This window comes from Girardinichthys multiradiatus, chromosome 21 (genome assembly GCF_021462225.1).
Source record: "Girardinichthys multiradiatus isolate DD_20200921_A chromosome 21, DD_fGirMul_XY1, whole genome shotgun sequence".
Lineage (NCBI taxonomy): Eukaryota > Metazoa > Chordata > Actinopteri > Cyprinodontiformes > Goodeidae > Girardinichthys > Girardinichthys multiradiatus.
This window is the reverse complement of record NC_061813.1, coordinates 11,561,790-11,633,878: the sequence shown is the minus strand read 5'-3', so window position 1 is coordinate 11,633,878 and position 72,089 is coordinate 11,561,790. Positions and strand designations below refer to the sequence as shown.

General features: G+C 41.6%; 2 long non-coding RNA genes across 2 annotated transcripts; one reads left to right on the top strand and one right to left on the bottom strand.

The window, feature by feature from the left end:
• Positions 1–29,254: 29,254 nt before the first annotated feature.
• Positions 29,255–53,186, top strand: LOC124858449. The gene is made up of 3 exons (XR_007035841.1): positions 29,255–29,323; positions 37,640–37,697; positions 53,117–53,186. It is a non-coding gene; the product is annotated as an uncharacterized LOC124858449 (long non-coding RNA).
• Positions 31,495–32,372, bottom strand: LOC124858448. The gene is made up of 3 exons (XR_007035840.1): positions 32,124–32,372; positions 31,796–32,033; positions 31,495–31,725 (listed from the first exon to the last, which is right to left on the bottom strand). It is a non-coding gene; the product is annotated as an uncharacterized LOC124858448 (long non-coding RNA).
• Positions 53,187–72,089: the final 18,903 nt, after the last annotated feature.

Below are 72,089 nucleotides of genomic sequence, written 5' to 3'. Positions count from 1 at the left end.
TTCAAAAGTGGCTTGACCTGGGGAATGCGGCACCTGTAGCCTATTTCCTGCACACGCCTGTGCACGGTGGCTCTGGATGTTTCTACTCCAGACTCAGTCCACTGCTTCCGCAGGTCCCCCAAGGTCTGGAATTGGCCCTTCTCCACAATCTTCCTCAGGGTCTGGTCACCTCTTCTCGTTGTGCAGCGTTTTCTGCCACACTTTTTCCTTCTTGGCTGTATGCCAAAAGCCTCCGTATTAAGACAATAAAAGACATGAAATATTTCAGTTAGTGTGCAATGAATCTAAAATATATGAATGTTAAATTTTCATCATGACATTATGGAAAATAATTAACTTTATCACAATATGCTAATATTTTGAGAAGGACCTGTATAAATGAAATGAAACATATGTGACTGGCTGTGGCAAAACCAGGAACAAGTCTACCCGGGGTCGTTTTGAGTTATTTACAGATTCTGAAAGAGTGGTGTCTAAGCTTTCCAATGATGTCAAACTTGTGGAAATCGAAAAGGAATTGAAGAAGATATGACCATCTGAATGTCTGCACTCGCCAGACTATTTTTCTGAGAAATCAGACCTGAAAGATTCCTTGTTTTCTCTCCCTGAAAGCAGGGCTGTGACTAAAGCTGCTAATTTGAATAACATTGAATGGCCCATCTTCCCCAACTGTTTGTCAACAAAAGTTCCAACTGACTGCAACAAACTTCTGTCACTGAACTCATAGTAGTATTTTTCTATGTAAAGATAATTTATGTCTGCAAATTGCATCATGACTGCAACCTAATGTCTGCATCTTGGTGATTGGTTTGCTTTCCCCCTGTTTTTAGATAAGTCTCACTTAAATTTCTATTTCATCCCTACTGACTGCCAGAGGCGGTGCTTCAAGCACTGAATGATCATTCTTGCGCATGCGCAGGTCGAGAAATTAATAACAACATGGTCACATGTGACCTACCAGTGGCTCACGTGAGTCTATATAGTCACATGACACCGGGAGCCCAGTCCCTTCTTTCTTCTCGGCGTTGACTTGTTTGTTCCTCGTTCCTCTTGCTGCTGGGTACCTCGTGATCGTTTGTGGTCGGCGCTGCGGATGGTTCTGCCCTCCAGAGGCTGCACAAGCTGCCTTTTCTTCCAGGGTTCTGGTAAGTTTGTTCGGCTTGCCGGTAGCATTTTCTGCTCGTGCTGAGTTCGTTCATTCCTTTATATGTTGCTATTCCTGATTGTCTGACTCGCCAGTGGCGTTTTCTGCTCGTGTTGAGTCTATTTACTTTCTTCAGCAGTGGTTTGCTGCTCGCTTTGATTTGTTCCCCTTCTTTGGCTCGCAGGTGGCGTTTTCTGCTCGTGCTGAGTCCATTTAGTTTTCGGCAGTGGCTTACTGCTCGCTTTTGTTTCTGCTCGTGTTGAGTCTATTTACTTTCTTCGGCAGTGTTTGCTGCTCGCTTTGATTTGGCTCGCCGGTGGCATTTTTCTGCTCGTGCTGAGTGCTGTAACAGGGTCTTGACGGCGTTTTTTCTGCCCGTTCGACCCCATCTGTTCACTGGGTCATGGACAAAATCAGCTTTAGAAAAAGGATACTTACTTTGCAGCATGAAAGAGTCTGAAGATCGAGTTAAGGAAATGTGGAGAACATCATCCTGTTCGGCTCCCCTACAGCCGGAGGACGGTCATGATATGTGCCCTCCCATCCTTGGTGTTGACCAGCTCAGGGAGGTGCTTTCAGATCATGCCTGCTCTAATTGCAGTGTTCTGCCTCGAGCGGTGCGGTTGGCCCAGCTCTCCTCGGTGGAGCAGCCTGTTGACCAGGCGGTCTCTGTCCAGCAGGATCCGTTGCCACTTGGACAGGGTGCAGCCTCCACGAAACGGTCTGCTGAGGATGTGCCCTTGGCGTCTGGGAGAAAAGCCAAGTGGCGCAGACCCCCGGTACTGTCCACTAGAGTGGACCAGCTTTCTACGGAGCTGGCCAGATGAAGGCCCTCCTTCAGTCTCTCCAGGCGGATGGTGGCCACAGCGAGTCTTCCTCTCCTGAACAGGGCGGGTCCTCGCATTGCAAGGATGATGTTATTTCAGTTGCGGCCTCAGGCACCCTCTTTCAAGAGGCCTTTCCGGAATTGGTCTCCTGGACCTCAGGAGCGTACAGCCCAGGCCTCAAGAACACGGCAGCAGCTGGCGGGTCTCCATAGACCTCCCTGCCGGACAGTTGCTGCTGGGGCTGGGGACTTATTCCGGAGTTCCCTCCCCCCTCCTGTCCCTTTCTTGGGGTCCACAAGCACAACTACTAGACCGAGACCGGCTAGGGTCCAAGGGGACCATGTTGGTGCCCAGGGTTTGCGCCCAGCTGAGTCTGCTCATTCTGGTCGGCATTTCCCCAGACCCTTCCGGGGCCAGGGGGCCCGCTGTGATGTTCTGGAGCCGGCGGTCGGGTTTTTTTCCCCGAGCCAGCTCAGTTATTGGGCTGTTCACTTCCAGTTCTGGGTGCTTCCATTTGTTCTTTCCCTTCCTCCTCGGGTTTTCACCTGGTGTGTGGCAGCGGCCCTTTCCCCCCTGCAGGCTTGGAAACTGCGGATCCTGCCCTATTTGGACGACTGGCTCATTTGTGCTGCAACCCGCGATTAGGCAATCCAAGACACCCGGACAGTGCTTGCCCACATACGTCAGCTGGGTTTGAGGGTGAACCTGGAGAAGAGCAGCCTGACCCCCTCCCAGGTGACTATTTTCTTAGGCATGGTTCTGGTTCCATGACCACCTGTCCTTCTCCTCGGCGCGTCGGCGATATTCTGGCCATGCTTTCAAGTTTCCGTCTTGGCAGGGCTCCACGGTTTGTGTAGTACCTGCGTCTTCTGGGCATGCTCACTGGTGCGTCCAGCGTGGGGCCTCTGGGGCTTCTTTCATTGCGGCCCCTGCAGATGTGGCTGAACGGGGTCGGCCTGGACCCCTCCCGGCGTACTCACAGGCTCTGATGGCTTCGGGTTGTGCCTCGGTGCCTACAGTCTCTGTCCCAGTGGCGGAGCAGGTCCTACATCATGGCGGGTGTCCCGCTCGGCCCCCATCCATGTCGGAAGGAAGTCATCCATGCGGATGCTTCCTCCAAGGGTTGGGGAGCGACCTGGCAAGACCATGCGGCTCAGGGGGTGTGGTCCCCACAACAGTGCGGGGTCCATATCAATGTTCTGGAGCTGATGGCTATGTTCCTGGCGCTCCATGCTTTCCTTCCAGGGCTGTTGGGACATCATGTGTTGGTCCAGTCGGACAACACCACGGTTGTCTGTCCCTGACCCGGCGGCTCCTGGTCTGGGCGGCGCCATGCCTTGCCAGCCTCAGGGCAGCCTATATTCCGGGTCCGCACAATGTGTCTGCGGACTTTCTGTCTCGGCAGGTGCTGCTTCTGGGGGAGTGGCGGCTTCAACCAGAGGTGGTGGATCGCATTTGGGCCACCTTCGCCAGGGCAGAGGTGGACCTGTTTGCCTCCAGAGATGCGGTTCACTGGTTTTCCCGGACAGGGCCAGTCCTCTGGGCTGCAACGCACTGGCGGACGAGTGGCCCCGGACCCTTCTCTACGCCTTTCCCCCATTTTCCCTGATTCCCCAGACACTTCTGAGGGCTCTTCGGGACAGGCACGAGCTTCTGCTGGTAGCCCCCTTTTGGCCGGGGAGGCCCTGGTTTCCTCTGCTGCACAGGCTCTGCTCCAGCTCGCCGATGCGCCTCCCCTCCAGGAGAGACCTCCTCTCCCAGATGGGGGGCCGGATTCTCCACCCCAATGCGGGCCGCCTGAAACTCTGGCTTTGGCTACTACAGATGCAGGCTCTGCCTTCTCCCATTATGGGGGCAGAGTTGGACAGACCATGATTGGCGCATGGGCACCGTCCAAGCGGGCCGCATATGGTGCTAAGTGGGCGGTCTTTGCTGGCTGGTGCCATGATAAGGGACTGGACCCTATTCGCTGTCCTGTTTTCCATTTGCTGTCCTTCCTTCAGGAGTTGCTGGATCTGGGGCAATCCCCTTCCACCTTGAAGGTGTATGTGGCAGCCATTTCCCGTTGGCATGTTGGGTTTGGTGGTTGCTCTGTTGGCCGGCATGGGGATGTTGCTTCTGAAGGGTGCCAGGCGCTTGTGTCCACCCAGGCGCCCTGTGGCCCCTACGTGGGATTTGTCGCTGGTGCTTGCGGCCTTTCAGTCTCCCCCTTTTGAGCCCGTTACGGGGGCGGACCTCAAGTGGCTCTCCCTGAAAACCGCCTTCCTGTTGGCCCTGGTTTCTGCCAAACGGGTGGGGGAATTGCATGCTCTGTCTGGGTCTGAACCATGTTGTCGGTGGAACCCGGATGGCCGCTCCGGCTGTCCCGATTTAATCCTGGAGCCCCCTCTGAGCCTCTTTGCCCTGTCCGAGCACTTGAGGCATATGTCCGCTCCACGGCACCCATTCATTGGACTGACTGTCTCTTCAATTGCTATGCTGGCTCTCGTAAGGGTCAGGCCCTTTCTAGACAGCGGTTGGCACGTTGGATTGTGGAGATGATCTCTGTGGCTTACTCCTTGCAGGATCGGCCCCTGCCGGGCGGCATACCTGTCACTCCACTAGGAGCCTCTCCACATCATGGGTTGCAATGACTGGGGTGCCTCTGGAGGCCATTTGTGAAGCTGCTTCCTGGACGGTGCCAAGCACCTTTGCCAGGTTTTACAGGGTGAACGTCGCCACGCCGCATCCCCTGCAAGGCATACTGGAGCACCCGCCTTCTGCGTCCCGCTGAGGTTAGTGGTGTTGCTGTGTTCCTTGGGCTCTCCGTGGGAGACCCTGTTGGTATGCGTCATCCAGTGCTTGAAGCACCCCCTCTGGCGGTCAGTAGGGATGAAATAGAACAAAAGTTACGACTATAACTACGGTTCTATGAATCCCGGATGACCGCCAGAGCGCTTGGTCCCTCGGTCTCCACGTGCTCGCGAGAAGATTGTTGAGACTGGGCTCCCGGTGTCATGTGACTATATAGACTCAGGTGAGCCACCGGTAGGTCACATGTGACCATGTTGTTATTAATTTCTCGACCTGCGCATGCGCAAGAATGATCATTCAGTGCTTGAAGCACCGGCTCTGGCGGTCATCCGGGATTCATAGAACCGTAGTTACAGTCATAACTTTTGTCCCGGTCTATTAAATGCAGAGTTTAAAATCCTATCTCACAGCAAAATATCAGGGTAATTTGGATGTGTTCTTCTTAATATGTAATATGAAATGTCCAAAGATTATTGTAGCATGCAGAAATATTGTTTATCAGTCTTCATTTTGTATGCAGGTATGAATAGAGCTATGTGCTAATAGCTTACACCTTTTGAATACCTGTTAGTCTAGAAGAGGCTGGTGCTGCAGCTATTTAATCTGTACCCATTTAATTTTATGTCTGCAAACCTCTTGACTTTAATGGACCCATGAAGAGAAATGGGCAATAACTTTAATCATGTCACAAATGTGATTTTTATTTACAACTTACACATTACAAATTGCCTGTGTGCTATTCTGTGTTGTGCTTTGTGGTGCTGGGCATGTAATGTCCTTCGCTTCATCAGAACAGAAAGGCCTGATCTTTGAATAAGTCTGCCTGTCCATGACCAGTCCAGGTGCAGGCAGGGCAGGAACACAGATGACAGGGGATAGAACTTCCGGGTCACACAGCAGCTGAAAGCTAACAGGCTCTGCATCTCTGTGAGTCCTAGCTAGGACCACACCAGGTCTGTTGGCATCAAAGCTGTTAATAAAAGCACACAAAAGACAATTAAAATATTGCATGTCTCTTTGTTATTGACAAATACAGATTGTGGAAGTCTGCATAATAGATACCTGAAGTGCTGATAACTCTTGATGTGTGGGAGCTTTCAGAAGTAGGGACTCAGGTGTGCCCGCCAGTCAAACGTGTTGACTAACACTATGCCATCTTCCAGTCCGACCAGCAGTGGGATGTTGAGGCGACTTTCAAGAGAGCTGTTTTCCACTACTTGTACACAGAAGGACCATAATAGAAATAAGCATATTAGTTTTCATGCATATAACTGACTTTCTTCTTCGATTTTCTATCAGAGGGAATAGACTTACTTTGGCGACAATGTGCTGACCCTGTTCCTCTTGTAAGGTGGGTTTGATAAGCCAAAAGCCACAGTCTGGGGCAAATTTGGTGTGGCCAGCAATCAGGAAGTGGAAGCTGGTCATTGTTCTGTTGGCACTGCCAGCAGAGGTTGGTGCGGGGCCTACAACTTCTTATGTGTGGGAGTAGCTGGGTCCAAAGTGCCTTGAAGCTTCATTTGCAAATTGCATGCTCACCTGATAGAAAAATATCACAGGGTTATTAATTTTTGATGAAGTTTTACATCACTGGTTATTAGAAGAATTTCACTGTTCTATAAAAATATATTTTTATACATAACAAGCTCCTTAGCAGACTTCATATAGAGAGGCCACACTGAGGCCTTTGACACATGTTGGCAGTAGCTTCACATGCCATTCCTGTGGCCAGGATGTCGACCAGGCAGCATGATGGCGTGATCCTCAGCGTAGTTCTTTATGAACTACGCACTCTGGAGTTGCTCACTGCTGATAAAATGGGGATCCTGTTGCCGCTGGCTCTTTTTTCTCAAGCGGGGTCTTGCACCATTCTCATCAAAGTGTATGATGATATCAGTCAACGTGGCTTTACAAATTCTGAGCAGGGGAAACAAAGGAAGGAAATATTCAGCTTATGGTTTACATCGACGAGTGTTGACAAAATTGGTATGACAATAAACTATGTTTTTTGTGCTTATAGGTGTGAATATAGAAATAAACATCTAACACAAAACATAAAAATAAGTATTTGTTTTTTGTTTTTTTTTTCAACCTCAAATTTAGATTAAAAATACAACCCCCCTCCCCCCCACTGGGATACAGTAGATGCTAACCTCGTGTAGCTACGCTAGACAAAAAAAACTCTTGTTGGGAACACTGATCACCCAACGCAGGGGAAAGAAAAAAATACAACCTCAAGCTTAGATTAAAAATACAAACACAAACCCCACTCAAGTCGATTTTAATATTTGACTGGTCAGGTTTATGTGATTTGTCTGCTTCAGTACATGATTTATTTACAATATGATGCATCATAATAGTTTTTTAAAAAGTTATCAAATTCACCCCATGAGAAACTGAGAGGTATTCTGGCAGACTTCGATGCCTTCGATGGAATAAGTTGTCCTGGCGTGTTTTCTTTTCCTTGATGTCTTCTTGGTGGATGTGGTCATTAATGATGTTTCTAGCGTACGCCGGTTTGCTTCAAGATGTCCGATTATTCTCATGTCCTGCCACTCCCTTTCTGCTGCTAAACAATCCAGCCATATGTTGTACATGAGCTCTGGAGAAAGTTTGCGGCTACAGGACTGTGTCCCAAGTGAAGAGTTCTCCTTTCTTCTTCCGTAGCATTTACAGTCAAAATTACGTATCTTCTCCATTTCAATGTCTCTGTTTTCCTCAAATGTTGTGATAGGAATAGTTTCTGATATCTTACGTTCTAGCTCATTAGCCGCCAGTCCAATGCTTTCTTCGTCATCCTCGTCTTGGGTTGAACACCGCTGCAAACTAGGAATGTTCTCCAAAGTACTGCAGTCACTATCATCTTCCGCTTCATCTCCTTCTGATTCAGAATCTGAAGAGAGTCCGCCGGCAGCGGTGGTACTGCTGAATATGTACTCCCACAGCGAAGCGCTGTAACAGCCGCGATTTAGTTTGTTTGCAACACGTTGAGCTTGGTCCATTGTGAAGAAACACATTATTTTTCATAGGAGCTGTTAAGTAGCCACGAGGTTTCTTGAAGCATGCTGGTTATTGGTCGACAAGCAGAACAAAAGCCAGCACGGAGCCAAACAATGCCGCTACAGAAATGAGCTGAGGCTTTTCCCCTACCCAAAATGTAAATACGAGCTGGCTGAGTTTTAGGCTGAAAACAAGCCAAGTTTAAACATAAAACTTACCATTTGAAAACCTCCAAAACTGTCATTTAAAGAACTGAGTGGATACTTCATAATTTCAACTTGCACATTTTGCAATAAAATGAAAATCACTATTTTCTCAGAAACTGACGGTTTTTTCTCATTTTCTCCGTTTGTGCTCTGCCAACATGTTCCTGGTTTTCCGGTGGCGCGTCACATTTGCACTTAATATATGAGCAAATCATGGACTTTAGTTGTGCAGCCACTTGTTAGTAAATCAAATGTCTTGAGTGGGATTGCTGCAGGGGCCGTTGTCATGAGGTTTGCATGTTTGCCTTGGACAGCTTCTCATGGCTGTTGCACCACTTCAGCCACATTGAACAATTCTCCAATTGAAGTGTTCCAAAGTCAATAAGACTCTTGGAACAAGAGGTTTTCTGATCTGGCAAGTATTCTGCTTCAGCATCCCCATGGTAGCAAACAGCTAATTAATTTGCACACCATTTAAAAAAACCAAACATGGAAAATATTTGGTTGATGCGATCCATGCTCTTATGATTGATGCAAGAGATGGTTTGAACTTCCTTCTCATCCCTAAGCGGAGGCAGGAGCTGAAGCATCACAATGACCTTCAGCGAAAGCAGGAACAATGAGGAGCTCCGAGAGGAAGCCACAGAGAAACCCAAGAAGGGGTGCAGAAACAGGAGGCTGCAACATGACAGATGGCTGTTCTGGAGAAGCTGAAGCGTTGAGAAGACCTTTAGAGGGTTCAGCTGAAGCTGCAGTGTCAAGATGACCCTAAGTGGAAGGAGCTGAGGCTTCTGGCTGACCTTCAGCGGCAGGAGCAGAAGCATCTGGCTGACCTTCATTGGCAGGAGCTGAAGCTGAGGTGTCGGCTGGCTCTCAGTGGAAGCAGGTACTGAAGCTGAGGCATCCAGCTGACCCTCGGAGGCAGGGGCTAAAGTGTCCTTCTTATGAAGGCATCTGTGGACTCGAGAAGAGGCAGAGACGGGCTGTGCAGCTGTGCCCTGGAGACCTGCTGCTGGCTGTGCTGCAGCGCTCTGGAGACCAGGAGATGATGATAATGACGGTGCCTGGACTGTAGATGATGGTGGTGATGATTGAGATGCCAGATATGCGGCCTGAGCAGCGGCTATCCTGAACCCATGAAGGAGCTGCAGACATGCGCTTGAGGCAGGGGAGCAGTGTGTTCAGCTGCTGGGAGCTACTGAAGCCCACCAGAGGGCGGATTCTGGCCAGTGGACAGCAGCTGAGAATCCTGGGCATGGCTGTGTACCCATGCCCAGGGTACACAGCCATTGTGGCTTGCAATGTGAAGCTTGCCTGGAAGCCGGAAAAGGGAAGCCTGAAGCAATGTCGGAGGCGCTGGAAAAAGGGGAAAGAGACTCCGGGAGAGAAGAGGAGGTGTTGATTCGACCCATGAGAACAGGGAGGAAGGCTTCAGCATGACCCTCCCAAGGACAATTGGAGGCGCCAGCTGGAACTTTTGCAATGGGGATGGGGGCACCTCAAGGATGGTGGAAGAGGGATGGATGTTGGCATCCTCGAGACCGGGCTGTTGACTCACTCTGGGGAAGTACAGTATCACCAGGAGGAGTAATAGCCAGCTTCGAGCACCAGAACTGTGATCACTGCTCCTCCACCTCTTCAGCCTGCCGTGAGCTCCTCTCCAGTGCATGTCGGAGTAACTCCCAAAGAGTGATTTGTTGATCTCCCGCTGCTTGGTCCTTATTCTGTCCAGAGCCATCTGTCTTGCCAAACAAGAGGACAGGAGTAGCATGGTGAGTGAAAGGTTTAATAATAATAATTGAACAGACACTTACAGCAAGGCACACTAGCAGGGTAACAGGCTGAAACGCAGAGACATAGAATCAGGGATGTACAGAACAATGAGAATCAAAGGGTATAAATACTGTGGAAGGTAGGAAAACTAATCAGTGAACAAGGAAGGTTAATCAGAAGGGATTTGGAGCAGCTGGTGGGAGATGCATGACAACTAAAGGAGAGAGTGAACACAGATGACCAGGGAAAACACACAGCTCAATATACAGGTCCTTCTCAAAATATTAGCATATTGTGATAAAGTTCATTATTTTCCATAATGTAATGATGAAAATTTAACATTCATATATTTTAGATTTATTGCACACTAACTGAAATATTTCAGGTCTTTTATTGTCTTAATATGGATGATTGTGGCATACAGCTCATGAAAACCCAAAATTCCTATCTCACAAAATTAGCATATCATTAAAAGGGTCTCTAAACGAGTTATGAACCTAATCATCTGAATCAACGAGTTAACTCTAAACACCTGCAAAAGATTCCTGAGGCCTTTAAAACTCCCAGCCTGGTTCATCACTCAAAACACCAATCATGGGTAAGACTGCCGACCTGACTGCTGTCCAGAAGGCCACTATTGACACCCTCAAGCAAGAGGGTAAGACACAGAAAGAAATTTCGGAACGAATAGACTGTTCCCAGAGTGCTGTATCAAGGCACCTCAGTGGGAAGTCTGTGGTACGGAAAAAGTGTGGCAGAAAACGCTGCACAACGAGAAGAGGTGACCGGACCCTGAGGAAGATTGTGGAGAAGGGCCGATTCCAGACCTTGGGGGACCTGCGGAAGCAGTGGACTGAGTCTGGAGTAGAAACATCCAGAGCCACCGTGCACAGGCGTGTGCAGGAAATGGGCTACAGGTGCCGCATTCCCCAGGTCAAGCCACTTTTGAACCAGAAACAGCGGCAGAAGCGCCTGACCTGGGCTACAGAGAAGCAGCACTGGACTGTTGCTCAGTGGTCCAAAGTACTTTTTTCGGATGAAAGCAAATTCTGCATGTCATTCGGAAATCAAGGTGCCAGAGTCTGGAGGAAGACTGGGGAGGAGGAAATGCCAAAATGCCAGAAGTCCAGTGTCAAGTACCCACAGTCAGTGATGGTCTGGGGTGCCGTGTCAGTTGCTGGTGTTGGTCCACTGTGTTTTATCAAGGGCAGGGTCAATGCAGCTAGCTATCAGGAGATTTTAGAGCATTTCATGCTTCCATCTGCTGAAAAGCTTTATGGAGATGAAGATTTCATTTTTCAGCACGACCTGGCACCTGCTCACAGTGCCAAAACCACTGGTAAATGGTTTATTGACCATGGTATCACTGTGCTCAATTGGCCTGCCAACTCTCCTGACCTGAACCCCATAGAGAATCTGTGGGATATTGTGAAGAGAACGTTGAGAGACTCACGACCCAACACTCTGGATGAGCTAAAGGCCGCTATCGAAGCATCCTGGGCCTCCATAAGACCTCAGCAGTGCCACAGGCTGATTGCCTCCATGCCACGCCGCATTGAAGCAGTCATTTCTGCCAAAGGATTCCCGACCAAGTATTGAGTGCATAACTGTACATGATTATTTGAAGGTTGACGTTTTTTGTATTAAAAACACTTTTCTTTTTTTGGTCGGATGAAATATGCTAATTTTGTGAGATAGGAATTTTGGGTTTTCATGAGCTGTATGCCAAAATCATCCGTATTAAGACAATAAAAGACCTGAAATATTTCAGTTAGTGTGCAATGAATCTAAAATATATGAATGTTAAATTTTCATCATTTCATTATGGAAAATAATGAACTTTATCACAATATGCTAATATTTTGAGAAGGACCTGTACAGAAACATTGGTAAGCAAGGAGCTAAAGAACATAAACATGGAGGAACCAGACCTATAAGTAAATACAAAATAAAGCACCAGAATACAAGTAAGTAATGTAAACACAAGGATAGAATGATGAATCTAAAACTGAACTAGAATAACAGCAACTGAAAAATGTAGGGAAAACAGACTAGGAACTCAAACCCAGATCCATCACAGGCAGATCATGACACTTCCAAGGCCACTGCAGAGCCAGGTTCTGAGCGTTGCATCAGGTCCATGTTTATTTTATAAACTTTCTTCCCCAGCTGTCAGTCTGAAAGACATTGCACACACTCCCCAACCTCACCCCCTACCACCTCTCAGCTACCCATCGGGGTAAATAAGCAGCAACACACCTGCAAATCCAGTCTCCTCACATGAAATGGGAAAGTCTTCCTAATAATGAGCAGCCACTCCAATTTGAAATGGAAGCTAAAGCCTGATATAAAATACAGATGCCAGATTAGTCTCGCAGTCTGGAATTCTGAGCATTTTTTTGCAGCTTTCAAGTCATAATTTCCTTGTTTTGAAATGCAGACAAAGTTGTATTTTATTGTCACAGAGATCATCACTCATGTCCAGGTGAAAGGTCTAAGAGGCACATTAGCCCTAATATACTAGTTAAACATCAATCAGCAGGGCTATACTTCACTCCACTCTCCTTGCTATCTGCTGATGAAAGATGTATGACGGGGCGGATATAGAGGTTTAAAGGCCCCCCATCCCCTGGGTCCCATCATCCTCTGCACTCATGTGGGAAAACTCAGAAAAAACAAATGCTTGGATCTTCACCCTGAGGCCAAAAATCCCATTGACGAAGCCTCTGCTGTATTCATTCGAAGCATGGCATTTATTCATACCCACTCCAAGCGTTACTATGACATATCTGCCTTTTGCTCTGTTTATGTATGTATGCGTAACTTAGTCTGGGCTGGTTCTCCATACTGCCTGCTGGTCTTATGTAAATAAAGCTGTCAGCCACTTGTTATGGCCAGGCTGGGAGTCATCAGAAAGGCTTGGCAGCCTCTGGGTCTCTGGCCTCAGTATGATTCATGGCTGGTGGGGGGACAAAGAAGGGGAAAAAGAGGGGGTAACTTAAGTCTGTACAAATCCAAACAGTGTGTAAAGAAAGGTGGCGAGTGTGTGTGTGGGGATGGGGGGTTAACAGAGGAAGGTGGGAAGAAAGGAAAATATAGTGGCAGTACTTGTTGGGGTAGGACAGGGCAATGGAGTCTGGCTTTGAGTGGATTGGCAGTTTGTGAAGAGACAAGTGCTGCAGAGGAGTTTGGGTACATTAAGCCAAGGATGAACTCAGTAAGTTTGGGTGCTTCCCTGATTGTCTCTCCCCTCTTCCTCCTCCTCCCCCTCTTCCTCCCCTTAGTCACTGTCACGCCAGTCATCATGGTGGTTCATCCTTCCTGCACTCTTGGCCTCATTATTTTCTCTTCCTGCATCTCTCCCTTGGTTTGCCTCGCCCTCCCCTTCCCATGCGCATTGATTGGCATGAACCAATTTCTAAAAGTTTAATTTCCACTAAACCCCAAGGAACACATTGCCTCCAACAATTCTCATGTTCGACTCAAAGTTGCCGTGCAGTGAGGACTCATAATGATATGGAGGAATGGAACCCATGGTGGGTTCTGAATATTATAAACATTTGCTGGAGGTGAATTTGGTATCCAGTGCTCAACAGCCCTTTAATTGCTACATTGCTGAATTTTACTTCCTGGGAGCTAGATTATAACCCAGCAGACCCACTGAATTAATAAATAATGAAGTTTTGGATTCAAATAATTGGCTATTAAGAATTCCATACAGGCAGTATCCCTGGGCAGCTCCATTATTGCTGCTAACTTCCCTCACTTTTCTGATTAAATCATGCCACTGAATGAAAATAATTGTGCATGACCATGCAGGATTTTCCCGAACAGTGGAGATCTGGACTGTCACTGTTAATTTTGTCCATCCAAACATAAATCTGATTGTGGTACAAATGTGCAGATTTCAACACCAATTCCCTTTAAAGTGCAAAATTCATCATTTGATATACCTTTTCCTTGGCAGTAGTTATTTTCATTTCCATGTGTGAAATAAAAAAAAAAAACTAAAATTGAAAAAAAGAAAACAACACAAAGCAGCTGAAGGCACAGACAAAAGTTGCCAAAGACTGATGTCAGAACCCATGCTTCAAAGCATTAAATGATGGTCAACCTAGACAAAGGTAATTATACCAAATTTTGCAGCTCCAATGTGAGTTTATAAATTGAGGAATGATATTGTGGTTTAGTTAAGGTGAGGTGAAATATTGTCTGGCAGCACTAGCTGGATATCTAACAAACTGGCAACCTATCTAGGGATTTGAAAGTACTCTTTGGTGAACTTAGTCTGCCTTTAGTTAACCACCTTGGTTAATGACCATGTGACAAAAACTGTGTTTTGAAACGCTAAAATTCTGTCATCACCCAAATCGATGTTGCAATTCCTGTGGCCTGTTCTGACTAGCAATACTACTCTGATAACATCCATAAACAACAATGTAACATTAAGACACTAAAAACAGATATCTCAAATATAAAGGTTAAGGAAACTGTGATGTGCAATTGTAAAGGGGGACCCAGCCATGAGTTTCCTGGCATTACTTCCCTATTCACAGTTACTACAAGTGGGATCACATACATTTTCCTCCACTGCTTCACTGCAGCAGGTAGCCTAGTAGGGCATAGTGGCCCAGCTATCCACCCATCAGATATGTATTTTGTGTTGTACAGATAAAACTGAACAATCATGAGATGTGGCTATCATACCCTGATTCTGGCTTAAGGCCAGGAAACCATTATGCTTTTTCTATCTATATCCAGGCAGAAGTAAATCACTTTGAGGTAGGATTGCAAGATGGCCCGATTTGTGCAGGACTCTGCCACATTTTTCACTTCTGTCCCACAATCCCTCAAACAGAAACAATGTCCTGCATTTGACTGGGTCAAATTATAATAAGTCAAAAAACTATTCGACTGGTGCTTTTCTGAAATGTTAAAAAAGCTGACCTGCAGTCATCACCACAGAGCCGCATCAGCTGTCAATCAAAATATGTCCCACGTCATGACCAATCTGCGCGCCACAATGCTAGTGAAATAAAACAGTACAAGAAAAGGATTTCTTGTATTGCCTACATTAGTAAACTATACAGAATATGATGGAAAGCATGTCCCGGAAAAGAAAATGTAGCTACAACAAAGACTGGGAAACGGCTTATAACTGGGTGAGACCAGTGAAAGGTGATATCTGAGGGATTTTTGTGAAGTTTGCCACAAAGTTAATTTCTTTACTTCACACGGAGGGGAGCACGATGTGAAGCGACACTGTACAAGTGAGTCGCACAAGAAAAGCACAGCTGAAAAATCAATGGACTAATTTTTACTCAAACCCAGAGATGACTGCCAGACAGACAAGGTAACAGCAGCTGAGATTACAAGAGTTAAACTTTAAAAGCCTGTAAAGTTTTTTTCACACTAAATCATTTTTTGCACTAACAGGCAAAGCATTCGGTTTTTTGATTTCTGGTCACCCTACTTTGAGGTATATCACCATTGAGGAATCCAATCAGGTGGTCATTTTTGGTAGATTTGTCCAGAACAAATATGTTTTTCTATTTGTTTTTGTAGCTAGTCTCTCAAGGTTTAACCATGTATCAAGTTCTTTAACCCGCTAGGCTGCTCAAAGAGAGTTGTCCTCCACACTTGTACATTGCCAGCCGAATCTGGTCCAATTTTGTCTCTTATTGACTGAATGAAACTCTGAATTTAGCTGTCAGCTTGTCCTTGAGGTATGCTAAAATCTATAGCATGGAATCAATCAAATGCCAGGAGGAGAATTATGTTCTTACTGGGCTTTTAACTCTTAAAAATCTGTTCTGTTGATATATAAGTGTGAAGTATTTAAGACTTCATAGTCATTTTAAAATGTTTGTTTCTTTCTGATCTCAATCCTTTCATTGCATTACGTTATGACTGTGACTTTGCAAACTCTGGTCACTCTTCTGTATGATTGCAAATATCATTCCTTTCTTAATTTTTCATCTTCAGCTTTTTAAGTCAGAATAACTTTATAAACATGTATAAGGTAATTTATGTCTGTAACATTTCTATTTCATCAGAGTCAAAAAAATTAAATTAAATTAAAAAATAACTGTGCTCAAACAGCCAGGCTGTTTTTCATGTTTACATATAGACACAAATCTTTTCTGGTTTGCTTACTAACGAAAACTTTAAAATGTTCAAAGCTTTTGCCAGTATCTTCATTTTTGAAAACCTATACTCATGCATGCCCATGTCATACAACTTTTAACTTGCTATAGGTTTCCAAGCTTCAGAAGAAAGTCAATCTTGCCCAGCAATAAAGGTTTCCAGTTTAGTCCATAGCACCTCTCCTTTTAAGTGTTCACATGTCTTAAACAAGAACTAAAGGTATTTCTATTGACAACACTTCGAATGGTAGCTCTGTTAGAAAGAGCAAAGAGGAAACACATTGTAACCAACTTTGTAAAACTAGCAAAGCTTAAAAATGTGTCATGAATGTTGAAAGCAATAACGTGTTGCTGTACTTTCTCAGCAACAAGTTAGTCCAGCTTTAAAGGGTATGTTGATTTTTGCATTTTAACTTAACACTGATATGTGCTAATATGATTAATGATGTGTTCAATATGTACTGGGAAGCTGAAATTTCTGAGTCCAGAGTCAGAAATTCTGAACCCAATGAGCCCTAAAGTCCCAATTCTGCCTCATGTATGAATTAAAGTGAAGGTTGTGAGAATAACATTTTCTCATTAAATTAGCCTCACACATACTAGTACTGTACAATCTGTTTTTAAGGTTGTCCCTTTAGTCTTTCCATACCTACAATAGAGCAAAAACATATGTCATCCACTTGTATTACTAGTAGTAGTTAGCCTGGTTACTGACCACCCCACAAATATAATTACAGTTCCCATAGGATTGGAGACTTGCAACTAGAATGAACTCACCTTGGTGTGACATCGTTCCCAGACCTGGGTTCCAACTTATAGACCCTAAAACAGGTAACATATTTTGCTCTTTTCAAATGCACCTCCCTGCAGTTCACCATTTATGTACTCTATTTAATTTTTTTTATAGTGTCTGGAACATCAAGGTTAGAAGGTTTGACCATCACAGAATCATTTGCAAACATTACCTCTAATTGTTTTCACCAAAATGGAGTGGAAATTATTAGGTAATGCAAAATTGTAGCCTAAAATAACAAAAAAATTATGATACGGTAATCACAAAGGAAACGTGTACAGTTTATATTAAACTGTGTGGTTAATGCGTTCATAATTACGTTTCAGAGTTCTTATAAATGCAGGTTTTGATGGTTTATAAATATGCTTGCATTACACTTTCACAAACCTGTCTGTAAAGTGTCCAACTGAAAACGGATGACAAAAACATCAACAGTAAACATGTAACATTGTTAGCCTCACAGCATAATGATTTAGACAATTATGCTATGAGGCTAACGAAATGCAAAAGGGGATTTGAAGGGTGAATAATGCTAAGATAACAGAAACACTTCTCTTATTGATATGAATTCTGTTTATGTCCCCCCCTGATAGTCAGAATAAACACAGCCAAAGGGAAATAGAACATGACCATCTGTTGGTGCTTCAAGCAAGATAAGCATTATGTTCTTGGCTTGACCTTGACTCATTATCATTTTCATGCAGCAGCACTGATGGCTATCAGCATTTCAGTGGAATTTTAGTGGAATTTACTTTGTCACTGCAGCCAAAACATCACTTTATTTTATCTCATAAAATGATATCTTACTGTAAAATAACACATTGTGACTGTGTGTGTGTGAGTGTATGTGATCATAAAAATACCTAAACTGAGTTTCTCATGTGGATTGTGTTCATGGACTCAACAGTATATAATGCCTTGCAAAAGTGTTAACTTCCATTTAAACATTTCACATTATGTCATGTTACAACTACAAACTTTGATCTATTTCACTGTGGTTTTATTTTATAGACACAAAGTAGCTTACACGTAATTGAAAGAGAAGAGGATACATGGATCATACATTTTTTACAAATCGAAATTGGATTTGTGTGGTGTGCTTCTGTCCCCTTGTACTCCTAAACACGATCTTGCGCATCTAATTAACTTCAGAAGACATATACAGTTTTTCACAAAAGTTAGTACATCCTTCACATTTTTATTTTATTATATCTTTTAAAAGTACAACACTTAAGACATGACACATTGACACAATGTAAAGTAGTCAGTGTACAGCTTTTATAACTGTGTAAATTTGCTGTTTCATTTAAATACCTCAACACACAGCCAGTAATATCTAAACCTCTGGTTAAAAAAAGGTGAGTACACCCCTAAGTGAAAATGTTCAAATTATGGCCAATTAGCCTTTTTCCTCCCAGTGCCACCTGATTCACGTCATGACACAGAACTCTCTGAGAATCTGCAAAAAAAGAATTGCTGCTCTACATAAAGATGACCAAGGCTACAGGAAGATGACCAACACCTTGAAAATGAGCTGCAGCACGGTGGCCAAGACCATACAATGGTTTAACAGGACGGGGTCTCCTTAGATTAAGCCTCGCCATGGTTAACCAAAGAAGTTGGGTGCACATGCTCAGCATCATCCAGAGGTTGTCTTTTAGAAATAGAGGTATGAGTGAAAACAAATGTATGAGTGCTGCCAAGTGTGTCTTGCCAAGTGTGTCTTGCCTAGAGCCAAGCATGGTGTTGGGAGTGTCATTGTTTGGGGCTGCATGAGTGCTGCTGGCTGTGGGAACCATGAATGCCGACATGTACTGTGACATTCTGAAGCAGAGCATGATCCCCTCCCTTCAAACACTGGGCCACAGGGCAATATTCCAACATGACAACGAACCCAAACACACCTCTAAGATGACCATTTTCTTACTTAAGAAACTGGGGGTAAAGTTGCTGGACCAGACAAATCATGTCTCCAGACCTAAATCCTATTGAGCATCTGTAGGGCACCCTCAAACCGAAGGTCTCTAACCTCCACCAGCTCTGTGATTTCATTATGGAGGAGTGGAAGAGGATTCCAGTGGCAACCTGTAAAGCTCTTGTAAACTCATGCCAGTGACTAATGGCAGTGCTTGAAAATAACGAAACAAAAAAAATTGAAACAATTTGAACATTCTTACTTAGAGGTGTACATACTTTTGTTGCCAGTGGATTAGACATTAATGGCTGTGTGCCGAGTTATTTTAAGGGGACAGCAAATTTATACTGGTATACAAGCTGTACACTGACTACTTTAAATTGTATCAAACTGTGATATCTTCATTGTTGTCCTATGAAAGTATATGAAAATTTGTTTTACAAAAATCTACACGTGATGTAGAGGTAAAGCAAAGTGTAAAAAAGTTCAAGGGGCATAAATACTTTTGCAAGACACTATATCTGCACTGAAAATATGAATCAGTTTGCAGAGCAACACATTTATCAGGGTTTTAAGTGTTGTCATGCCGGTAACAGCACTCGATGCTCTGTCATCACCTGTGTGGAGATGCAAGATCTGCAGTGAAAAATAATCATGAAGATGTCAGATGTAGCCTTGGAGCAGTTTTCCATACACTATAAAAACAGGGCCTTTGGGGAAAATTCACAACATTAAAAATCACATTTCAAAAAAATCTGTGTTACAGTACAAAACGACTGGGGAATAGTTGTTTTTTAAAGACTGTATTTATTTGTTTTTGTTTTTTTACTTTCACACGTGGAGGTTGTCTGACTATTTCCATGGCCTTCTTCAGATCAGTGTTATAAACTGGTGGTGGAATAAATTTGGATTAATTGCAGCCCCAATGCCTGCTAGCTCTGCGCCTTTTCTGCTCGGTGACCGCTGGGATGTGAGCAAAGAAATATCATGTGCCACCTCTTCCCTGCAATGTGTATCCCTTGTCATTGCACTGCCGAAATCTTGCCTGCTAAAACAGAGGTAATTAAATCTCCCAGCTCTCATTAAAAATACAGTCGTCTTCCACCGAGCGCCACATCACCACTAAGCGAATGTAAATTTTCATTTCATGGTGCTGAGAGAGGGAGAGAGAGTTAGGCTGTTCTCTGGGAGCCCATGCCAGCAATGCACTGGAAAAACTGCTCCCCCAGAAATAGCTGTCCTTTTGTTTCCTGCAGAATTACATAGGGAAATGGCCTGTGAGTTATATAATTTGCAGATTAGGTGCAGTCATGGGTCTTTTGGTTACAGCTAAGAACAGTGAGCCTATTCAGGTGTCTCTTTCTTCTCATTCTTTTTTTACAAGCAGAAAAGCTATTTGCAGAGATGTTAAATGATTTTTAATTAGCTTTTCCTTAATAATAAGCTCAGATGCTCATCCAAGATTAACACCAGGGAAACTTTTTCTGAGGTTAACCACTAGTTGACATGCGAAACACATTTCCCCTCAATCAGGGAGAAGAATGGTTTTGCTGATTTTTAAAGATTGGACTAGATTAAATAGTGTAAGGCTTTGGAAATGGAATGCACAGTAGGTGGGACAAAGTCAAGCACTTGGACTGGCTGTGCTTTATTAACAAATAAGCTTGTCAAGGTCCTGGTAAAGACATAAAATGCCTTAAATTTAAAGATCTGAATTTTAGGCCTGAAAAAGTAATAAATATGTCCAGATTTTCCATCACAAATCAAGTCAAATTTAAGTCTTTCATTTAAGGAAAGACTTGAATGTCTTTCCTTTGTCCCTTATATTCCTAATAAAGGAATAAGATTTATTTTTACCATAACAAAACTATAAACAATATACATTTAAAGAAGTCTGGCTTGAAACATATGGCATTCAATAGCTGGCCAAAAACTGCTGACATCAATTGTTACTGTAAAGGTTTAAGTGTAAGAACAATTGACTCACTCGCTAAAGCTACAAAACTCAAAATACGTTGAAAAAGTAATATTTAGTTTACTTAAGTTACTGAGCAAGTTAAGTATAAGTTATTGAGCAGGAAGGTGTTAGCTTAAATTATTTTTCCAAATTCATTTAGGTCCTGAATTCAAATTATTTTGGCCTTAATGAGATCTTTAAAGAATTAGATTTAACCTGCTGAAACTGTGCACAATGACTTGAATACCAAGGGGTATAAGGATTAATTTTATTCACTAGAATGAGACAAGATAAACAGTTTTGCAGTTTAGATTAGTTTAACCTATTTTGTTTTTTATGATAATTACACACTTACAGACAGGTCATAATCAGATGTTTAACTTGTGGCTTCAGTTGACATGTAACATGCACCCAAAGTGAACCTGGATTATTCCTGCGATCACTGCAATATTTCCCAGCAGCTTCCCACAGACAGGAAATTGAGACAAATGTGGCTTTGAGACTGATAAACCTGTACATTTAGAATCATGTCACTTAGAGAAAAAATGCTCACAATTTGTGAAAAATCAAGATGCAGCATAAATTGTATAATCATATTTAAGGCAAATGTTGATATTACCATAATTTTATTCTATAGTTCCTCTGCAAGAGAATGTTTGTTTACATTGTTAGCAGCTAATAGGTAGCCAGTTACTGTATTCTCACTGTCCAAACTATTCATATCTTGTCTGTTACTCTGCAATGTATCTTTTTCAAGTTACCAAAATGATGCCAAATGAACGATTTAAAAGAGTCTGCTTCAATGCATTTCGAACAAGGAATGGTCGGAGACCCCGAATACATTCATTCAACCCCTCAACAACACAAGGCAACTATTCAAGAAATATGTAATTTAATATTTTAAATCCAGAGTCTCAAACAATAATAGAGGGTGTCAAACTAAAAAGCACAGACTTTCACATCTGGTGCTCATAAAAATATACGCAGACAGCAACTGGAAAGTTCTTCATAAGACAGATTTCACTACAGATGGGAAATATATTGGTGTTTTAATGCCATGATATCTTATTCCAGGTAACTTAAATCATACAGGGCAACACAGTATTGCTGTCTACAAACAACAGAGTATTATATGGCATTTAGAGCTTTAATAAAATCATATTTCACTTGCAGGAAACAAGACAACAGGAAACAGGTTCTCATCATTGTCCTCTTTCTTGTTGATCATCAGATAATACCTGCATGGAGAAAAAAAAAAAAAAAAAAGAATACCATAAATAAATGTAATCAGCAAGTCAAATCTTTTGTCATAAATGGATAAAAATAACCTGTGGTTTTGTTCCCCTGAAAAGAACTTCTGTGGTGCTTTAGATTATACCAGCAGTCTCAGATGCAAAGGTGGAACCATCAGAATACTGACAGAGGGAAAATGTAGAGGCATCATTTAAAAGAAAGTGAAAAATTATGCATAAGTTAACCTGAGGCAAAACCCACAGACTTATTAGTATAACAGAAAACAGTAGAGATTAGAGGGAGATGAACCAGAGGGAATTAACTGAGAGCAACAGTTCTATGAAATTTCAACTTCAGTAAGCATGCATCACAGGTGACATAATTTATTATACAATAACAGTCCATGGGAGAAACTGTATATAGGACAGTTGCCATCAGGGATTTTTACCCTAATACCAATCTAATTTATTTAAGAAAATGTATTTTCTCCCATTATGACTCTTCATTAAAGTAAATGCTGTGTATGTACTGGAAGATAACCCAATATCTTTCATCAGTAATTCATGGTTCAAATTAGTTATCATGATTCTGTAGCACTAAGTTACCACTGACGTTCTGGCTGCTGTGGTCTCCATTCGGACTGTCTGTAGGTTAGCTTCAACAGGCTGCTGCGACTCAACGGTAACTAGATAAAGAAAGTTATCCTGTTACCACAGTGTGTCACCTAAAACACAGATTTATTACTTCTTGCTGAAACACATAGAAATTTAGTCTTCGGTCAATTCACATCTTGTGTCTTATCTGGAGCAATTTGCTGAATTGGTAAGCTAATGTTAGCACATCCCTGTTTTTTTATGAATCACTAAACTTGGGGCTTATTTAAAAGCAGCTCCAGATAATTGTTCAAATTGAATGATTAATGTTTCGCTAGTGCTTTATTTAGATATTCTGGGAGGCTAGGGATATCCGAGGTATATGATTTGATCATGGATCAGGTCATGGAGCTGCAGCAGACAATACAGTCTCTACTTTATTAAAAGGTAAAAATAATTTCGTTGGATCAGGAAAATAATTATCACAACCTATGATACAGTTTTGTGTGCCATATGAACAATTTGAAAAAAGGATTGTTCTAATTGGTTGAGCAAAGCATGGCATTCGTTCATACCTACCATTCTGCTTTACTGTCAGTGTATCTGAATGAGTACTACGTTCCAATGAGCTAAAAACAGTATGAACACACTGGCACATTCTAAGCTGCTTCTTTTCACAGTTACAGAGAGGCACGTTTAGGTCTTTACTGGGCCCAAAAGACTTCACCAATACAATGCAAAAACTATGCATAGTTTGGCTTCTTTAGGGTATTAATCTAGCATGAAAGCATTCTTAGGAATAAGTAACAAATATAATCACAAAACAGTGTCCAGGCTTTAACACAAGCATGCCCAGGTTCAGTCACACTTAAACAATGCATGGATAAGTGAGTGAGTGAATGAACCATTTCTATAGAGCTGTCTAACATCTAAAAACCTATATCTAGGTTATGTTGTGTATAATGATATTAAAATCCTAATAATTTAAGCCCTTTTTTCCCTTAAATTCAACCCATGTCTACCGTCATAAGGCATTTTTCATTGCATTCTTTTAGGCAAAAATATTTATGTTATTATACTATTTGTTGGAATTATCCTTGCTTTAGCATTGTGTTTGTGATTGGAATATCATAAAACAAAAAGAAACAAGGAAGTAATGCAAAAAATCACATTTATGTATCAGTATGCAGGCAAGGGGGTCGGTTTTTCTTAATAATTACTGCATGTAGCAAGTGGGGTTAAGCCAGACATTTCATTCCCAACTGTTGGTATATCGAGAAAAGCTGATTCGTTGTGATGCAGTTGGAGGTTTTATTTTCATGGCAGGGGCATGCAGTCTAAAGATCTGTCTACCACCCCTTCTGTCAATCATTCCAGCAAAAAACACCTGAGCAAATCTATAATTCAACTACATGGGAGCTCATACAATTCATAAGAGGTGGTGTTTTCTTGTGTTTTCCACCTCTTTCTTTCTTTCCTGACCACCCATTCTACCCTTTCTCAGTATTGCAGCAATGAGTGAAGCATCTGCAGACCACAGTTCCAGTTATCACTGACTTACCATAAGTTGTAAAAATAATTGAAAGAAGAAAAGAATTTGTGCACTAAGCTGTCCTATATTTTTTTTCCTGTTCTCCTTCCATTTTCAGAAACAGTAAACGATGAGTGGGCATTCTAAAAATATTAAGTAAACTGTTGGTGCCCTGGTGCTGAAACTTTTTAAATGAAAGTAGAGATCTCTGCCTGATTGACTCAAAACCTTTACCTATTTATCATAAAGAATTATTTGTTTATCCAACTAAATAACAGCCCTTTAAATAAAAAGTTGTTTTTCCAAACTGTGCTGTAAAGCCAATAGCATTTACGTTGTTTATCCACATTTAAATGATGCAGTATTCGTGCAACTAGATAAAATTGTTTGAATTTACATAAATACTTTAGTCAAACACCAGTTATTTTAAATGTGTTATGTACTGTACATACAGTACTGTGCAAAAGTTTTAGGCAGGTGTGAAAAATGACTGTAAACAAAGAATGCTTTCTGAAATATAGATGATTGTTTATTTTTATTAATTTACATAATGCTAAGTAAGTGAACCCAAACATACAGCCAGTCATTAAGAACTATCTTCAGCTTAAAGAAGAACAAGACTTACTGAAGTGAGGGTATGGCCCCCACAGAGCCCTGATCTCAACATCATGGAGTGTGTCTGGGATTACATGAAGAGACAGAAGGATGTGAGAAAGGCTACTTCCACAGGAGATCTGTGGTTAGTTCTCCAAGATGTAAAGATGGAACAACATATCAGCCAAGTTCCCTAAAAAACTGTGTGCAAGTGTACCTAAAAGAACTGAGGCAAAGGGTGGTCACACCAAATACTGATTTGATTTACATTTGTCCTTGTTCCTTCACTGCATTTTGTTGATTGATGAGAATAAATTATTAACACTTCCATTTTTGAAAGCATTCTTTGTTCATAGCATTTTTTCACACCTGCCTAAAACATTTGCACAGTACTGTATATACAAAACCTAAATTTTTACATATACACATAGCCTTTTTATCACTGTTTGACATTCACTAATTTTAAACTTTTTCTGTTTTAGGAGAGTTTGGATGTTCAAATGTATTTCTATTTGCTAAATGCCAAAATAATCAGAGACAGGTTCTGTAACACCAAGATTGCTTTGGCTTTAAACAAATTGGAAAACCCCAGATGATGATGTTATGGCTTTGAAAGCATATGAGCTGAACGGAGGTACAGCTATGAATGTATTTTGAGGTGGTACCTCATACACACTGCTGATTGTATGACATATGTGAAAATCAAAAAAATGTACCCAAGATATCAGGATACATTTGTTGTGGTCCAAATTACACACATTAACCCCAGAACAAAAGCAAAAAAAAAAAAAAAAGAAAAAGACAGATTAGACCTCATCATCAGCTGGACACACTGTACCCTCTCCTTAGTGAAAAACTCAAATCAATCAAACAAGACAGCTAGAGTCAGTATTTTTGCTACAATCAGAAAACAACAAACATAACAGGGTGGGGCATAGGAAAGTAGTGAAAAGTGAATTGGTCATTAGAGAATTTGATCAACCCTGACTGGCCCAATGCTGAGCTCTGGCTCGACAAGAAGGATTTCACCAAGAGATTGCAATGAGCAATCCACACTTTCCTCACTGAAACACACTCAGGTGCAAACACCGTGTGTCCAAAAAGGTCACCACCTGGATTTCACAAAAAATATAGGAAAGAGCCTCCCATTGGATAATTACAGCATGGATGATTATGTTACAGCTTGAGCAGAGTTTTTAAACCCTTACTGATGCAGTGAGTAGCATCTAATGTCTTAAACAACCATGTTGGAAGATACATCCTGTGCTCCTGGAAAATATCTGAATTATAAGGGCCACATTATTGCCATGTATCAAGCAAAGACAAAATCTAGGGAGATTGCTAAATTTGGTTGAGAATTTTCCAGTGCATTAATAAAAACTAGAAGGAGAGTAGGGAACCATCATCTTGAATGATTGTGATTGGTAATAACTCAGACGTTGCAAAAAAATCCAATCGTAAAAAAACAACAACAGAAGTCACTTCTATGTTTAATAGTGAAAGTAAGAACATTTTTACAGCTTCAATGTAAAAGGAACTAAAATAATTTAGAGGCTAATCGAAAAAAAGCCTTCAGTTTGCATGGAGCAATGGAGAAAGGTCATGTGGTCTGATGAGTAGAGTCACCCTGGTTCAGAGTAATGGGTGATTCATGGTAAGAAAAGAAGCACGTGAAGTGATGCACCCATCATGCCGAGTGCATACCTTATAAGCCTGTGGGAACTATGATCTGGGATTGCTGCAATTAGTTACGTTATACCATCAGTGAATTCTACCATAGAGTCCAACTCTTAACTCTACTGAAGACCTTTCAGATGTGGTGGAGAAGAATTTGAGCAGCAATTTGACTCTTTAATCCAACTCTGGGCCGAAATAAATGCAGAAGCTTATGGAAGTGATGTCACAGTGAAAGTGTGGTATAATAAAAGCTAATAGCAGCTCAAAACAATATTTAGTGAGTGACATTTTCTTTGGAAGGGCAGTGTAGAAATTGGTTTATACTGTGCTCCCCTCTAGAGAAGGAATTCCAGTTGGGGAAATATGTTCAAAACTCCAAAATGCACAAAGCCTTGGCTGTGCTGGTTACTTTCACAAGTGGAGCATTACAGCTAATGCTTTAAAGCTCTGCTTGATATTCATAAAAATAAACTTTATTAGAAACTGCTTTGGGATTATTTCAATTGTTACGGACATAGAGACAGAAATGTGCCTGTATTTACATGGTTTCTCCATATAAATATGCAAAAGTGAGTTTGAGGAGCCACTGGCCCGCCCCCCTGGACCCAGGAAAGATATGGAGGAGATCCAATCCACAGACATCCAAAGGCCTCCAGAGCACAGGAACCCCAGGAGAACCACCGCCATGACTACCAAAACTCCCCAGAGAGGAGCAGGGGATAATCCCAGGGGAACCACCCAGCAGCCACAGTGTAGAAGCCCCAGGGAGCTGCAGCGACGAGCCCACAGGCCCCGCCGGCAGCCGTCTACGCTCGAGCAGATCCAGCCATGGACCCAGAGACCCGAGACCCCGGGACATATCACTCCCCAAGCAGAGGCCCAACCGAGTCCAGGGGTCCAGGCCCTGGGAAGCAGCCACCAGGAGTGAGCCAGCACACACCAAAGCACCCAGCCCCGTATACCGAGAACCACAAGTACACCGGCGGGCAGAGAAACCAACCACCGGCAGGGAGTGTGGCAGGGAGGGAATAGGCCCCACATTTGATGGGGGCCTAAACTGATCCAGGAGAGGGAGCAGCCCAACACCCAACCTGACACAAAAAACAGTCATGCACAATCACAATCACACATTCCCACCTTCGTGCGTACACATAAAAACACTCACATCCACTCATCCAACGTAAAGACAAACAACAACGGACGTCTTACACTCACTCACACTCCGCATACATACTCTATACTCCCAGGTCCAGGTGTCGATACCCCATATGGACAATCAGCCCCCGGACCCAGGAGGTGGTCCCCTTCCCTCCGGGGATGGAGACAGGCAGACCGCCCAGCACCTGAACCTGGTCTGGGCTAGCCTGTGCTCATGCCTGAACCTGAGCGACCCCGGCCCGGACCCCGACCCCCCGCCCCGACCCTAGTCTCCAACCACCCCCGTACTCATCCAGAGAGGAGGCCATGTACAAAAGAGAAGTCTACATGGTCCAAACAAACCCGCCAACCAGAGCCCCCACAGAATAAAATAGTCCCAACCCCCAATGAGTCCGATTCCAACCCCGTGCGCCCTCCACCCTCAATGTACATAACATAAATCTCCACATTGGGCCACCCCCAACCTGGACACGGATATCGAACACATGGCCCCCGAACCCAAACGCCATGAATCACCCTCCCACAGCACATGGGAACACTCCAACAGGAGAGCTTCATCCCCAAAAGGCCGACAAAGCAACACCCATACAGCACAAGGTCCACACACAGCCCCGCTCCCAGCACCCCCGCCGTGTCCCACCCACACCACACAGCGCGCCGTGACAGCAAGGCAAGGGCCCCACACAATGCTGTCCACACCCTGCCCACAGGCACAACAGGGCAGACACTGTCGAGCACCGAGCTCACAACGGAGCCACAACCCCAAGATGGGACAAACTCACCTGGCAAGAGGTCCCCGGCCAGCAGCAAGCACTCAAGGCCAGCGTCCCCCATCCTGCCCCCGCAACCACACAGACACACCACATCACTGCCACTGAAATGATAGTCCAGATAGAAACATTATCCAACTCAGCTCTACCATCACCGCTCAGCCGATCCAGATGCCAGTGACACCACATTCAAGAAGAGGACACAACTCCCTCACCCCACATGCTGCAGTCCCCCACGCCACCCCTAGCCGGCCACCCTGATCCCCCCTCCCAGACACAACAGTAAGCAGAGCAGCATACCAAAAAAGCCCACCCAACCATTCGGCCACCATCTGCAGCCCCAGCCTATCAGTCCGCGAGAGGGAAACATGCACCAGCTGGGTAACCGGGTCAGGCAGGCCAACCGCTCCAGGCCAAGCACATTTCATCAGCCGCCCCAGTGCGGGCACAAGACATGCTCCGCCAGCCCACCCATTTGACCGCCAACCATAGCCCTGCGCCTGACCAGGGGCAAGAGCCACAGAAGGAAGCATTGGAGGAAGGCCACCACAGCTCGCCAAGGACTGGGCACCCCACCAACCCTACACCAAAACCCCGGAGGAGCTCCAGGATGCCGGGCACCCACCCTCCTGCACAGCAAAACCCACTGCACCAAGCAAGCTGGCCAGCCCCTCCATCAAAGTGAAGCCACATCTCAATCAACACTGTTGTTGGGTGTGAAAACTTGTATCTTGTATCTTGCGCTTATCACTCATGAGACTTGTACATTCCATACTGAGCAGCATGTGAGCCTGAAGGCCAGGCTGAATCGCACCCCTGTTTCTTGTTTCTACTCCCACTTTGAAAACACACACAAACCCGAACTGTCAGCATATAAATAAAGAAGGAGAGCGTCAACACTTTGTAGTTGCACTGCAGAGTGTTGCTACCTCTTGCTGCAGAAAGATAAAAGAGACTATGTGTCGTTCCTCTGATTTGACTAAATAATACCTAACATTAAATTGGTCCTTCGAGCCGGAGATTCTTAAACTAACCTAATATTGTCTTTTGCAGTGACTGAAGGATCCCTGGGACCGGCGACGCAGAGGAAGCGCTAGGCTCAGTGGCTGAAAGCCCCGGTGTGTGAATTCGCATCAGGCCGGTGGGTTAATTGCTTTGCTCAACACCGGGTGACTCTGGGGGTCCGGAGAGTCACCTAGAAGTCAGCTCAGAGGTGAGACATTTTGTTTAATATTAAAGAAAGGTTATTACAAGTCGCTGGTAGTGTCTCGCCTTAAGGAGACAGCAATTGGGAAGGTATTATTCTGCCGGAAAGGGATAGAGATAAATTAGGTAGGATCCCGCTGTAAAGGGATCGCAAGCGACATGTTGTTGGTAGTGTCTCGCCGTAAGGAGACAGCATTTGGGAAGGTATTATTCCACCGGAAAGGAATAGAGATAAATTAGGTAGGATCCCGCCATAAGGGGATCAGAAACGATTACGTAGTATTCCGCTGCAAGGGAATGAAACTAAGTGTTGTGAAAATAAGTGTTGAAAAATAGTAGAGCTCATAAAATGAAACAGGTTAACCTAAAACAATTTATGTGTGACTGTGTTGTGTGTGTTTGGAGGACTAAGCATTTTGAAAGAATCATAGCAAGATTCTGCTAGTCCTGTGTTTTCTTTTGCCCGAATAAAATTACGTACTGACGATCACTACGAGATACAGGACGGGTTTCATCCCTGAAAATTAACACCGCTGCGGGATAGCCGCAGTCGAAGGGTGTGTTAATGTCCTCCCTGTGATCTCATGTCAGTGAACTTCTATTCGGGACATTCATAGTTTGAAGAAAAATAACAAAGAACAATGGGGAAGGGAGAGCGCAAATGCTCTGATTTAAAAGGAGATGTAAAGTTCAAGGAAAATTATGTGAAGGGGGCTGAAGAAATATGTAAACGATGGCATAAAAAATACGGATTTTCAGGTAACTTAATTATCACTGAAATCCTAAAACTACACGGGGATCTTTAACTGGAGATTATGCATTCAAAAGATTCAAGAGACAATAAAAAAAAAAACCTTGCCAGATTATAATTTCAAAGGGGACCTCTCCCTGAGTGCCCACAATTGATAAACAGATTAAGACAAAAGGATGAATTAAAAAACAGCAAGAGCAGCCTTCAACTGACAAAGCCATAATACTGAGGCCTTAAGAAAAGCACAGGGAAAAAAAACATTCAGTTTAACTGAAAACAAATAAGGAGGGGCGGACCGCTACCCATCCCAGTTTAGAATACCAAGGTAGCCCCAAATTATAATGGGTCTATACTACCAACGACACCATGATAAAATGTTTTACACTGGGCCTGTATTCTGTTTTTGCTCTAATTTGGACAGGTAACACTCCTTTTACTAAACCCACATCAGTAGGGTCTTTTGACCATAACTTATCAGGGACTTCACTCAAGAACTGTTCCTCCTGTTCAGTAAGGAATATTTCTCATTGTTGCTTTGTATGCAAATGTATCCCTTCCTGCACTGTCACTGTCCAGAATAATGGCTTCCTAGTTAATCCTGCTCAGAGGAACCACAATAAAAACACTGCCCGGCCTCCCTACGACGCTGCCGCTCGTCATCGGGAAGCCGTGCCCTCCCCAACTGAATGGGCTCAGGCTCAGGCTGGCACGGTGGCTGCACCGGCTGGGACAGAGACAGAGGAGAGGCGAGATGCGCTCTAAGAGCGGTCCGCTAAGAACGGGTCCGCCTCCTCTCCCTCATCCGGGTGTCCAACCAGACGGCCAGGGCGATGTAATCGTCCAGTCCCTCGGGCTCATCCAAAAGGGTGAGCTCGTCCTTCAAAGTCTCATCTAGAGTTTGAAAAAACGTGGTTTTTAAGGCGCTGGAGTTCCAACCTGATGCAACTGCCAGCGTGCGAAAATCAATTGTGAACTCTGTCAGTGGTCGACCGCGCTGCCTTAACGCTCGCAAACGGCGAGCCACACTAGAATGGTCTATGTCTATATCGAAACTCAACTTAAAATATTTAAAGAATTCGTCATAGGTGCAGCCAAAACGGTTGTGGTTTGTAAACTGTGCCTCCGCCCACCGCAGTGCCCTGCCGGTGAGCAGGCCTAACACATAGGAGATTTTTACGTCGTCATGAGGAAACGACTGTGGGGACCTATTGAATATTAGGGCGCACTGTAACAAAAACCCACGACAACTACCAACCTCCCCGAAAAACTTCTTCGGACTAGGGGAAACCACATCTCGGGCATGCGGCAGTTGCTGGGATTCCGGAGGTGCCTCAGCGCCCTCTGACGGCGAGGCATGCGTAACCCCCAGAGTATGCTGCATTAGGGCTGTGAGCTGTTGCAACTGCTGACTAACCTGTCACTGCTGGTCGAGGAGGGAGCGGAGGGTCGAACCATGTGCCTAGATTAGATGGCCGTGTTCAGACACAGTTCTCTGGAGTGCTTCTGCTGGGTCCGGCAGGCCTGAGTGTTTTGTCATTGTTTTTAAGGCTGACTTGACCCACATGCAGAGAACACTCAGACAGAGAAGCGTAAACTCAAAGTTTTATTACTCGATTCAGAAAAAGGGATGTGAAGAGCGAAGCAGGCTGGTCGTCAGGCTGCAAGGGAAACGACAGAGATGAGCAAGAGAATCAGGTAGGATCATTTGTTTCATTCATCTATGCTCACTGTCCCGGTGGAGATCCATCCGCCGGGGGAGAGACAGGTGCGAGTCTGGAACGTGTTCCTGTGCTGGCTGGAGCGTTCCAATGGTCCAGGTAAGCCAAAGGTGGGTGGACAGGTGGTGCTTAAACAGCCTGGAGGGCTCCCAAGGGCATCTGCCAGACCAGAAACAACCCAGAGTCCAGATTCAACAGAAGGGTCTTCTAGAGAGGAATTCCCAACTCGGCGGCTCGGCATGAACGCCCTAAGGCGAAGGAGAAAAACGAGACAATTAGTCAAAGGCTTTCAAGAGATCTTCCAAAATTTTAGAAGTAGCTTCCCAGGTGATCACTACCGCAGCAGGCAAAACACTCAGGCGTAGAAGTGCCAGCGAGCCACCCTCATATAGTCCTCCAGCTGATGAGGCAACAATATGCACCTGTCACACTCTCCGATCTCCAGCTCTAGCGCATCTTAGAGGTGAGAGAAGGTTAGTAGCAGGCAGGTTGAAAACCAGACTGTGACAAGGCTTCATAAACCCATTCGATCAACCCAAAGAACTTTTCAAACACATTTGAGCATTAAATGTTTTCACCAAGATGTCTTTTCCAACATACATTTTTTGACTATATTTTTAAGCTGTTCAGACAGAAAGCAAAGTTTTCTATCTCCTTTCAAGAAAATATTGCTAAAGGGAGGAGAAGAGGTTGTGAAGAGTAAAAGTTAATCAATAGTTTAAACAGGTTAGAATCCTAATTTTATAACATTCTGTGCAGAATAGGAAATGTGGTCAAATATGACTCAATTTGTCAAAACAGCATTTAGATAAATATGGACTGAAGTTCATTAGTATTTACAGTAGCCCTGCTTTATTATTTTTCTGAAAACTGTTATTTTGCATTTACCAAACATAGTAGAATGAGCTTTTTCCTGTTGGTCTTACCACTTGGATTTCATCAGAGCTGTGTTGGTTTGGTGTGACACGATGCCACCACCACATACTTCGCTTTTTAAACAGTAGGCTCTTTTCTTGCTCACACACTTTCTCTCCTTCTGCTGTTTAGAGCCAACAAAATGAAGAACTCCCAACTGAATTACAGGAAAACGCCTCCAAGTACCAACCACAGAAGTTATTTTTAAAGCCAAAAACCAGTGCTCTAATATCAACTCACTCAACCATAACAATGAAAACAGCCTGTAGCAAGGGCTATGAAACAAACTGAAAGTTTTTGCCCATGTTCAGGAATGGCAGTGTAAATACGTTAACATAATCATATGGGTGCTGAATTGTATAGGAATATCTACAGGACTATTTTTGAAAGAGGTACGAAACACACTTTTTGAGAAGTTCTTTCAAGCTTTTAAAGAAAATTAATTTCAAGCAACCTTGTGCACATATACAACCCCTGATCTATAATTCAAGCTAATGAGGGATGCAGAATAATGGATAGTCCTTCCCCTTAAACATTTTGACATTCTCTCACATTCTAACAACAACTCACCCATCCTTTTAATGGAGATCAGGTTGTAGACATCAAATGTCCAGGAGGAATATCCAGAGAATCTTCTTCCAGTGAGACTCTCAAGCTCATTCCAAGGCCCACCCAACCCTGGAAAACCTGCAAAGGTAGCTGTAGGGGAGGCTTTTAATCAGATGTCCAAACCACCTCAACTGATTTTTTTCGAAGTGGAGGAGCAGCGGCTCTACTCTGACCTCCCCCCCGAGATTACAGAACTCCTTACTCCTGCCAAGTCGAGACAGCCTGTGGAAGTCCATTATAGTGCTTTTATGCAGGATCTTGCAGTTTACGTCATTTTTGTCTCTATCGGTATCTACATATGTCAAAACATAGACAGATCGGTAAGATTTGCTTTTGGACTCGGCTCTTTCTTCACCACAACAAACCAGAGCAAGGCTCATATTGCAACAATGTCCTGATCTGTCTATTCATCTCCTGCTCCATCCTATCATCACTCATGAACAAGAGACCAAGAAACCACAAACCTAAAATGTGCCTTTTGGGATTTTATGTGATAGACCAACACAAAGCAGTGCACAATTGTACAGTCAAATAAAAATGATACATGGTTTTTAAAATACTTGTTTTTTAAATCTCAAAAATGTGCTGTGCACATGCATCTGGTCTTCTGAATCAATACTTTGTCGAACAACTTTTCACTGCAGTTACAGCTGCCAAGTCCTTTGGGGTATGAACAGGGCTTTGCACATCTAGAGGATGAGCTATTTGCCCATTCGTCTTTTTAAAACACACTATACTGTAAAAAATATTTGTCTGTCTAATTTTAATGTACATGAATTAAGTTAATCTACATGTACATGAACTTATTCTTCATCTATAAGGTCCAATTTGTTGAAGGACCCAGCTTTGCCAGCAATAGCAACTTTAAGTATTCTCTAAACATCTTCCACAGGATTTAGGAGTGTGTTCATAGTTAGATTAAAAAAAAAAAACAGAATTGCAACCTCTACTCCAATTCATCCCAAAGGTGTTCAAGAAGGTTGAGGTCAGCACTCTGTGCAGACCAGTCAAGTTTCTTCACACCAAACTTTATACACCTCCAGCCATAGAAGTGATTGTAACATCGGAATTAATTGATTTATTGGTGTGACACAACACATTTGGCAATATAGTGTAGCTCAAATGCAGCCAGATTGGATGAAGAGCATCTGTGAACAGCAATTTTAAAGTCTAGACTGGGCCATTCAAATCATTAATATGCCTTGATCTAAATCATCCCATTGTTGTTCTAGCTTTATGTTCAGAGTTGTTGTTGAGCTGGTAGGTGAACTTTCGCCCCAATCTAAAGTCTTTTTCAACCCTTAATTTTTTCCAGGATTGGCCTGTATTTAGCTTCATCCATCTTCTTATCAGCTCTGACCAGGTTCCCTGTCTCTGCTGAAGAAATGCATTCTCACAGCATAATGCTACCATCACATTGTTTTATGACGGGGATGGTGAGTTTAGGATGGATGTTCCTTGTCTGTTTTCCTAGTCTATCATACATAGTCATGTATTATTTTCCTTCACTTCGTAATTATGTAATACCTTGTGTTGGTTTATCACATTAAATAAAGAAAAAAGTACATTGACGGTTGTGATTTTAACTTAAAATGTGAATAGGTTAAATGCAAATGAATAGTTTTGCAAGGCAGTGTAAATCATAGATAATCTTCCTGCCATCTTTCACATCTTCTACTTGCACACTTTGGCTATCTGGATGTTTCCTCACTAAACTGATCAGCACTATGCTTTATATTTTGACAGGCAACTACTAAAGAGCAAAATAGCTTGATTTCACTCTATATAATAAACCTGGTGACACTTCGATATGCAAATAAAATCGACAAAGCTTAATCTCCTTTCCTGTTCGATTTTCTAAGTTATGTACCTTATTAGAATGATCCTCATGCAGATACGTGCAAGCTTGTTCATGATAGATACGTACAAGCTTGTTCATGATAGATTTTAACACTCTGAGCAGCTTTGTCAGATAGAGGGTCTGAGAAGCTTAGAACTAATTCTGGATGTTTGGTTGGCTATAGCAAAAGAATAAGAAAAAGGACTGAAGATTTGTTTTGTGTCTTGCATATTACTGGCAGGCAAACCCATATCTTTATTACAGACACAATTTCACCTAGCTACCATTCTGAGGCCATGATGGTTTACGGACATTACACACTGAGGTGCTGACGGAGTGTGTGAGCATCAGTGCTTGATGATGGTGCTCTTTGATTAATCACCAGAGAACACAGTAAAATCCTTGACAGTAAAAAGTAACCAGGGCAAAGTGTTTCATATCAATTCCCCCAACTGCCAAATGAAAGACAGACAGGAAAGAGGATAATCAGGACTTTATGTTCTTTTCAGATGTGGCTTCCACTTGCAAAGGAGAAAAGCAGGTGCCAGGTGTTCAAAAAGCCAGGGTGATACAGACAGCATGTTCTGAAGTCGACCCTATAAAGAGCTTTGGCAAATCTGCTTTATGATTACTGCAATCACAGAGGCAATGGGGGTGAGTTCCTTAAAGGTCTCCTCGGTCTAACGCCATTGGAAGCTTGTAGATACTTTTTGAAAATAATGTCCTAAATCAAACAGAAGCTCATATTCAGAAGTTGATAATAAGCTTAATGTACTGTCATGTCTGCACTTGTCCATTGAAGCTTTTACACCAATGCTAACCAGCCTCAGTTCCTCACAGGTTTTGATTGACTTGATTCTTCACATTTTACCATATGCAGGCCTAATTTGGCCTCCCTTTTCTCCTTTTCTATGCAGTTTAAAAGCAAAACACACCCAATGTTTGAAGAAGCCAAAACAAGTAGCGGTACTTTAGCGAACCGTGTAATCTCTGAATGTACTTATCCAAACAAAGTCTAGTCCAACGCCATTCCAATGTGGCTTCTGGATGGTTTTCTCCATCATCCACCTCGATCCCTACAATAACACTGGGAGCCTTGGGGCTATTTTCAGATATCCCAGATTTCCTGGTAATGATGCAATACTTAGTGGTTGAGAGCAGTCTCTAACTCAGCTGTGTTTGTTTATGCAGGGAACATCTGCTCAGAATTTGGTTACTGAATGCAAAGATTAGATATGGTGCACAGTAAATTTGTAACTTTTATCTGTTTAAGCATTTGCCTTTTCAACAAAGACATTTTGGGGAGACCACTGAAATACAGTGAACTTATTGTGATGTTCACAATAAAGATGAAAAGAGTTGTATGATATGTTGCATTTTCCTGCTGGGAGTAGCCATAACAAGATGGGTACACTGTTATAAATGAATGGACATGGTCAGCAACAACACTCAGGTAGGCTGTACCATTTAATCAATGGTCAGTTTACACAAAAGGACCCAAAATGTCCCAAGAACACACACCATTTGTCAGGATCTGGGGTTGTGTTTGTGTTTTTGTGCTTGCTACATGTGCTCATTCTCAAGTGGAGCTGGAGCTCTCAGGTGTGCTGGGTGACAGGTGCGACTTATTCCACTGATTGCCAGGGGGAGTACTTAAGCAGGAGGCTGCCAGCACTTCAATGCGAGAGTGTTTTGCCACAGTGGTACAAACTCTAACCACACTCCAAGTTATGCTTTGTACTTTGACCTCGATAAGCTTTGTTTTTTTGCTCCTCCACAGATTTTGAAAGCCTAAGCTATGGGTCTGTCACTGTTTCTGAATACGTTTCTGAAAGTTACTCTGGATGATCAAGCCTGTCTTCATTCAGAGGATTCCTATCCTGTGATCTACCTTTGTTTGGATTCGCATCAAGCTGGCAGCTTCCTGTCCTCTTCGTCTCCTGAGCCAAGCCACAAGCGTACCCTGTCCAACCTCCAACGTAAGCCACCGCACATCGAACTTGTTTACTGTAACCTGAGCTCCACAGAACAGCACCAAGTGAACTCTCTACAGATATACCTGTTTAAGACATGGATCCTGAATCTCATTCCCCTGGTGACCTGAACATCATAACTCAGTAAGCCGATCTCAGTATCAAAATAACTATTTGCTCTTAGTTTTGTTTTTCCCTCCGTTACCCGTACTCATCCATTCTCTTCACCTTCTCTTCTCCTTACAGTGAGATATTTTGTCCGTTCCATTCCTGACTATATTTTCAATAAATCTTTATTTTACTTCCTCCTCCTGAGTGTTCTCTGTATGTGGGTCCGAGCTATTTCGAACATAATGACACCATTAAACCACCAGCATTACATTCTGACCCGACCATCTGAATGTTTTAGCTGAAATCATGATTCATCCCACCTGGCAAAGCTTGTTGTTACCATCTGTTATTGTTCAATTCTAAGAGGTCTTGCAAACTGTAGCCTCAGTTTGTCCATTCTTTACAGACAGGAGTGACATTCAGAAGTGTCCGCTGCTGCTGTGGACCAACTGCTTCAAGGTTTGGTGTGTTATGCATTCATATCTGATTTTCAACATGCCTTGGTTGTTACAAGTAGCTATTTAATCTACTGTTAGAGCAACAGTCTATTATATTGTACCAGTCTGCCCATTCTCCTCTGACCAATGAAATCAACATGTTATTTCTGTCTACAAAGCTGCAACTCAATAGATATTTATTTTCTTTTTCAGACCACTCTCTGTAAACCTGAGAGATGGTTGTGTAAACAAAACCCAGCAGATTAGCAGTTTCTGACATTATCAGACCAGCCCATCTGGCATTAACTACCATGACACCTTCAAAGTCACTTAAATCCCATTTGTTCCCCTTTCTGATACTTGGTTTGAACTTCAGCAAGTAATCTTCACCGTGTCTAGATGCCTAAATTTATTAATTTGCTGCAATGTAATTGGATGAGGCGCTATTTGTTGTTGGGACCCACCCATGTCTTGGGACCTACAGCCATGGATTTCAACATTAAACTCCGGTACATATTTTTCTGGAACTTTCAAAATAAATTGCATTTAACAGACTTTCAGCACAACTTCAGAAGGGGGAAGGGGGGGTAGCAGAGGACTTCCCATGATGCCACTGCCCGCATAAAACCCCCCACGTTCCCACAAGTCTTTCTCTTCCACACCGGTGACCATCGGGATAGGAGGGGAACAAAGCGTGCTGATGTCTTTTGCTGGCAAAAAGACATAAACTTTTCAAAATGGATCCAAGAGTCTCATAAGATCACACGATCATATGCACAAGATAAGTATGAGTGGAGCACTGTTTGTGTACCCGGTGATTTCATTCATGAACGGGGAAATTAAGGTGTAAGAGTTGCTTACCTTTCTCTCCGAAGCCCCAGCAGAAGCAAAACTGTGTCGCAGAGAAATCGTTTCTACAAGCCGAGTCTGAAGGAAGGACCACGGCCTGCACCACCGTGTTTACAGTTACGAACAGCTGGTTGACTGACAGAACGAGTCGTTTTTCAAGCCACAGCTCCGGAGGTCAGGTTAGCTGAAAGCTAATCATTTTGTTCAGAGCGAACACACCTTCAACCCCCCGCAAAGCTACCGAGATAACCGCTTGTTGACTGTGGATACCTTCTTCAAACTTCGCCCTTGGACAACATTTCCTCACCATGGTCAGAGGTTAGGTTTGGGCAGATTAACAGTTAGGATGAAATAATCTGAACGTTTTCATTCTATGAAGTTTTGTTTTTGTGAAACTCGGCTATCTTAGTGCTAGCAGGCTATCTGTAGCACACGTGCCGGTTTGTGTTCTTTGTATGTTTTAAGGTTAAGATAAACTTTATTTAAAGGGTGATTTTAAACAGAAAATTGCTCATAAAGCACCGTCCGCGCTTATGCATTTTAACCCTTTTATTAACCCTGGTATTTTAAAGGTATGTGTTGATTTTGGTGCTAAGCTATCCGCTTCTTTGTTAGCTTAACGGCTAACCGGTAAGAACATGTGCTTGTTACTAAAGAGTATTCAACAGAAAGGTTGTTGGTTTTCAAGCTAGTGAATAATAGTTCCTAAACATCATTTACTAAATTTGATAACTAAGTAAACACTATTAAGCCCCATTTCTCCAGAAAGATTTGGCTCTTTTTCAAAATACTCCCTTAATAATATTTCTTCGAATATTATTTCAATAACTAAAGGCAGTTAATTAGACACAGTTGAGAAATGGTCATCCAATGGAGGGACCAGAGCCCGCAAGGAGGAGCCCGCAGTCGGGTAAGGCTTCTCCTTCAAAGAATTCTTGGATCTAAAAGTGACTACGATCACACCGATCATATGCAACAAAGTTAAGTAATGATTTTGCTGTTCGTGTATCCGTCATTCATTAATAAAAAGAGTGTAATAAGACAAGCATGGTTTGACTTTTTTCTGAGGCCTCCAGAAGCAACCCCAGCCCTAATCGAAGTGGATTTCCCCCACGGCCTGGAAAGAACAGCCGGAGACCACACAATTGCACGCCTTCCTGCGTGCATGTCTAGGTAGCGAAAACTACCTCACTGAAGTCGCCGCAATGTGCCTTTGTCGTACAGTTCGGCTTGACTCATTTACAGCTAATGAGATTAGCTCCAATGCTAGTCCCTTTCAGTCCAGACGTGGCTGACCGGACAGCTTCACTTCCCTCAACTCATCGCACAGAAATTTTATCCTCAGCACAGTTCATGTAAGAGGTCGTGTATGGGCAGAGAAGATTAGTTTAGAATGAAATAATCGGAATAATGTTAGTTTAATGACCTTTGTGCTAGCAGACTAGCTGCTCACCTAATGATGTATTCTGTGTTGTGTTTTCAAACTTAAGAGAACTTTATTTAAAAGGTGGTTTTTAAACACAGATCAGTCATAACGCATCATCAACGCTTATGCATTTTGATCCTTTTAAATGCATAAAATCATATTTAAGGGATGATAACAAGCTATAAGCTTCTTTTCTGAGCTTCAACACATGACTTATGACTTGTGACCATCTGATGAGTCCATTAGGAATCATTTATCCAGAAAGGTTTGATTCTTATTCAAAATAATATTTGCTTAAATATTATTTTAATATTTCCTTAATAATATTTTCTTAAATATTATTGTACTAAATATTGGAAATATGAATTTGAGAATATTATTAATATTTAATATTCATATTTTAATATTCATATTTTAATATTTTACCAAATAATATTCCGGTCTGTTAAGGATTGTCCTGTGAATACCAACCCCATTAAGGCGATGGTATTAGGGCAGAATAGAAAGGCGTGAGACAAGCTCTGGCATTATTGAACAGCATAAACTCTGCACACATATGGAATGAATTCAGACAATTTCTTAAAATACAAGAATTTATTAACAAAAATAAGTCAACTCAAAGTCAAACATATTTCAATCCACAAACTCTTTACTATGCTAAAACAATCCAACTAAACGACCAAGCAGAATTAAAGAATAATGAAGACTAATGGGCTATGTACAATATAAACAAGTTGATTAAAGATGATTAGAAATCATGACCAAAAAGAGTGATGCAACATTACCATGCAATGTTTATGTTTGAGAACCAAGGATTATCTTGAAGAATCTGGAAGTGAAGTTAAGTTAGTTTTGGAACTAACTTAGAAAATAATCAGCAACATTTAGACAACCCTTCACAATGCAAGATCAGATTAAATATTATTTTAATAAAATAATGTTTTAAATAATGATCTGCTGAATAAAACCAACCTCCTGGATGACTAATTCTCAACGGTGTCTAATTAACTGCCTTTATTTATTAAAATAATATTTGGAAAAATATTATTGAGTATTTTGGAAAAGAGCCAAATCTTTCTGGAGAAATGGGGCTTAATGGTGTTTACTTAGTTAAGCTGGAACATAGCTTAGCACCAGAATCAACACATACCTTTAAAATATCAGGGTTAAAATGCATAAGCGCGGACGGCGCGTTATGAGCAATGTTCTGGTTAAAACCACCCTTTTAATAAAGTTTATCTTAGCTTTAAAACATACAAAGAACACAAACCGGCCTGTGTGCTACAGGTAGCATGCTAGCACCAAGATAGCCGAGTTCCACAAAACAAACTTCATAACATGAAAACGTTTAGATCATTTAATCCTAAACCAATAATCTGTTAATCTGCCCAAACCCAACCTCTGAACCTGTTGAGGGAATGTTGTCCAAGGGCGAAGTTTGAACAAGATATCCGTCGTGAATAAAGAGTTAACGTCCCGCTAACTTCTTCAGTTTCTCCCGATCAGAAGGTGACCAGCTGTTCGTTACCGTAAACACGGTTGCGGGCCGTAGTCTTTCCTCCAGACCCGGCTTGTCGAAACAGCTTCTCCACCGGGGCTTTTCTCGAACAGTTTTGCTTCTGTGGGGCCTCAAAGAGAAAATGTAAGTAACTCTTACACCTTAATTTCCCCGTTCATGAATGAAAATACCAGATACACAGACAGTATTTCATTCTACTTAACTTTGCATATGATCGGTGATCGTATGGCTTCCTGGGATCCAGTTGAATTTATGTATTTTTGCCAGCAAAAGACATCAGCGCGCTTTCCCGTCCTATCCGGTTCCTATGGAAGGCCACGTGGAAGAGAAAGACTTGTGGAAAGGTGGGGGCTTTTATTTGGGTATTGGCACCACAGGAAGTCCGCAGTTACCCCCTTTCCTGGCTGTGCTGGAAGAAGGTTAATGCACTTTATTTTGAAAAGTTCCAGGAAAGTATGTACCGGAGTTTTAGTGTTGAAACCCATGGCTGTATGGTCCCAACATAAATAAAGGCAGCTAATTAAACACCATTGATAATTAGTCATCCAGAAGGTTGGTTTTATTCAGCAAATCATTATTTGAAATACTATTTTATTAAAATAATGTTTTATCTGATCTTGCATTGTGAATGGTTGTTTGAAGGTATACCAATTATTGCCTAAGTTAGTTCCAATACTAACTTAATTAAATTTCCAGATTCCTCAAGATAATCCTTGGTTCTCAAACATAAATAACATTGAATGTTAATGTTACATCAGTTTATTGGTCATGGTTTTTAATCATCTTTGATTGACTAGTTCATAATGTATATACAGGGGTTGGACAATGAAACTGAAACACCTGTCATTTTAGTGTGGGAGGTTTCATGGCTAAATTGGACCAGCCTGGTAACCAGTCTTCATTGATTGCACATTGCACCAGTAAGAGCAGAGTGTGAAGGTTCAATTAACAGGATAAGAGCACAGTTTTGCTCAAAATATTGAAATGCACACAACATTATGGGTGACATACCAGAGTTCAAAAGAGGACAAATTGTTGGTGCACATCTTGCTGGCGCATCTGTGACCAAGACAGCAAATCTTTGTGATGTATCAAGAGCCACGGTATCCAGGGTAATGTCAGCATACCACCAAGAAGGACGAACCACATCCAACAGGATTAACTGTGGACGCAAGAGGAGGCTGTATGAAAGGGATGTTCAGGTGCCAACCCGGATTGTATCCAAAAAACATAAAACCACGGCTGCCCAAATCAGAATTAAATGTTCACCTCAACTCTCCTGTTTCCACCAGAACTGTCCGTCGGGAGCTCCACAGGGTCAATATACACGGCCGGGCTGCTATAGCCAAACCTTTGGTCATTCATGCCAGTGCCAAACGTCGGTTTCAATGGTGCAAGGAGCGCAAATCTTGAGCTGTGGACAATGTGAAACATGTATTGTTCTCTGATGAGTCCACCTTTACTGTTTTCCCCACATCCGGGAGAGTTATGGTGTGGAGAAGCCCCAAAGAAGCGTACCACCCAGACTGTTGCATGCCCAGAGTGAAGCATGGGGCTGGATCAGTGATGGTTTGGGCCGCCATATCATGGCATTCCCTTGGCCCAATACTTGTGCTAGATGGGCGCGTCACTGCCAAGGACTACCGAACCATTCTTGAGGACCATGTGCATCCAATGGTTCAAACATTGTATCCTGAAGGCGGTGCCGTGTATCAGGATGACAATGCACCAATACACACAGCAAGACTGGTGAAAGATTGGTTTGATGAACATGAAAATGAAGTTGAACATCTCCCATGGCCTGCACCGTCACCAGATCTAAATATTATTGAGCCAATTTGGGGTGTTTTGGAGGAGCGAGTCAGGAAACGTTTTCCTCCACCAGTATCACGTAGTGACCTGGCCACTATCCTGCAAGAAGAATGGCTTAAAATCCCTCTGACCACTGTGCAGGACTTGTATATGTCATTCCCAAGATGAAATGACGCTGATGATTGGCCACAAAAGGAGGTCCTACACCACACTAATAAATTATTGTGGTCTAAAACCAGGTGTTTCAGTTTCATTGTCCAACCTCTGTAGTTGGTCTTCCTTATCCTTTCATTTTGCTTGGTAGTTTAGTTGGACTGTTCTAGGATAAGAGTTTGTTGATCGAAATATGTTCGACTTTGAGTTGACTTATTTTTGTTAATAAATTCTTGTATTTTAAGAAACTGTGTGAATTTATTCCATGTGTGTGTAGAGTTTTGCTGTCCAGTAATGTCAGTGCTTGGCTCACCCCTTTCACTATTGTCCTAATACCACCGCCTTATTAGGCTGGTACTCACTGGACAACACTTAACAGACCAAATTATTATTTAATAAAATATTAATATTAAGCAGTAATAGTTGTTAGTAAAAAAAAAAAAATCAGAAACTCAAAAAATACATAGACGTTTATCTGTGAAAAGGTTTGAGTATAATTTGCAAGGAGCTGTAACTAAAAAGATATATTTTACTTATTCTTATGTGTTTATGGAGTGTTTAATCTCCCATGTCTGCTTTACAAAACCATTACATATGTCTGACAAAATTGTTTCCTTTGCTCCATTTTGTGCTCAGTGATTCTTTTTCTGCCCATTGTAGCCCCACAGAAAAAATTGAAAGAGGACCCTGTTGCTCTGTCAAGGCTCCATCACCCAGGTGTGCTAACAAAAGCTCCAACAGATCCAACCAGTGACCCTTGTGAAAAGTCTTGTAAAAACTCCAATCTGAATTCCTGGTTGACAAAACCCTTGAAAAGATGCCTGAATGGGCTGTCCATCCACAGTGTAGCACCACAAAAAAGTGTCTTCAGGAGAACTTCAACTGAGACATGTGGAATGTCTCAATCGTTTTGGATAAGGTGGAGCCAAAGTGGGTTAAAGTTTCAAAAATTAACTGCCGTCTCAGCTTACTTTAGGTAGTTAACTGGCTTTGCTAACTGGCTTTGCATGGCGCCACTATCAAGGCTGTGAGAGGAAGCCCCAACCGGAGGTATTATTCTGGGCTGCCCTGTAGCTCAGGGGTGTCCACAGGCTGTCCCTCACAATCATTCAGAGCGCAACAGCGTGGTACGGTTTGGTATATCAGTGATATGCAGACCCTCTTCCTGCTGGTTTCGTCCCTCTTGCATCCTCCAAGCTGCTCTCTCTTTCTCTGTGTTGCCTTTAGCAGTTTCACTGAATGCAGAACGGAGGAGCTGGCCAGAAGGTGTTTCAAGGGCTTGAGCCCTTTCAGCCTTTGACAAGCATGGCTGTGAAAATGTGGAGCTGCAACCTTGGCAACAGCTCTTATCCTGCTCGGTTTCAAACCAGGAGGAGGAAATGCTGGGCCTTTCGTTGTGTGCACCTCAGTCATATTCAACACATCAAATAAAAGATGAAAATTATACTCTTAGTGATATAAAGATAACAACATCCCACAAGGCATCATTATACTTAGAATAAAATTAAAGAAAATGATGGATGAGAGTGATTTGTAGTTTAAAAGCGAGTGTTGAAGGAAATACCATACAGAACCCGAGTCATAGATTCCTGCAGGCCAGTGTAATTGGACTCTGTAAAGAATTATCAAGGTGTATTTAGTTTGTTTTCACAAAAGGTTTTGTGCCTTAAAGAGTATAAAACAAAACATTGCTGACAATGTCTCTCTGTTCTGTTACCCCAGCAGCAGAATTGAGTAACACTGGCATAAGCAGCCTCTCTCTTTCTCCCTGTCTCTCTCTCTCTCTCTTCTTCCCTCACTCTATTGACTCTGTGGATAATCTTGACTCCCCAGAAAAATCTTTAAGCAGCTGGCCACAAACCTTGTGCTTGAGTGCACATGCATACAATTTCTCCCTTCAGCCCTGGGGCTGTTTTTCGGCCGTCTCTCACTCTTTTTTCTTCTTCTCCCTCTTCTTCTTCCCTAGTTCTCCAGTGAGTTCCCAAGCCAACTCATCAGGAAAAAAAGGCAGGATTTGTTGGTTGGTCTGGGAGCGCGTGCCAAAATCAACACAGCTTCCCTCACCTCAGGGAAACCTGCAGCAAATTGGACTGGAGCTGGGTTTTCAGTTTGTCGACCTGCATGAGGCTGCGGGCTTCTCCTGCCAGGCCCTGCAGTGAAACCATAGACACTTGTGTCCATTTTTGTTTAAAAAAATAGTAGCAAACCACAAGTTAAGTGTGAAGCAAGCTGGACATAGTACAAATAGATTGATTTCCTGTGTAAACAGGTAGGCCATTGGAGAACTACTTTTGGGTCTACAGTTGGATTAGTGGTTTCCTTCCCTCATTCTCACAGTAGTCAAAAACTGTAACTATCATGCCTATATGCATGCAGTGCTTTGGAAATGTATAAATACCCCTTTAACTTTTTTGCATCTTGTCTCGTTACATGCTCGTTACAACCAAAAACTATTATTTTACTGGGATTTTATGTGATGGACCAAATCAAAGTGATTTGTGAAGTGGAAGTAAAATGATACATGACATCTGTGAACAGCAATGTTGAAGTCTTGCCACAGATCCTCAATTAGGATTGTGTCATTTGACTAGGCCATTCTAAATCATGAATATGCTTTGATCAAGACTATTCCATTCCAATTCAGGCTGTATGTTGTTGTTCTGCTTGTAGGTGAACCTCCATCTCAGACTAGGTATTTTTTAGCCTCTAACAGGTTTTCTTCCAGAACTTTCTTGCATTAAGTTCCATCCATTTTATTTTCAACAACCAACTAACGTCCCTGCCCCAGCTGAAAATAAGCATCACCATAGCAAGATACTGCCACCACCACTTGTGACCGTGAAGATGGTGTGTTTAAGGTAGCGTTTAGTATTACTTTTCCATCACACATTGTATTTTGCATGTTATTTAAAAAGTTAATTTGTGGTCTTATCTAATCAGAGCATCTACCTCCACATGCTTGATGAGTCCTCCACATGAGTTTTAGCAAACAGGATGTCTTATGGTTTCTTTTAACAATGGCTTTCATCTTGTTCAAGCTAGGTTTGTGGAGTGGGCCACTAATAGTTGAGCAGTTAACAGATTCTTCTATGTGAGATGTAGATCTCTGTAGCTCTTGCAGGGTTTCCATGGATCTCTGATTAATGCTCTCATTGTTTGGCTTGTCCGTTTAGGACAACAATGCTTTGGTAAGACTGCAGTTGTGCCATATCTGTGCAAATGGACAATGGATTGAACAGTGAGATGTTTAGAAGTTTTGGAACTGTTTTTTTTTTTTTTTTTTTTTTTTTTTTTTGCAGTTGGTTGCACTGGATTTAGACGTATCTGTCATGATTTGTAGTATTTTGGGTTATGTTCTAAAGGGGTTTGCCCAATCAGTTAATTTTTCTGCACTTATTTTTTGTTTGGTGTTTTTCATGCTTTCCTTTGCATTTCTCTTTCTGGTTTATCATTTTGTCCTTTATACTTTGAGTTATTCTTGTTAGTGTTATATGGTTGATTATTCCCAGTATCATTGTTTAGCTTTAGTCATGTTTTTTCTTTCAGTCTCTGCTGTCATCTCCATAGTCAGCTTCATTTGGTCTACCTTCTTTATGACACTTAGCTTCACTGTTTTCACTTGTGTCATGCTCTATATGAGGGTCCCCAACTAAAATATCAGGAGGTCCACGTTCGAACATTTTAAATCAACTGACAAAAAATGTTCTTTAATTTTTATTTAACATTTAATTAACACTAGCGTTTATGTTTTTTAATTACTGATCAATTGATTGATCAGTAGTTAAAAAACTACTGATCAATCAATTGAAACTACTGATTTTCATGGCACATATGAAATCAATTGATGCTTTCATATGCCCACAAAATCATCTACTGAACAGAAAAGTGCAATCCAATTTAAGTACCAATATTAAACGCTCTTTGAATGGCAAGCTGGGTCTGTACATCTTTTCTGTTGTTCTTGTTGTACTTATGGCAGGCATGGCAATTAGCTTAACGTTTTCCTTTAGTTGTTGTCCTTCTTTTACATCTAAAAGGGTTCCTGCCACAGCTTCTTTGCACTGTTTGATCATTTCCCTGTCAGTGAAAGGCTTTTTGTGTTTTGCCAAAATCCACTGTACTCACAATAAACACTCGCATACTTGCTGTTGTGCTGTAAGACACTGTGTTATCAGCAGTGCAGCTCACTCAGACTGTTCCCTCAGTTCATTTATTCTCCTTGTCATACTGTCAGACCCAGGCAGATACCTTTGGTTAAAGTTCTTGTTTGGTTTTATAATGTGTCTTTAGATTTCCAATCTTTAGAAGTCTAACTGATTCAGAAGATGTAAGGCACACTGGCCTTACATCCTACAGAAGTTCATTTTTAAATGTGCGATTTTCATAGTCCACTTTGTGTTTTTGAGCCAATGCCATCTTTCTTTACTCATCTGTGCCCCACCAAGTCATTCTACTGTGAGCAAGCGTGAGCTCCCAAGCTAATAACTTAGCAACCTGCGTTCAAGGACCCTGCATAGCTTCTTCTTTGTCATTTTCTGCCTGTCCATGTCCTTATGTTCTTGCCATGCCTGCTCATGTTTATGCCTGTTCATCTCATGCCAAGCCGTGAGCTTTTGTTTTCGTTTTATTAAATGTTGTTTACTCAACGTGCTGCTCTTTGTTGCCTGTCTGCACTTAGGTCTGAAAACCGCATCGTTGACAATATCAGAGTACAGGTCCTTCTCAAAATATTAGCATATTGTGATAAAGTTAATTATTTTCCATAATGTAATGATGAAAATTTAACATTCATATATTTTAGATTTATTGCACACTAACTGAAATATTTCAGGTCTTTTATTGTCTTAATATGGATGATTGTGGCATACAGCTCATGAAAACCCAAAATTCCTATCTCACAAAATTAGCATATCATTAAAAGGGTCTCTAAACGAGCTATGAACCTAATCATCTGAATCAACGAGTTAACTCTAAACACCTGCAAAAGATTCCTGAGGCCTTTAAAACTCCCAGCCTGGTTCATCACTCAAAACACCAATCATGGGTAAGACTGCCGACCTGACTGCTGTCCAGAAGGCCACTATTGACACCCTCAAGCAAGAGGGTAAGACAGAAAGAAATTTCTGAACGAATAGACTGTTCCCAGAGTGCTGTATCAAGGCACCTCAGTGGGAAGTCTGTGGAACGGAAAAAGTGTTGCAGAAAACGCTGCACAACGAGAAGAGGTGACCGGACCCTGAGGAAGATTGTGGAGAAGGGCCGATTCCAGACCTTGGGGGACCTGCGGAAGCAGTGGACTGAGTCTGGAGTAGAAACATCCAGAGCCACCGTGCACAGGCGTGTGCAGGAAATGGGCTACAGGTGCCGCATTCCCCAGGTCAAGCCACTTTTGAACCAGAAACAGCGGCAGAAGCGCCTGACCTGGGCTACAGAGAAGCAGCACTGGACTGTTGCTCAGTGGTCCAAAGTACTTTTTTCGGATGAAAGCAAATTCTGCATGTCATTCGGAAATCAAGGTGCCAGAGTCTGGAGGAAGACTGGGGAGAAGGAAATGCCAAAATGCCAGAAGTCCAGTGTCAAGTACCCACAGTCAGTGATGGTCTGGGGTGCCGTGTCAGTTGCTGGTGTTGGTCCACTGTGTTTTATCAAGGGCAGGGTCAATGCAGCTAGCTATCAGGAGATTTTGGAGCATTTCATGCTTCCATCTGCTGAAAAGCTTTATGGAGATGAAGATTTCATTTTTCAGCACGACCTGGCACCTGCTCACAGTGCCAAAACCACTGGTAAATGGTTTATTGACCATGGTATCACTGTGCTCAATTGGCCTGCCAACTCTCCTGACCTGAACCCCATAGAGAATCTGTGGGATATTGTGAAGAGAACGTTGAGAGACTCAAGACCCAACACTCTGGATGAGCTAAAGGCCGCTATTGAAGCATCCTGGGCCTCCATAAGACCTCAGCAGTGCCACAGGCTGATTGCCTCCATGCCACGCCGCATTGAAGCAGTCATTTCTGCCAAAGGATTTCCGACCAAGTATTGAGTGCATAACTGTACATGATTATTTGAAGGTTGACGTTTTTTGTATTAAAAACACTTTTCTTTTTTTGGTCGGATGAAATATGCTAATTTTGTGAGATAGGAATTTTGGGTTTTCGTGAGCTGTATGCCACAATCATCTGTATTAAGACAATAAAAGACCTGAAATATTTCAGTTAGTGTGCAATGAATCTAAAATATATGAATGTTAAATTTTCATCATTTCATTATGGAAAATAATGAACTTTATCACAATATGCTAATATTTTGAGAAGGACCTGTATAAGGAGCTTAATTCATATAAATGCCACACTTCCCAGATTTTTATTTGTAAAAAGCTTTTTCCATTTTTCCTTCCTATTCACAATTAAGCACTACTTTGTTTTGGACCATCACATGAAATCCATTTAATTACATACACATTTTCAAGGGGTGTGAAAACTTTTGCAAGGCACTATAAACGCTAAACTTTACTGAATTGAATTTTGAATCAATAGCACAGGTAGGCAAAGAACTACAGCTCCATGGTAGGAAAGGCAAGCACATGATAACAGCATGAATAAAAGACAGACCTGGACAGCATACACTGTCAGTTTTCATTGGATTTGCTACCAGATATTGTATTGTGAGATATCAGAAGAGGGAGTCGGGCAATCATACAGCCTTTGTCTTGTTACACTACTTCATATCAAACCCAAATGGACTGCAGCAGATGACACCTTGTTTGAAGAGCGTGATGTTTGATCGAGGATGTGTTTGATGCAGAAGGAATAAAAAGTAACACCTTAGCTGTTCAAGCTTGGGTGCTGCTGTTTGAAGTGTTAGAGCATCACAGGGAAGCCCAAGTTCTTTCTCATCCATTGACTTTCTTTGTGGAATGAGAAAAAAGTGTGAATCAGGAACGTGTTGGTGCCAGAACAGAATTAAAAATGTACTTTAGAAATAAAGGATGAAATGTTAAAAAAAAAATGTTTCAGCTGAGAAAGTAGTGTATGCCAAGGAAAACAAATATGCACATAATACTGTAACATTGTTGTGATTCTAATTGAGTTTTATGATGATTTGCACTTATGGAATGCATTCAGTGTACTGAACACCAAACCTTTATCTAAAGTGTATAAAGTAATATCTAAAGTAATATGTATCCTGCAACTATTTCTGTAAAAATATTCAGTTTCAAATAGCTAATAAACATCAAATACTTGTAAGATGACTTAAATGAGGGACAAAAGCAAGTATAGTTGACATATGTGAAACTAAAGCAACTCAGGTAAATCGAGTCATGGGCCTTGAAAGAAAACTTTTTAATCCTTACTTCACCCCTTTACTTGAAATATCATTAAAACGTGTGTATCTATGCATCTATAAATTCCATTTTTACTGTTTTTAAAATAATGATCTAAATTTTTATTGAAAATTTTAACTGAATTATGCAAATTAGCTTTGTGAAATTGCATCTTAAGACCGATTAAGTAGGAAATGCACTCTGCTAAAAAAATTAAAAGGCAATGCTGAGACAGCCCTTGCTTTTAAATCAATGTTAAATAATAATTGTGTTATTGTGTTGTATATGCATTTGGTTCCCACTTATGTGAAACATCAGTGCAGATATTTTGCTCATTTGCTTGCTTACCATACTATCACTGTTATACTGAACGTTACAGTGGCCATATTCAAATTCAAGCTGTTCTCATTCACATATTTTTTTTTCTGTTTTTGTTGTTAGATAACAAAAAAAAGTCTGAAAAAAAAAGCCTTGTAGGTCGGCTTCTTTTAATCTTGGTAATTTTAAAATTACTAAAAGGACAAAACTGTTTTAAATGGCATATCTAATCTTTTTTTACAACTTGTCCTTTTAAGTTTTCTATTGTGGTATTCAGTGGCTTTCAGTAATGATGAGTAAAATTTTAAGTCAGTAGTGTTGGCCAAAGCAGAGGGGTCTAAAGAATCTGCTGCTGTCAGACCTTTCACAGAATGGACAGCAGGTGTCCAACCTCACAGGAAGTTGGACAGGTAGAGGTCTATCACAAGCAGAGGGCACACAAATAGGCAAACGAGATTTGTCCTGGCCTAAAGTGCACAGCTTGTTGCAAGAATTGGAGAGCTTGAGCTCTGGAAGCATTTGGGAGTTTTCAGTGATGCTCAGGTCCAGCCTCTGGAAAGTCAACTTGCCTTGAAGTTCCTCGGAGTCTTAGGTCTTTTAGACCCTTAGGCAACTTGATTTGTGGACACTCAGGTTTATCCTGCCAGCCAAAGATGTCCCCCAGAAGAAAAAATGTACTTCAAAGAAACCACATTCTGGTGGCGTTCAGGTAGATGTTGTGATTTCTGCTCCGGTTCTGACTAGAAATGTTACTTTGATGCACGCAGGCATCCACCTTCTCATTTCTTCTTATAACTGTGTAGGGAACTGTGCAGTATCTGTTTAAAACATAGTATCAGTGGATGGAAGCAGCTAAAATTCTCCTTTTTTTGCACATAATCAGTCCATTTACACAGACCACAGTAATGTAGCTGTCAAATGATTATTTTGAGGAAGCCATCTGACAGACAATCCAAACACTCAGTTTTTCACAACAACATGTGTTTGGCCCTAAAACATTTCTTCAAGCTAATGCTATACACAAGGTTTTTGGAAGGGATTCAAGATACTGATATTTATTTCGTGCTGTAATTGGCTCAAATACCAAGAAAAGAACAAGTCACTGTTGCAGGTAATTGATGTGGGCAAACAGGATCATTTGAAGAGAACAGGTAATTATTTATTTTGACCTGCCATGTATTGTTCTTCCCATCCTTTTCTGTATGGAAAAAATTATATTTCGTTTCTTTTTTCTTACCTGTTTTTTTCGTGCCTTGTGACAGTTCTTTATTCCTTCTCAACATCATCTTTTTTCCTCCATGTTTTTCCTTTCAACGCTGCTTCCTTCTTTTCTTCCTTGCATCCTTCTTTCCTGTCCTCATGCCTTCAGTTTGTTTTTCATTGGTTCCTTCTTTCTCATCTTCTTTCTTTATTTTCTCCATTTTTCCTTTTATACTCCCTTTGGTCTTTCTTTTCTTCCTTGCTTTTTTTTACTGTCTTCTTCCTTCTCCTCTTTCCTTATTTGCTTGCTTTCTTTTTTCATTTCCTTTGCTTTCCCAGTTGCGTTTAAAGCTGGAACTCATTAGATTAATATCTGCAGTAAATTCATGGTGGACACTAATATTTATACTATAAAAAGGGCCGCAAATGGACTGAGAAATAAGTTAATTTGAGTCTGGTAAAGTATGAATACTGGACAGTGACCCTACTAAGGGGGCTGAAATAAGATCCTGTCCAACCTAAATGTTCCTGTTGCTTTAGCATCTCATTCAAAGCTATTTGGTGAAAAAAATAATTTTTTGAAACTCTTTCTGAGAAAAGATTTTGAAAAACTTTGTTTGTGGCGTATTCATGCAGACTGGATACCTGGAAATTATGAAAATCAAGGAGATACACGACACGTGCTGATCTATCACACATAAACCCCAATGAAATACGTACATTACTTTCATAGAATGAATACATTTGCAAGGCACTCATGGTATTGAACTGTCCTTTGTATTTGAAAGGACATATTTTCCAAAAACCCATACTCAACTGTTTTCTCACCCACTTTTTCCTTTCAGTGGCTTCAAATTGCTGAGATCCAAAACTCCCAGGGGCCCAGTGATTGACAGCTCAGAAGGAAGGAAGGTCCAGGACCAAGAATGCATCAGAGAATACCATTAATATGCAGATTACATCTGAACGCCACTGATCTGTCAACTTTTACCAGAAATAAGTTGTTGTTCCAACTCCTTAAACATAGGCATTAGATAAGCAAAGATTAACATCAGAACAGATGAGAATGATCAGAGAAACCCCTCAAATTTCTCTTTGACCTTTGATGGTGTGACATGTACTGTATCTCATAAGCTTACTCCTTTACAGAGGAAGAGAAACATCCACCCACCACAGTTAAATGGTTTTCATTTCAGTTGGTTAGGTGTGTCCACTTCAAATATTCTGAAAATGTTGGCATAAAAACCTGTGTGGCTTGCCCTCTCCTAGATGTCAAAGCACTGGTTGATAAACTTGGCCCCAAAAATAAAAGGAGAGGGAAGAGTCTTGAGACAAACGTATTCATAAACCTTCCTCCCCGCAGGCCTTCATTCCCCCTGCTGTTGCTCTACACTGGGCTCTTTGCATGGATGTAAAAATCATTTTCCTCTGCCTCTTTGCCATCTTGGGAACTCTCTTCAAATAATCAACTTATATCAAAAATCCCTCTGCAGCTAGACGAGCTCCCACCGCGCCACGGGCCGCTCCTCTCATGCCTCAAGTGGAAGATTAGTGACACGCTACTGACAAAAAAAAAGACCATCCGTTCCTGGCAAGATAGGGGAAATCAAAAATAGAATATATTTACTGTTCATCTACTGAGAAAGAAAAAGGGCAACGCACATAGATGTCTGCTTCCGTTCTGTTTCAAGGGCTAAGTTAAAAAACGTACTTCACATACTTTGCAGAGGTTTGATTTACCCCAAATTTCCATGGTGGACCAGAGTGTGGAGATGGAGGGGGGACTCAGCTGCACAAATAAATTTGTCATCAGGTCTAAAGCTTTTTTGGCAGGCTATCCTTGAGCCAGCCAAGGTCCTTGAAGTAGGAAAGACTTTCCTGCTGCTCTCCTCCTCTGCATCCCAGCAGGTCCGAGGATTAAATTCACGCCTGCCGTCAAAGACTCAAACAGGCCTTAAAGGGAGAGCTGCTCTTCTCCACCTTCCCTAGATATCACTCCCAGAGGACTGCGAGATGGGGCCTTTTTTATTGGCAGCTGCGGAGCAAGCGGTGCCCCAGTGAGCTGGCATAATGCGACTCTGGGCTTAGAAGCTACGCTTGCCACTGCTCACTATGTCTCTCTTTAGCTCGTCTTTTCTTTCTCTCTTAGCCGTGTCATTCATGGATGTCACCACCCTTGTGCTTATTCTGCCTGGTTTGCACATGGATTCAAAAGTGTCTGTCTACTGACATCTTCATGTCAGTCCATCTTTGTTCTTTCTTGCTGTGCTTTGTCTTTTAAAATGGTTAGCATGGTGAACAACAATGCTGACTTTTACTTTTTTATTTTAATATAAGATTCAGAGCAACAACTTTTGACTATGGTTTTCAAACTTGCAGGGTAAAGTCACCTTATTGTGTCAAACTCAACAGCTGTTCACATTTCATCGCCATTCAAAAGACCATCTAAAATTTTAATTCAGGAAAGTTATCATAATTAAATTGAAATCAGAGATGTTCTCTTCTTCTAATCAACGTGGGTACCTCTGCAATGTAAGTCTGTTCAATAATAATAGAACTAACTGCACCCTGCAAACTCTAGATACATACAGAATACAGGAAATGCTACAACTGAATTTAGTTTTTACCATGACTGTACATTGTATCTAAATATGACAGCAAAATATATTGGATCATATTTTGGTATGGGCACAAGAGGAAAAAGAAAAGGAAAATGTTAGGTGTCTGTTTCCTTTCCCTTATTTAAAGGGGAAAAATAATAAAAATGTATGAATCATAAGCTCAACACAAATCCATCACCTTTGTTAGCAAGAATGCTTTTAGGTAGCCTGTTTGTGTATAGCAGGGGAAGCACTGAGCATGATATTAATGATTGCACACATTTTGATTGTATCGGACATTGGTAAATATACAATGACAAATACATGTACTGTTTTACTACTATTATATGGTACATAATAGAATATGTACCATGAATGTAAAATGCATATTGTATTTAGTATAATGTTCTAAAAATAACTTCGTTCTGGGGATTTTGAGTTATTTAAACAGAACAAAATGTATTTGAAAAAAATAATGAAATAACTAAGAATACTTTAGCTGTTAACTTAAAAAACTCAAAAGTCACATGGGACATATAAAGAAAATTAGAGTTCGGCTCCATCTAATAAGTACAAACTGTTATTAGCTAAATGTGCATGTCATGAAATTCATAGAAAATCAATGTAAGACTGAATCAGTTTTAAATGATAAGAAGGGAAAAAAAAGATCCATGTTTTATTTATTATATTGCTTCTAGTGATAATGACAACCAAAGTTCAGATTCTTTGTAAATAGTATCACTTTATGATTATTGGTTTATCTTTACATACAGATACTTGAAAGAAACTGACTCATTGACTCATTGTCCTGCTCTCCTTCAGTTCAGTGTCTGGCCACAGAGACAAACATTTGGGATTGTTTGTGGGAGGGTTAATGAATTTAAATCATTGTTTGCTGCAGCAAACACAGCTTCGATATCCATTGCAGTGGCCTTGAGATCAACAGCTTCAAGGTTAGAGTTGGGTCATCTCTGACACAAAGCAGTTGATTAAGATGGCAAACATCAGACACTTCAGAGTAGTGTCTAAGACCTAGAAATTAGCTGAATGGAAAACTGAACACACAGCAAAAAGTCCACAGTTTGTTTAACTGAGGACTAACACAGTCGGATATGCCATCATTCCAAGAAACCCTTCAGTATTTTAGAGCTGCACTAATAGCTTGACTTGTGACACCCAATTCCAATTTATACTTCTGACCAAGCAGTCAGAAGTATAAAAATCTGATCTGCTGCCGATCAGTGAACGTACCATACCTAAGCCCTACCAGGTCTCACTGACAAGAAAACTCTGGTGTGCAAGGTGTTACTGCAGGAAAACTATTAAAAGTTTGCTCTTTCCAGTGTTTAGAAATGTGTTTAAATAATGAAGTCAGAAGAAGGGTTTAAGAAACAATTTAAGAAAACTATTTAAGAAAACTATTTTCTATGGAGGGAAGTCGGCTGTTTATTCGGGCTGCAACAAGCTAGATATCCACAGGTGCTTGGCATTTTGGTCATTTGCCATTCCATACCTAACTGTCTTGGATGTAAAAAAGAGCTGTACCATTGATTTGCACCCATCTTGGAGATGTTTTCTCAAAATGACAAAGGACCAAATTATCCAGGAGCTGCCTTCATTTGATAACAGAAAAGATTAATGTATTAAGTTTCTGTGTTTTATTTTTATGAGCTTTCACCTTGTCTGATATAAAGCATGGTGGAAATGTTTGCAGTCTTTTTGAAATAAGGGTCTAAATTACCTAGACTCTTTACGAAAGTTATATAATTGTAGACATTCAAATTGTGCTGACCGCTAATATAAGAGGGCTTAAAATGTCAACACCAAATCATTTTGTTTTAAAATTATAGTAACCTGTTTTATTGCAGCAGCTGGTCTCTTACAGACATCTTACCTGTAGTATAGCAATGCATAATTGTAAACATCTTAGACACCCATTGACAAGGTAGGGTACTAGTACAGGATTTGAGGAGGTTAGCCACTGAAATCTGATTACTTTCAACCGAACCCCTTTAGTTAGTTGAAACCAAGGGTAAGGAGTTCCAGGGTTTACTGATTTAAGTTTCCATTCCACTGCTGACATTTCAGACAGAGTTCTGGCAAGAAGGGATGATACACATAAGAAGACCCAAATGCGACAAATTATATTTGTGCACACGTTTCTTTTGGATCACAATTTTTATATTTTCTGTCACTCCCATATACCTGTGTGCCTGCAAAAGAAATACTTGTCATGCAAGGGTCTATCCATGCTCAGAGCAGAGTCATTGCTGTGTTTGCTGAAATAAATAATATTTCCTGGGCAATAAGCCAACTCTTCTTGGAGATTCATGTTTGAGTAGGAATGGCAATTTGTGGCGATCATGCAATACTAATTTATACTGACACCCTTGGAAACGCTGCTTCTTACTTGATTTGCAATGCTAACATGCCTCTGGATGGTGCTAACATGTCTCAACAGTGGAATATGGAGGGGGGCTAATTGCGCATAGGTGGCCAGTAGCGACATGAGAGCCTGTAATTGGGGTACACGCTTGGTGTGTGTGAAGAACCATTTGCATATCACTTCCACTGTCTCTGTGAGGGGTTGGAACATTATTAACTGGAACACTCGCGGTGTCCATAGTCGGCCCATCCTGAATTTATTTACTTTGCATTCAATTTGTGTGACTTTTAGTCTAAATCGTGTTGTCAGACTCTTTATACAGCTCTATCTCTCTGAACTTGAATGGATGAGAAAATGTATTTGTGTCTGTCTCATGGTTTTGTCCTTTCAGAAATCAGTCAAAGCACAGAAACAGTCATATAAATACTAGGGGAGTTTGGCAAAGTTAATAATCAAACTCACGCTGATACAGCCAGAAGGCCTTGGAAAGATGCTGGATTCTTAACTTGAGTAACTTAACTTGTGGTTTTACAGGAATGCTACCTTCACAGTTCCACTTGAGGCAAGGGAGAATCCTCTGTTTGGAGAAAGGTAGGTTATTAAGATCTAAGAAGACGGGGGACGAATTCAACCAGATGGTTAAAAGATGATTTTGAAAAAAGCGTAGTTAAAAAAAACTTGTTTTAGCAATTGCATGAGAGTGACTTTAACAGCTTTACAGGAGTCAAAAGGAGCAGCCTCATTACTCAGCTTTTAAAAAGCAGAAGGCTAGCTTTCTCCACTCAGTTGAAGCGGCTCCTTTTAGATCTTATGGGGCTTGTTAGGCGAAACAATACACCTAGGAGCGGCAGAGTTGTCCAAGCCTCCTCCCCTCTGAACAATGAGCCTGTTGTGCTTTCCTCAATGGCGAGAAGAGGTCCTAGGAGACCGCAAAGGCAGCTGTGGTGGGATCCTGAGACAAGGGCTAGTACTCGAGGAAGGAGGAGTAGTGCACTGGGTTTTTATTGGGGAGCAGTGTGAGGTTACAGAGTGTAGTAGGACTGTGTGTTGTGGGAACTCCTGATTCCCCTCCCACTCAATCCCACCTCCCCCTCCGATCTTTTCTGACTCCAGAAAAGGCCAAGGCGCCAGAGCTGGCATTTGCAATGCAGATCATGTTTAGGAGAAAGGAAAAAGAAGCCAGGAATCAATGGTCCAGTATCAATCTGCTGACTGCTAATGTCCTTCACAATCTGATTCTTGACCCTTTCCCTACCGTCCCCAAGACAAACCTCCATTGTTCCTTCTGGACCATACCTATCTCGTTCTACTCCATTTGGCTGCCAGAGATGCCACATTAAGTGAGGAAAATCCACAAATCTGTGTTTTCTTTAAGAGAGACCGCCTAAGTGTCATTTAGAAATGTGTTCAGCAGGTTTGGGGCCATGGTACAATGGGCCAAAAAAAACAAGGGAGTGAAGGAGGAGGAGGATGGATAAGTGGGGAAACCAGTCAGTGTTTGAACACAGCATTCACCCCTTGTGATCATTGTCATAATATCCCAATTTGTGTCACAAGCATGGTTTAAGTGATACGGTAAATCAGAGAGAGAAAAAGAGTGTCAGGTGACACTGGAAATCCCTACACATTACACCTGAGCAATACTAGGAAAAACACCCCATGTGTTTACATAAAAAACACATGGGGTGAAACAAGAAACAATACATCCAGTTAAAGACATTATACATTAATGATTTCAAAAAACAAGATAAGATTTTAGGAATATTTCTGGAAAATACATATATGTATTGTTGACAAAAAGAAGGAAGATTCATAAATCTAAAAATGTGTTCAGTTAAGAATTCATTCAAATTTTAAACAAATTTTCTCCAGACTAATAAAAAATCTAAGAAATAGCTATTTTGTTTGGTGTCAACAGGAAGGCTTGAAACAAATGCTGATTTAGCATCATTAGCAGCCACCTGTTATCTCCACCAAGGATTTGTTTTTGTCAGCGTTTGTCTGTCCGTCTGTCTGTCTGTTTGCAAAATGTCTCAAAAAGTTATGAATGGATTTGGATGAAATTTTCAGAAAAGGTACCTATTAGAACTAGAAACAGAGGATTAGATTTTGGTGGTGATGTGGAGCAGCATTTGGATCCAGGACTTTTTTGAAGGATTCTTTATCATTGCCAGACCATTGGTCGACAACTTGGAATTCCCACATGGTTCGTCACCCTGTCAGCAGCGGACATACATTGGCCAGAAGTCATCTAGAGTAAAGCTCAACAGTGTAGAAAAAAGCTGACATATGTCAATGACCCTATTTCCTTGGCGGAGGTCTGCGTGCTATGAGAGCTTTTCTAGTTGTTGGCTACTAGTGGAGGAGGCTTCTCCAATGGTTTTCTTTTACCAGCCAGCCCAAAAAGGAGACTTTTATTAGTCACTTGTTAATGCAACAGGGCATCCCGAGACCTACTTCCTTTCCTGCTTCAAAATATGATCCTTAAACATAAAGTATATACCATTTTACTGGTGACTATGCTTCTGGCTGCTGTTCTGTCCCATTAAAAACAATGTTTTATTTTGTCATTATGAGTAACAATTTTGAAAATGTCCATCGATAACCTCAAGTAAACATAACCAGAATATAATCTGATGACAGTTTTTACATTCCTGTTAATGATAAAGCCAGGCCTAATTGCAGATTTTAACTGAAGAAACCTTTTATGGCAGTATTGCAAATTTTGCAAAATTCCAAAGTTCAAAGCATATTAACTGGTCAAGTTTTTAACCTACATAAATGATCTTGGTATTATTTGGAAAAACAAATATTGATACTCTCATAATTTGGTTTAAAATATTGCTAACATACCCAGTGAAAGCAAAAATGTATCCTTCATATCTGGGGCCCATAATATTAGCTTATACCTACTTCCCCAGACGTAATCACATTCTGACAGAATCTGGAGACAGGCTTTACTCTGATTAGAAATTTTGTAGTATTTTAATGATACAAGATCTCATAAATCCCCTACAAACAAATAAAAACATCACAGCAATGTGAAATATTTGAGGGTTGCTGTCATTTTATTTAGATGTCAATTAAAGGTCTTATCTCACCACTGTGTACCTCTAAGAAGATGCGTGAACACTAGTTAAACAGTTAGTCCACTGGTTTTGACAGGGAATCTGAAGTAGCCAAACAGCAGCCTAAGGTCGCCAACAGTAGTGGGAGGAAGACAGCAAAGCTGTAAACTTTGCAGCATAATGGCTTTTTGCTAAAACAATAGCAATATGGAGAACTACAGCCAGAATGAGAATAATGTTTGTCATTCGTCAAAGATTGTAAAAAGATTAAATTAAGCAATTGTAAAGAGATTTTGGAAATTAAATAATTAGCCAGCCAGATAAAAGCAGAGTGCATTGTTTTTCTGCTAATGTGGCTCAGTGTCAACTTGTACGTTTCGCGAATGAGAGGATGTATTATGAAGGTTTGCAACCACAACAGCAACATGTTTCTCCGTGTAACAAGGGTCTGTGGTGCACCTCTGAGACAAAATCGAAGCAGAGGGGGGCTTCTTCAGCATCAGGAGATGTGACATTCACACTATTTAATGCTTTATTATTTGGCATATTCCCAGCAAAACAAGCAAACTAAAGAAATATGCTTTGTTATTATTGGTATTGAAAAAAATCACATCCTCTCCATAAATCTCACTGTGTTAACAACAGAGGTTTTATTCTTCTGCAACTTCATTTTCCATATATGTTTATGGTTAGCATGTTTATCATCAAAATCAAAATATAAATGAAAAATGTGTTTTAAACATATATATCTTGTGAAAACTCATAAAACCTTTATATATGTGCTCATTTTATTTATTCCTGTTAATTACTGATGAAAGAAATAACTTTTAACCATAAGTAAGATTTTATTATTCCCTTTTTTCTGAAGGTGTGACTCTTTGGCCATCCACATGGAAATGCAAACAATTAGTGAATCTGCAACTCTTACGGAAAACATCCCAGTTATTTCTAGCCATTAGTGATGTGGTTTGAAGCAGCAAACTTCTTCAAACCCTTGACCTCAGGGGCTGGGGGGGCGGGGGTGTAGAGGAGAATACGAGCAAGGGAGTAAATTGGCCGAGATGCGATTCTGAAGCAAAAAGTTCAGCATGTGCAGGGCGTCTGGCCTCAGACTATTCATTAGGTTGCAAGATTGAGATTGAGGGTCGTCCTGTTGGACCTTGGCTATCATTTGGTGGAGAATGACTGAAAAAAGGTCCACATATGGATGGTGTGACCTCTCAACTCGCTCAGGGACTGACCGAAGGCTTCCAATCATTACATTGCCTCAAGGTAACGAGAGAACCAGGAGCATTTTGCTCGTTTTCTTTCAGCTGCCCATGTGGGTGACATTTTACTCACTGAAAATGGATGGATGGTTTCTGGCAAACACTCATTTTTATTCCCTCTGTGTTCACAGGTTAGAAAAAAAAGTAAGGAAGATGTTTGTTCTAAAAAGGCCCACTCACGTTCTCGCTGAGTGCTCTCTCATTTATTTTTATACCCTTTCTTAATCCATGCCACATATGCATGATTTCCAATCAGGCCGCACCTGCATAAAATTGCTATCCGCTGCATTAACCTCCTCTGAATGGTATTATTTGACAGTCAGTGTGTCAGTTCTCCTCGTCCATGAGAAGGCTGTTCAGTCCTGCTGTTTATTTATGAGCAGCTCGAGGCCCAGTGTTTTTAATCATTCATGAAACTTCGACGGACAGTAAAAGAAGTCAACACAATGCTCGATCCTTAACCCAACCAAGAGTAGTAGGAAAAATAATCCATTGTTTCTTGGAGAAAAGAAATAGAATGCAATATGGTGGCATCTCAATTGAAATCTATTAGTAGTTTACATGTCGAGCTAATTGAGTGTGTTTTAATTTGGTTTATAAAATTATTTTTGTTAAATCATTTCTGTCATTAAGATAGCCACATCAAATAACATTTTAATAACTAAGATGGGATTCTACAATCTCCCTTCACTTGCACTTTCACCAAAATGTACCCTAATTTCTTTTTCAGTATTCTGTTAAAAACATTTGATATTAGTCTGGCTAAGTTGAAATGTTTCTTGCTGCTAAATAACAAAATCCAAACGGAAGAGAAGCAATCGTAGGTTTAAATCACAAAGTTGAAAAGTTTATATTTAAACTGCTATATTTACTACTAAGACTAAAGCAGTTGGATTGTAAAGGGAAGTAAATAATAGCTTAGAGAATTTAAGTACACCCTTTCATCAAACATTTTGACAGGTGGGTGGGACTTCCGGTGAGGGTGGGATTTCCGGTTTGGCGCCATGTGGGTGCCATGTGGGCAGGAGGTCACGTGGTCAAGCAGGTGGTGTGTCCAATGGGGCGTAACCGTGGATGCTGATTGGTTGTCGTCATTTGGGGCGATACCTTAAATGAGTCAATTAAAACACAGGGGTGTGTTTGTTATAAATAGAACAAGACAAATATGGTATTATCGGAAACTGTTTGGCATCAGCACCAATTAAAAATAGAGGGGGTGTGTTTGTAAGCATCGTTAAACCTTGAATAACCCAATGAAAACAATAGGGCATGCTTTAGTGTTTACTTTAAATACAGAGATAAAACTCTGCACTTTACATGCAGCATTCGTTGGAAAAAAGAACACCCGTTCAACAATGGCTAGAGTTAAGAGAGTTTATCGTCAAGCGGAGGAGAAACGCAACGCGTGCCAAGATGATGATGATGAACAAGCAACTGCATCATATACTTCCTCAACGGAGATACCTATCGGAATTCCCGTCATGACATACTCTACCGATGATGAGGATCCAACATCAACTTCAACAACCATGGTTGAAAATCAGACCTCGGGTCGGCCAAGAGGTATGTCAGTTCTGTGCGAAACCCCAGTGACCGTGTACCAGTATTCATCCCGTGAATTGAATGCTCCTAAGAAATCAACATACTACATCTGCAGGGTACAAAGACCCCCGTTCGACATTCTACAGGAAGAATGGTCTTTGGAGCCATATGGCCTGGTTGGCAGCTGGGGTTATATTTTCATGTATGAAATAGGAGAGCTTTGCCTGTATCAATTGGATCAAGATGAGGTATTTAATGGATCACTGGCTCTGTGTACTCTCACCCACAGCGACTGGGCTGTGTTAAGGCTTGCAATCCCGCACCTTAATGATAGCCCTGAAACAGTCTCAAGGCAGGAGAGGGAGGAAGAAGAAGAAGAAAATGAACTGTCTCCTCGACCTGTAAAACGGGCGAGAATGTTTCATATACCATCCGATGTTGAAATAGCTGAGAGAGAACCTCTCTTTAGCGCAGTGTGGGGGTCAAAAACCACAGCAAATGGCCGCTGGTCTTTTCGGGCAAGCAGACGCAGGAACAACCGGACGAGTCCCTCAGATCTGTTTGTGTTGGAGGCTTTCAATCAGGACTGCGGCGTATTCAAGACAATGCTGGCTCTGCCGTTTGAAGCTTGGGCAGAGAAGATGAGTGAAATTGGACATTGTCTTTCCGACCTTTTCCACAAGTCACGAAGTTGGATCGATGTCATGTCAGTGAAAAAAACCCTGACGTTTCCTGTTTTACGTTTAGAACGAACCCTCTTCTGAGGACACGCCCCTTCCTATGATATATATACGGGGGGATAACTGCAAGCTCACAGACACTGAGAATCGTATCATGAGACTGAGTGGACCGACACCACACAGGGATCTCTACAACCACCGAGCAGAGATCCACTTCTCTCCTGAGCACGATGAAAGCTTCAACATTGGACCATATCATCCGCCTTCCCCTGACCTCTTCTCACCATCCACCTCAACATCCTCATTCTCAGAGAACCACTTCAGTCCTGCATCACCTACAGGATACAACATGAAATATCTACCGCTTTCTCCAGACCTCTGCTCACCATCACCGCTATTCATGGCTGAGTCTGTAGACGCGAATGTCCTGCCTGAAGACACGAAGGTGGTTGTGGATGAGGAGGTAGCCACCGGCTACTCACCCTCTACCGAAGCCCCTACACAAACCCTGGAACCGATGGAGGACCCTCAGCCTTCAGCAGAGGATGAGAGTAACCAGGAGGACGAAATTGACGGTTGGTTCTCAACCACCCTCATCAATACGGTGAAAACAGCGATACTTCATTTATTCAACATAACCTCTTTGAACTATCTCAGAGAAACCTGCTATGGGTGTATAACGAACCACCCGAGCCAGTGTCAACACCATTGCCTGGAGGTACTGGGGGAGGATTATTACCAAGTCAACTTTCAACGCATCGTACGACGACTCGTAACCCCTAAACTCGTTCCTGCTATTCAGAATCTTCTGGTACTTCGACGCATACAAGCGGATGACTTCAGAGTGAAGACGATTGCCAAGACAGTTTTATATGAACTGAAATCGGTACAAGGCATCCACAGTGCAATAGCGCACGTTTATGATCGCATGGTCGATGAGAAACATCTCAAACAACTTAACTCTGTTACAGAGTGCTATGGACTGACAAACTGATCTTACATGTTTGATGACTTGTTTTATCATTTTTTTTTTTTTTAGTATTCCAGTACTTTAATTAATCTGCATTATATGATTTTTCTTCTTTTTTCTTTTTACTATTAAATACAATTAAAGTAGGAACATAGTAACCTTTCCCAAAAGTGTTGTTTAAAAGCTAGTAGTGTTTGAATTAATCTGCATTAATCTGCATTTTATCTGATTTTGTTTTTTGGTTATTTTTTTTTTTTATATGAAATACAAAAATAAAAACAAATAAAGATAAATCTACCCTCCTGTGTGTTTTTTCTCATTATTTAACAAGTAATCGGCAGAGTGAGCATAAGGCAGAGATGGCAGGAAGACGGTTGATGAAGAAAGTATATTATAGCCTTTCAAATCCGGGAAGTTTTGGGGGTGTAGATAGGCTGAGGAGGGTTATGCAAGATGAAACGGGAAAGAAGGTTGCGGTTGAAAAAGTTAAAGATTTTTTATCAGGAGAAGATACCTATACTCTACATAGACCTGCAAGAATAAAGTTCCCGAGAAACAGAGTTTTTGTCACCAGACCATTGAGGCAGTTCCAGGCTGATCTCTGTGACATGCAAGCTCTGGCCATGGAAAATGATGGTTATAATTATTTATTAACAGCCATTGACATCTTTTCAAAAAGGGCGTATGTACGAGTTTTGAAGAGGAAAACAGACGCTGAGGTGGTAAAGGCATTTGAATCAGTTTTTACAGAAAGTCAGATCCCCAAAAAACGTCAGACTGATGCCGGTAAAGAATTGTTTAACAAGAAATTTAAGGTTTTAATGGAGAAACACGGTATTGAACATTTTGCCACAGCGAGTGAAGCAAAAGCTTCAGTGGTCGAGAGATTTAACCGCACATTAAAAAACAAGGATGTGGAGATATTTTACAGCTAACAATACCCGGCAGTACGTCGATGTACTGCAAAATCTAGCTAGAAGCTACAACCATTCCTACCACTCCAGCATTAAAATAAGCCCTATGGAAGTGACCCCAGAAAATGTCTTTCAAGTGTTTCAGAATCTGTATGATGTCAAGTCCAACAGATATTGCAAGGACTCAGTGACACCGTTTAAACAAGGGGATCTTGTCAGAATATCCAAGGTCCGTGGAGTGTTTGACAAAAAATACGAACAGAGTTTTACGGATGAAGTGTTTACAGTGTATGAGCGGATACGCCGATCTCCTCCTGTATACAAACTCAAAGATTTGGATGGAGAACCTATCGAGGGTTCCTTTTACGCTGAGGAACTTCAAAAAGTAAAAATATTTAACGACAAGATGTATCAAGTGGAAAAAATATTAAAACGACGTACGGTCAAGGGAGTCAAACAGGTTTTTGTAAGCTGGAAAAACTGGCCTGAGAAATTCAATAGTTGGATCAAGTTTGATGAACTTCGAAACGTATAAAAAAGGTTTGCACTAAACCTCACAGTTGACACAGCATCATGAACCGTCAGGTAGAGGATGATGGCTTTTACGTTACTCTTCCATCTAATGCTAGCATGGAAGTGTTTAAAAATAATACCAGTTCAAGTTTCCGTGTAAATTTAGCTCAACATATTGATTTAGAAGGCCAATGGATGGTTGCATTAGCAGAGATTTCATATCCTCATACATGGCATAATTTACCGGATTATGATGCCTACTTTGAATGGAGGAAGGTTGCTGATGTGGAGATCAATACGCAAAGGATCAGAAGTGGCTACTATAACAGCGTTATTCAACTCGAGACAGAGATGGAAATGTTTTTCAAAAAATTTAAATCGGGTTTACGCATTAAATTCAGCAAAGTTCAAAAGATCTTTGCATTTCAAGCAAACAGTCCGTATGAAATACGCTTCTTCAGCACTCTAGCTTATATGATGGGCGTGAAACCAGGGGAATGGATTCATGTTTCTGAACCAAAACTGGCTCCTTTTCCGGCGGATATAAAGGCTGGTTTCTATCACCTATACTGTTACAGCGACGTGGTCAGCCCACAAATAGCACCTTTACTGCGGACCGTCAAAGTACAAGGCAAATTCAGTGATATGATTACTCAGACGTTTAACCCCGCCCACTACCTTCCAGTATCCAGAAGACATTTTGAAAATATCAATATAGAAATTAAATCGGACCAAAACGTTCCTGTAAATTTCGTCTATGGAAAGACTGTCATAAGACTACACTTCAGACCGGTGATATCACAACGTAGCCTGAGATAAATTTTATTTGTATAAACTATTCCAGAGATATGTATATAACCTCTAAGACTGATTGGTTATCATTCATATTACGCTGGTCATTCAACACTGCATCAAGCAGGCAAGAGAGAACATGGCACAGCTAAGTCTGAGACGTGATCCAAATCGCTTTGTAAATTACTATGTAAGTCAATCAGGCGGTAATCTGCCAGGGTTTTATGGGGCTCCGGTCATGAACGGACGCGGAATTGGATCATTATTTTCAAAATTATTCCGCTTCGTATCCCCTCTGGTTAAAAAAGGATTTGCAATTGCAAAACCCCATCTTAAAACGGCTGCATCAAATATCGCTTCGGATGTCATCGGTAGAGCCATGAGTAAAATGAGTGGTTCTACACACACCGACGGTCAAGAAGGTTCAGGAATTATGGTTTTATCCAAAAGACCCAGAACAAGACCCCCTGGTGATCGTTTAAGGACGGTTAAAAAACAACGACAAACGCGAAAAAGGAGATCAGTCGCAGCTGACAAACGAAGAAGAAGGAAGTCATCCGCAAGTTTTGATATATTTAAAGAATGGCTCTTTTACATAACAAATCATCAGAGTGCACGCTGGCAGAGTTGGACTTATTTTCTGCCCCGATGACGCAGCTATCGATCGAAGATCAAATTTACACCGAGATCCAGCCTTTATCAGCAATCACTGATGGAGGCCCGATCGAGTTTTTCGTTCCGGGAGACGGAGAAAAGTATCTGGATCTCAACAATACGCTGTTGCATCTCAGAGTGAAAATTACTAACGAGGATGGAACAAACCTGCCAGATGATGCACCTGTAGGGCTCATCAACTACCCGTTAAACACCATCTTCAGTCAGTGTGACGTCACTCTCGGAGATCGAATGATTTCACAATCCAGCGCTACACATCCATATAGAGCCATGATTGAGACATTGTTAAACTTTTCTGAGGATTCTTTAAAAACCCAGTTTAGCTCTGGTCTTTTTTATAAAGACACTGCAGGTGCTCTGAACTCTATTGTTACAACTAACGGCCCTAACCAAGGTCTTAACAGCAGAGCAGGCTTTACGGCAAATTCCAGGGAGGTACATCTCCTAGGCCCCCTGCATGCAGACATATTTTTATGTGAGAGACTTCTTTTAAACTCTGTTGACCTCAAAATTAAACTTACAAGAGCCAACGATGCCCTTTGTCTCATGGCAGCAAGAGACTCCACTTACAAACTCAGGATATTAGGACCATCTCTTTTTATCGAAAAAGTTACTGCTGTACGACTGGGGCACGCTTCAGCTTTAATGAAGGCAAATTCTCTGTATCCACTTTCACGTGTGAATGCAAAAACATATTCCATCCCTGAAAAAGGGTATGCAACCAAGAGAATCTTTTCTTAGGCGTCTTTCCCAAGTATGTGGTGATTGCGTTACTGGATCATGATGCTTTTACAGGAACACGCAATCTCAACCCATTTGACTTTAATCATTTTGATATGGAATATTTAGCTTTGTGTAAGGATGGCAGACAAATTCCTGCTAAAACCTTCCAGCCAAATTTTAACCAAGGTCATTCAGTGAGAGAGTATTACAACTTGTTTACGGCTACAGGACGACATCTAAAAGACCTTCCACTGAGTATAACACGTCAGGAATTTAATCAAGGATACTCTCTATTCACATTTAATCTTAACCCGGGCGAGGACACAGATGCTTTATCTCCAGTTTCCAGTGGAAATTTAAGATTGGAAATGCGTTTCAGAAACCCGTTGCCTCATACCACAACGCTGATCATCTACGCTTGTTATGACTCTATTTTAGAGATTGATTCAAAGAGGCGTGTGCTGGTGGATTATTATTAATCTAATCAGGCATGAATAATCATGAAATTGAGAGCCTGATGCGTCATCTGCTGGGAGATTTGTTTTGTGGTGTATGGCCGTGCGACCAGCTGCCGCTGCTAGCTGACAAATTCCCAGGGCCGGCCTACTTTATTGTGAACACACATCCTTCACACATGCCGGGAGAACACTGGCTAGCTCTGACATTGGATGAGAATGGTCTATCCAACTTTTTTGACTCTTATGGATTCTCTCCGGATTTCGAGTTCTACCCGTCAAGCATCGTAACATTTTTAGAAGACAGATCCTCAAAAATATTGTATCATAATAATCAGCTTCAAAACACTCTGTCCACTGTGTGCGGTCACCATTGCATTTTTTATCTATGTCATAGAGCGTGCGGATTATCAATGCAGCAAGTGTTGTCGAAATACACCGGAGATGTGATTAAGAATGATTTAATGGTATCTAACTTTGTGAAAAAATATCAGAAATATGTCGTTAATCAAAGTTGTACATTTTATACTCACGGAACATGCTCTTTGGAGATATTTATGGATTGTTATGGAATTTAAATTGTCTTTTTTTTTTTTTATTGTTTTTTTTTTCTTATGATTTAATATTTGTGTAATGATATCATATGTTAGTGTGTGAAGTAGAGAACGAAGTTAGACTTGAAAAATATAATCAATAAATATTTTATTGAATAAAAGAAATAGACTACATGTTTCATTTTCTTATAACGGTTTATGGTGAAAATGTAATCCATCGGGGTGGTAGTGTCATCTTACGAAGAGACCTTTTTGATCTCCCATCAGAATTTTTTGGATCTTCCAGCTCAGATCTCGACCAGTAGGGAGAATGAGTTATCTGCCTTCTTCTTCTTTTTCTTCTCTGCTTAACGCTGGGGGGTGTACCCCCATTTTCAATCGATGTACCCTCTGTTTTGAAACGTCTATGTTCTTCACGAGCATAAGGGTTAATGACTGAAGATATAGGGATGTTTACCTCTGACAAGGTGTGTAGAAAGTCAGACCATCCTCGGGTTTGTGATGCTCCAGATTTTTTAAACGGAAGCATGAGATTTTTCAACAAATCAATCATGTGGGACCCTTTTATAACATTTCCTTTAAATACAAATTCACCTCGCGAAGTCCAACTCTCACTTCTTTCGGATAATTTCTTCAAAATGTACTCGGCATTTTTACGGTTGTGTTTAGGTAGGTTTTTCAGTACTTCCGTAAGAACCTGATCCTTAGGGGCCTCGTCCTGCCCTGGGCCTTGTTTTTCTTGGGACCGCTCATGTTCAGGAACCTCTGTGCCACGCTGCAGCGTTAAACTGACCCGCTGTTTTTCTTCTTTGACACCTTGCTTAAGTAAAGTCAGATACCTCTGGAGAAGAGCATCGTATCTCTTGATTTTTTCATAAGAAGTAAATCCCGGCTCGTTTAATATCGCTCTCATTTCAGCATCCAAATTCTCCTCCGCCGTCTGTCTGATGGACGTGTCTGACTGGGTCAGACGCTTGAATTGATGAGGTGAAATGAGAAACATCTTCTGCGATGTTCTGAGAGACATTATCTCCTGATGATTCCACCCACTAGATCACCAATCAAGGGTGCAAGAGCCGTTAAGATGGGGAGAATAAAACCACCTCGTTGCTTTTTGAGAGCCAACTGTTTAGTTTTTATCCGGGTTCTTTTATCACCCAACAATCTAATGATATTTCTTTGTTTCTTCAATTGTCGGTGTTGAGAGGGTGATAGTTTAATGTTACCTTTTAGGATATTCAGTGCAATCTCGCACAGAGCCTGAATAAAGTTGGGAGAGCAGTATGCGAGAATATCTTTACGTTTCTGTGGACAGGCCTGGTACAAAGCTCTGAATAATGGTAAATTCCTTTTTATACGCGCAGACATGATGACTTACTTTGTTCTGGGCACGTACACAGCGCAGGCCACTGCTGAGGAAGTATGCCCGTTCTCAGTCTGAAATGTTCTGGGCAGGTAGGCGTAAAATCGATGATTAAATATCCATGAGCTTCTCTCGTTGCGTCTTCAAAACTCTCCAAGAAGAGACCCTTTTGAGATGGAAACATTTGGCGGGCCAGTATATTCAGCTGGAGTTTATCTCTCGGGTTCTTAAACAACACCATATAATTACAGTTCAAACTAATAGTGCGACTGAACTTTCCCTGATGAAAAACATTCTGAGTCAACATCATAACACTCATATTACAATGGTGACGAAACTGGGTAAAGACTTTCATCACGTTTTCATCATCTGAGGCTTGAGCAATAACATCGTCTAGAATAATCAGATTATTCTGATCAGGAGGAAACAAGTTTTCATCTTCAAAAGAATGAGGCAATCCTTCCACAAAGGTAATATTTTTATTCATCTTCTGCAATTCAGCATACATGGGTTGAAAAGATGTGTAAATCCATACAATATTTTCTGGAACAATATCCATGACATGATTACAGTTTTGTAAAATACTTTTTACAAAGAAAGTTTTCCCGCAGCCGCTGGGTCCAACTATCATACATGAGAAAGGTGCTCTAAATCTAGGATCAAAATCAATCTCCTGTAAATCCGTGTGACTTTTTATTTTATTTCTTCTTCAACTCTAATAACCGAAAGGCAGAATTGTCCCGTCAGAAAAAAGACGTCTCTTATCATACACCAGTCGAAACTTTTTAAGAAATGTCGCGTTTGTCAAACGGAATCTCTTTTTATCCCTCCTGATCGTGTGTTGAGGGATTTCAATGACACCCTCACTTGACCTCTGTAAATAGCCCTCGACCAGCCCTTTGATGCTGTCAAAATTGACCCTCTCGCTGCATTCATGCGTCTGAGTGATGCCTTTAGCACGTATCATTACATTTTTACGGTTTTTGGTCTGGTATGCATAACTCTTGGGTCCTGTCGATGCAAACTCCGAAATGCTGTCACCATCTAACTCGTCAGTAAGATCACCCAGATAATTCCCCAATTCCAGAGGAGTTTCATCACTTTTTGTCACATAAATCAAACTGTCCGTGTCAATATAAATCAATCTGTCCTGTAACTTCTCCATGCTGCTGAGAAGTTTTAAACGTGCATAAGCGGTGGTGAATGCTGCAATAAACACATTGTTTGCCTTACTTGGAGGAGAGATGACACGTTTACTGAAATTCCACTGCACTACACACATTTCAGCGTTGAAAAAATTAAAATAGTTAACCCT